The 60,948-nt window shown below is 39.1% G+C and overlaps 2 protein-coding genes across 3 annotated transcripts; both read right to left on the reverse strand.

Moving 5' to 3' along the window:
* Window positions 1-23,877: 23,877 nt before the first annotated feature.
* Window positions 23,878-48,242, reverse strand: LY96 (lymphocyte antigen 96). Its single transcript, XM_026012692.2, has 5 exons — window positions 46,486-48,242; window positions 38,361-38,450; window positions 34,611-34,739; window positions 25,378-25,430; window positions 23,878-24,004 (listed from the first exon to the last, which is right to left on the reverse strand). The coding sequence occupies exons 1-5, from the start codon at window positions 46,595-46,597 to the stop codon at window positions 23,906-23,908; spliced, it is 483 nt and encodes a 160-aa protein (XP_025868477.1). The 5' UTR covers window positions 46,598-48,242; the 3' UTR covers window positions 23,878-23,905.
* Window positions 48,243-52,249: 4,007 nt separating this feature from the next.
* Window positions 52,250-59,914, reverse strand: TMEM70 (transmembrane protein 70). 2 transcript variants are annotated; one of them, XM_072734461.1, is made up of 3 exons: window positions 59,615-59,914; window positions 58,099-58,204; window positions 52,250-52,884 (listed from the first exon to the last, which is right to left on the reverse strand). In XM_072734461.1, exons 1-3 carry the CDS (start codon window positions 59,822-59,824, stop codon window positions 52,427-52,429), a joined length of 774 nt encoding a protein of 257 aa, XP_072590562.1. In that variant the 5' UTR covers window positions 59,825-59,914; the 3' UTR covers window positions 52,250-52,426. The 2 variants fall into 2 exon arrangements, with proteins under 2 accessions (XP_072590562.1, XP_025871246.2); XM_026015461.2 differs by lacking the exon at window positions 59,615-59,914 and adding an exon at window positions 59,044-59,242.
* Window positions 59,915-60,948: the final 1,034 nt, after the last annotated feature.

Raw genomic sequence — 60,948 nt, forward strand, 5'->3', positions numbered from 1 at the left:
TAGAACATGGCAAAGGAGAAATACGGGTTTTTTGTGACATCGCTGAGCCGCTGAATCAGACCAACCCTGAAGCCTGCCCTACTACTTACACAAGTCAATAAATCTTTATCTTTTAAGCCAGTTTGAGTTGGGTTTTGTGTTTCTTAGAACTGAATACACCCTGGTACAAAAAGGCAAGGGCATTCACTATAGGTAAGAGGATTAGTAAGAGCAAAGGTAGAGAAGAGTAGAACAGCCTAACACTTAGGGGAACTACAGGCATTACAGTATCTGAGCATAGAAAAGGAGGAAGGCATAGACAGAATGAGGCTGAAGATGTGGACAGGGTTCAGAATAGGAGACTAAATGTGTGCCATCCCAAAACACATTGATTTTATCCTACAGGTAGTGGGCTAAAATTAAACTTGAGGGGGCAAGGCAGTTGCTTCAGTTTTTATTTTAGACAGGTCACCAGTAGATTCAAAATGGCTTAGCAAGGAAAGAAATTGTAAGAACCTAAACAAAGACAGAGGAAAGACACAAATTGGGATAACTAATCTAAGAATTCAGAAGGCTGAACCCACATAGTTAGGTCACCTAATGGATGTGAGGAGTAAAGGAAAGGGAGGAATCAGGGCTTATGCTCACCTTTCTAGCTTGAGTTTCCTGGCAGTTGGTGGCATCATTCACTGAAATGAGGAATACAAACTAATAAGTTCCATTTTTGACAGACTGAGTTTCAGGGGCTATGAGATATGAAAGTGTCGTTTAACAGGTACAATAATGTTCTGCATGGCACTTTTAGGTTTTTAAAATCAATTGCCAACATTTTGTGATTACATTTTTTTACATAAAAATCCAAATTTATGCGTTCTCTTGAAAAATCAGAAGATCTAACCATACTGGACCAGTTTTCCCACACAGTAGATTTAAATCATGCGTGTGCCCTTCCACTCACTATAATAGTACACTTCCCCATAGTCTTACACCCAGCCTCCTCTATCTGGCTCCCATAGGGATCTGAATTTGCAATCCCTGATACTGATGCCATTGATGTCATGGGAATGAGTATAATCCCCTAAATCAAGTTCCCATCACTCTCATGTACCCCACATTGTAGGTACGTTTCTAGTAGCATCTGAAGCCCTTCTAGCAACAAACTCTCTGGTTATCAGACTCCATCACCTTCTTCTATAGTTGGGTTTGCTGCTACAACTCTGTCCCAAAGAGTGTCTGGTTCCAGGTCCCATGGCCCCTCAGCTCTAAGCTCCCATCTAGCATTTTCCCCTGCCTTTGTCCTTTTAGCTCTCCTTCCTTTCAATAACAGAGGAGTAAACCTCTGTCAGAATAGAGAAGGAAGAGTCAGAAATGGATCAGCCTGGTCAGGACAAACTGAGCTAAACTGGAGGAAGCTAAAGGTTACAGCCTTCCAGGTTCACATGCTAAAGTACCCAGGCTGCCACTTTAACTGAAATGGCAATGGAGGCAGTTATGTCACACTTCTACTTTTTCTTAGCTCCTAGTATCTACACCCCCATACACACTCACATGAATATGCTCACATGGTACCCTCTTGTGGCCAAAATTACCCATTCACCAAAATCTCCTCCCTTTCTCCAAAATAACCCCTTCCCTCCTCAACCATATTACCAAGTACTTCTTTTTCCTTTCTTTTCACTTTTTTGCACACTTAGCATCTCTAAACATCTATATGAGTAAACTTAACTCAGACAATAGTTGGACTTGAAAGCTCAGTAATTCGAATTGAGAAGTGAGTAAAACTGAATGCTGCTAAAGATTCTGGCATTAGGAAAGAGAAATCCTAACCTACACGATTCACAGGAAGTTGTATACATTGGAGCATCTACAGTTAAGAGGTTATGAAGCTATTCTCAGTTACGCGCAACTCATGCCAAGAGGAAAACAGCTGTGTTCCCTGTTGCTGATATTCTGCTGATCCCGGGTTTACCTATGCATGGAAGCCTGGCATGTGTTCTTTGTCTGAAAGCATGCTGTTCTCATCAGCAGTCATGTCCATATCGGGCCTGCTCATGAAAACTAAGGAAACAGAAGCTCTTGACTTCCTTTGCCTTGAATTATTGCTTCCTCTCTTGGCTTTCAGAATTGTAAATTGAATCTTATACAGGAAAATGTGTCTTCTGCACACTGGCCAATAGCACCCTCTATTTTCCTCATTTACCAGTTATATCTCATAGATCTTATGTATTTTTAAAAGGGCATCGCAAACAGAATTATTGGTGGTGGTGGTTATGTTTTAGTGATGGTGCAGGTGCTGTGATTTAGTTTAATTAGCAACAATTTTAAATGTTAAAATAGTAATAACGTCTAAATGCCACCATCCTCACATATTTCTGTTTTTTCATACAGCTTCATTCAGTGTGTCCATGTTAAGTATATTATTTTATGCTTTTTGTATTCTTGTCATTTAATATACAATATGCAAGGTTTAATATACAATATGCAAGGTGGTGGTTGTATATTGGGTGCTTGTGGGTAGGATGGTCATCATTCTCACCAAGTCTCAATTACACTCAATCATTTATCAGTACAACATAAATATTTATTGGCTGCTAAACCTTATGGATGTTTACTTAAACAGCAATTTTTAAAAATACTTCAGATGTGTTTTTCCACACTAATTCAATTTTCCAAGGACACTGATTGGTGTCCCACAAATCTGACTCAATTCTGACACTATCTACATAGAGATAGTACCAGTTCCACAGGTTACTATCTCAGTCCCACAAGGCTGCTCCACCTTCAGATGCCAATCAAAAATCCAAGTTATCTCCTATTCTTCTGACCCACTGTCTTTAAATCAGAAGTTCCACAACTCCCTCTTCAAGTTCAATTAATTTGCTAAAATAGCTCACAGAACTCAGGAAAATCCTTTACTTACCAGATTACTGGTTTACTACAAAGGATACAAATGAACAGCCAGATGAAGAGATATGTAGCAAGAGGTCCCAAATGCAGGAGCTTCAGTCCCTGTGGAGTTTGAGACCTGATATGTAGACATATTTTGGTTTACCAACCTGGAAGCTCTTGGAACCCTGGCCTTTTGGGGTTTTATGGAGGCTTCAATTACACAGGTGTGATTGGTTAAATTATTAGCCATTGGCAATTGATTTGACCTCAAAACCCTCTCCCTTCCCCAGAGGTCAGGGGGTGGTACTGAACCAATCACAAGTTTGGTTCCCCTGGCAACCAGCCCCATCTTTAGTGCTTTCCAAAGTCATTCATTATCATAATCTCTGGTGTGGTTAAAAGATACTTATTAGGAAATCAAGAAACTTTACTGTTCTTATCATTTAGGAAATTCCAAGACTTTTAGGAGTTCTGTACCAGAAATAGGGACAGAGACCAAATATATATTTCTCATTACAAATCACAATATCATACCGTCCCTGTATATCTAAAGAGAGCATATAACCTTTAACTCTTTACTTCCCAAGCCTTATGGAAAGCTTAAGTCTGAGAAATAGTGTTCACATAAAATTGCATGAATGCCCTAATTCCAGCATTATTTATATTCTTCTCCTCCATCAAGCAAGTCCCTAAGCATGCTGCTTAACTTGGATTTTGACTGAAATCTACTATGTTATGTTCTTAGGGATGTTGATAGAATTGGTCATACCAAACACATCTCAAAACAAGAAGTATAAATGGAAATATGTGAAAATTTGTGTAATCTCAAAAGTCATCAAAGAAATTTAAATAATGAGATAATTTTTTTTTAACGGATAAGAAACACATTACTAGGTAACCACAAGTGGTTTGGTCTAGGTGGAGTGTCAAGCATGAGACAGGATAATAGGAGGTAGTCAGAGATCCAATCTAATCATTCATACTTTCAACAAATATTCATGCATCCATACTATGTAACAGGCACTGGGATAGATGATGAAGACATATTGGTGAGTAAAAACAGATATGCTACCTGTGCTTGTAGAGACTACAGTCTAGGGGGGAAAACATCCATCAAATAATCATACTAATTAATGTATTGTTGCAATCTGGGTTGGATTTACTGCTACAGAGACCACTAGGTGTCCCCATATCCATTCACTCCATCTATAGAAATGATCAGATTCAAAGCTAGGCATATGGCACCCAAAATAATGACTACCTTTCCTAGCTTCCCTGGCAGTAAGATGTGGCCATGTGACCAAGTTCTTATCAGTGAGGGGTGAGTAAAAGTAGTCAGTGCAATTCCTGAATCATGCCCCTAGAAGGAGTGTTTATGCCTTCCCTTTCCTCCCTCCCATTACTCTAGTTGGGATTAGGATTAGGGTTGGTATTTGGATAATATTGTAGAAGTCCAGAGAAATTATAGTGTCAGTCTACTGTTGTGGGCCTTGTGCACATAGGGTACACATACAAGATTGTTCCCCTTCTACTGACTGAAATAGGAATATGGTGGTGAATTGTCTTAGAGCATACTGGTGAGGGTAACATCTTAGAGATGTCTACACAATAAGGCAGAAGGATTCAGGGATCCCAACATCAGAGAGATTCCAGACAAGTCCTGGGCTGCTTAGGCCAACATTGTGTTGTAAGCAAAAGATAAATTTCTATCTTATTAAAGTCACCAGGGTCTCTGTTTCAGCAGCAGATCTATGTTCTAAAAAGAAGAGCCTTCTTTAGGAAGATATACTGAAGAGTCATGACACATATCTGCAAGAAGGTGGGCTTATCTGAGTAGTTGAAGCTAGAGTTTGGATTGATGGATGGGTGGATTTAACCAGGCTGGAGGTTGAGGTGGATGGATAGGAGTCCTGCAGGGAAGTTGTTTAAAGAACTGAAAAGAAGGCCTCTGTGGTTATTCAGCCTAGAGAAAGAATATGTAAGAATAATTGTGGGATCTGATGGCTGGATTCGAAGAGCTCAAAGGCTTTATGAGAGATGTGGATCTTCATTCTGAGAACAGCAGGAAACTATTCAAATGTTTTACCCAGAGAAATAAGATGACCAGGTTTGTGTTTTAAATACATTGCTCTACTTTTGATTAAGGCTAGGGTTGGTTTTTGGATAATATTGTAGAAGTCCAGAGAAATTTACAATGCCTCAGTCTACTGTTGCAGGCCTTGTGCACACAGGGCATACATAAAAGATTGTTCGCGGCAACATTGTTTATAGTAGACAATCTGAACAATTGCGTGTGACTGCAAAATGAATGAGTCTCACAAACATTGTGTTGACCAGAAAAAAGACAGAGGTAAAAGAACACCTTTATAGAAGGTGCTCCTCTTCTGCGCTATAGACGCAGTATAATTCTATTCATATGGTTCAGAAACAATCAAAACTAACCTGCATCAAATCTAAGGTGCCATTGATCGCAAAACACATCATTATCTTATATTTCTGTATTTATATTTTTTTCTAATAAAGAAAAATGCTGCAAATTAAGCCATAGCAAGCCATCATCATAAGCACATCTCAACTTTAGATATGCTAAAATATAGCCCGGGTGGCTCAGCGGTTTAGCGCTGCCTTCAGCCCAGGGCATGATCCTGGAGACCTGGGATCAAGTACCACGTTGGGCTCCCTGCAAGGAGCCTGCTTCTCCCTCTGCCTGTGTCTCTGCCTCTCTCTCTCTCTGTGTCTCTCATGAATAAATAAATAAAATCTTTTTTTAAAAAAAAAGATGTGCTAAAATATGAAAAAGAGTATTTCTTGGATTTGGTAAAATGAGGCATATGGCTTAGAGATTCATACATAGCAGGTAAAATTTGAAAGCAAAAACACTGTTACAAAAATCAGGTAAGAGGTTACTTCTTGGAGAGAGGATGGTTGTGTAATCAAGAAAGGGCACACAGGAGTGGGGAGGTTTCTGGAGAACAGCAGGGTTTAATTTCTTAACTTAGAGAGTAAGTAGTTTATGATTATTCCCTAAACTGTGCTTGCAGGTTTTGTACACTTTTCTGAATGCCATACTGAGGATTGTGAGGGACTGGATGATTCAGATGTGCTAAGGGAGGGTGTGAGGACAAAAGACTTGAGGCTGCAGAATGAAGGACAGATAAGGGAGAACAAGGCTGCAAACATGAAGACCAGTCAAGAGGTATGTAAGCCTGACCAAGGTAGCAGCATGAGTATTGAAGAAAGGGAGCAAAAGGGAGAAAGATGCTTGGAATTTAAAATAACATGGTCTTGGAACTGACTAGATATATTCGTTGATTGGATAATGGTTACATTGGCATAATCTTGATTATCCTTACCATCTTCATACCATCATCTGGGGAGAGATTACTACTACATTTCAGGCACTGGCATTTTGCACATGCTGTGATCTTAATCTTCACAACCATCTGAAGTGTTAAATATTATTGTCAACAGTATTTGAGAGATGAAAACTGAGCTTAAGTCACACGGTTAGTGGCTGAGCCAGGATACAAAGCCAGGCCTGACCAGCACTCCCACCATTTATTTACCAGTCCCCTATCACTGGACTCAAGTAGCAGAGTAGCTTTTCACTTGTGTCATGTGCACAAAGATTGTGTTACTGGGCACTATGTTTTACCCAACTTTCAAAGTGAAGCAAGCAACTTAATGCTCTGAGATCTTCTATCCTTCAGTCACTCTACCCTGAAGTCAAATGGTGTTTGAACTTTCTGATTCTGTGCTATTGATCCAGGAGGCTCATTAAGAAGGAAATGATGTGAGGAACTGGTTCTTCTATGAAATGAGAACCAAATATTTCCTGTAGAAAATCCATATAGGATGAGTGCATCAGGAAATATGCTCATCTCCCCCAAAAAGACCTTAAGAGATAAATTCTAATAAAGGATAAACAAACAAAAACAGGTATATAAGAAGTAGAAGGGGGGCACCTAGGTAGCTCAGTGGTTGAGCTTCTGTCTTTGGCTCAGGTCATCCCGGGGTCCTGGGATCAAGTCCTGAATCAGGCTCCTCACAGGAAGCCTGTTCCTCTCTCTGCTTCTCTTTCTGTGTCTCTCATGAATAAATAAAATCTTAAAAAAAAAAAATAGTAGGGGGATTGCTGGAAGAAAAGGTGAAGGATTATGAAGACAAATTCATAATTTTCCCTTCACAATTTTGCAGAGCCTTCTTTAAGAAGAGCCTGACTTTCCTGGTAAAACTTTGTCTTTATTATTGATCATATACTCCCCAAAAATACATTAGGTCAGCTTTCTGTCTATTGTTAGTAAAGAAGTATTCTTTCTCATATGCAGAAGCTCCTTTTTCTTCAGGTTATACTGCCTTACCTACTTGGAAAATGTTTCCCTCACAAATGGCAAACATTTTTGTAGACGTGCTACCAAGTTTAGTCAACCATAGTGTAACCACTAAGTGACCAGTTGTAGGATGCTTGTCAAACATTGGCTGGGAAGGTGACACCAATGTCATTGTGAACCCTGACTTTCAGGTTCCTGGTTATATAGTTTTTCTGGACATCTTCCATTCACCCCTGTCTTCTCTACCCTCCTCTGTGCCCTGGGAGGTTGAACGGTAGAAACTAGGACAGCTAACTCCTTACCTTCGGGTTTCACTGGGTTCAGCCTGCAAGGAGCCCAGCAGGAGATCTGAGAGAGGTAGCAGAGGGCAAGCTGTGAGGTTACTTCCAGCTGGTCTAGTTGCATAAAGGAGGTTGGGGGTCTCAGTGTCTCTCAGATAGACCCTCTCTGTCTCCAGTTCCTGTACGTGGTCCCTTACCCTTAATCTGGAGCAATAATGGAGCCCACTGACACTAGCCCTGGGTATTGCATTATTTTGCATGGTTTCCCTACATTTGGTCCTCTGCAAACAGTTCTCTATTAAACTCACCTTAAATCATCCTACTTTCAATGTGTCATCTGTTTTCTGCTGAGACCCTGACTGACACAGTAATAATACCTTACAGCTAAAGGCTTTTACATTCTCATTAATTTATTTGTACTTGGATAGCACTTTTTCAAGTTTTTTTTAAACAACAGACCTAGAAATGCAAGTGTCCATGTTTGATTCTTAGTCACTCTGCTGTAAGTAGAACTGAACGATCTCTTTGTTCTTGTCACAGGCATTTATAGCCTTTGTGTTTTTATTTCCATCTGTTGTTCCCTGAGAAGTCTTTATACTTATATAATGCCAAGACATGAAACTGTTCTCTCTCATTTGATCTTTGCTTGATTCGCTTTTTATCCTCTCACCTCTGGACTCAGAAGCCTGTGAAGGCCTCAAAGACAGGGAAGTGTTTTTCTATTTGTATCCTCTGCATCATTCACAGAGCCTGGCATAGAATGGAACTCAGGACAGACATTTTGAATGAATGGAGAATGATGTCTATTCTGGATCTCAGTTATTAGGGAACATAAATCATCAGACAGCAGTCTCCTGAGAAAGCAAACATGAGAAAAGTAAACACTTGGTAATCAAGTCAGAGAGGTGTGTCTGCAGTGAGGGCAAAGCATATGGAAATCTTAGTTAGGAGCATGCAATCAGCAGCTGAGGTAGTTCACCCACTTGCACTGTCTTATAATTCTCTTCTTCAGAAAACCAGAGATGACCAATTCCTTTTCTCTGAGCAAATTATCCCATTTAAACATTCATGAATTAGCCACACCAACTTACTTCTAACAAAAAGAGTAATGGTTTTTGTCTCATACATTTCACTATCTTGTACTCAGGGAGTTGTCAAGTTGAAAGATTTCTTTTTACATTCCTAATAATCCACTATTCTCTATGAACAAAAATTTACCTCAAGATGGAAAGTGAGGATTTGAGTTCATCCCTAATTTTTAACTCACATTATACAACCTACCTCTAACTAGGTTGTTAGAGCATATAACACTCAAGGCAAAATTAGAAAATACTAGAATTCCATGACAGAATAAATTATGTGTAGGTTTTCCTGTTTCGTCAATCCATGGCCATTAGAGATGATCCAGTCCAAACCCTTCCCTTGGCAGATAAGGACAGTAAAGCCTGAGGTCAGATTGGTGATAGATCTAGGTCTGGGACCAATGTTCCCTGGCTTTCCACCAGGAAACAACTACAAAAGGAGGGTTCTTGGCACCTAGACTAGTCCAGTGATAGAGTGATGGAGTCCAGTGCCCAGGTGGGCACTCGCCAGTCATCTTCTAAAGTCCACCCAACTGGCTGACAGAGACTGGCCAAACTCTGGAGAATGACAAGTAAAGCTGCCATAAAAGAAGCAGTTCTGATTAGTTAGTGACAGCCAAAGGCCACCAAGATAAAGAAGAGGCATGGAGGGCCAGGCCCTCATATTTATTCAAAAGCATTGGAAATCTCCATCTTTGAACAGTTTAGCATGAAAAGAAAATATAGAAAAGCAAGGTTAGGGGAGATAAATGTCATTTATGGCAAACCTGCCACATTCTGAGTTCTCTCATCTCACCTTTGCACCACTTTTGTGAGGTAAATAGCTCTACACCTAATTTACTTTGTATGCTGTGAATTTTTTTTACTTTGTGCAAAAATTACATTTAATTATTTTAAATAACGGGGTGCCAGGGTGGCTCAGTTGGTCACTAAGTTATTAAATTTTGGTTTGTGAAATAAGCAGCTATATGCATTTTTCTTAAATTTCTCCTCTCTTACAAAGGTAGCACTCTGCATATATAGTTTTGCAAACTCCTTTTATCACTTACTATGTTCTAGAAATCACTCCTACCAGTTCATAGAGATCATTCTACCTAGAACCTGATAGTATGTATGTGATAAAATTTATTCAACCAGTCTTCTATGTTTGGCCATTAAGGTACTTTCCAATATTTTGCAATTATAAGTAATGCTGCAATGAATCACCTTGGGCTTTTATTTTTGTATTGTTAGAGGCGTATGTTCCTGGTGAATTTCTAGAAGTAGAGTGCTGGGGTTGATATTGCCAAATTCCCCTTTGTAGTCATGGTATCACTTGCTTTCCCAGCAGCAATGTTTCCTCACAGCCTTGCCAACAGGATATATCATCAAGCTTTCAAATCTTTGCCAGTTTGAAAGAAGAGAAATGAAACTTCATTGTAGTTTTAATTTGAATTTTTCTTATGAGTGAGGCCGAACATCTTTTTATATGTTTAGAGGCTATTTTAAATTTATGAATTGATTCTCTTCATAAAAACTTGAAGCACTATGTATAAGTCCCTTTTAACCATCACTCACCATCTGGTTCCCTTTTCCCATACCCAAGAATAACTACTGTAATCAATTTGATGTATATCCTTCCAGTTCTTTTTTTTTTTAAGATTTTATTTATTTATTCATGAGAGACACAGAGAGAGAGAGAGGCAGAGACTCAGGGAGAGGGAGAAGCAGGCTCCATGCAGGGAGCCCGATGTGGGACTCCATCCCAGGTCTCCAGGATCATGCCCTGGGCAGAAGGCAGACGCTCAACCCCTGAGCCACCCGGGCGACCCTATCCTTCTAGTTCTTAACTAATGTCTTGATATATGAATACATGTCCCTGTAGAACACATAGTATGTGCTTTGGTATGTTTTGATTTTTTACTTTTATTTTTTTCCAGTATATCATATTATGTATATCTATGGCTTAACATTTATTTTTTGTCTTTTTTTTTACAAAGAAGTAAAACACTTTAATGCCTCAATGTTTCCAGTAGTTTTTTATTGTTTTTTTTTAAAGATTTTATTTATTTATGAGAGACAGAGACAGGCAGAGACATAGAGGGAGAAGCAAGCTCCATGCAGGAAGCCTGACGTGGGAGTCAGTCCCGGGATCCCAGGATCACGCCCTGAGCCAAAGGCAGATGCTGAACCACCGAGCCACCCAGGCGTCCTTGTTTCTAGCTTTTTAAATTACAGTATACTAAATAAATTTAGGGGTTTTTTAATTTTTAAAATTTTTATTCATGAGAGACATAGAGAGAGAGAGAGAGGCAGAGACACAGGCAGAGGGAGAAGCAGGCTCCATACAGGGAGCCCTATGTGGGACTGGATCCCAGGACTCCAGGATCAGGCCCTGGGCCCAAGGTGGCGCCAAACCGCTGAGCCACCAGGGCTGCCCTAAATATTAGTTTTAAAGCTTTTCCATTTCCCTATACACTTACAATCAACAGAGTTTTTAATGTTTTGATTAAAAACTTGTTATTGTGGCAAAACTCACAAAACATAAAATGTATCATTTTTAACCGTTTTTAAGAGTACGGTTAAGGGGCTTAGCGAGTTAAGCATCTGCCTTTGGTTGAGGTCATGATCCCAGGGTCCTGGGATCCAGCCCCACATGGGGCGTCCTGATCAGCAGGGAGCCTGCTTCTCCCTCTCCCTCTGCCACTCCTCCTGCTTGTGCTCTCTCTCTCTCTCTCTAATAAATAAAATATTTTTTAAAAAAGAGTACAGTTAAGTATATTCACACTGTTGTGAAACAGATCTCCAGAACTTTCATTTTATAAATCTGAAACTCTATGCATTAAGCAATTCCCCTTTCCTCCCACCAAGCTCCTAGTAACCACTGTTCTACTTTCTGTTTCTTGACTACTTTAGATACCCTCTACAGCAGAATCATATAATATTTGTCCTTTTGTGTACCTTATTTCACGTAGCTTGTCCTCAAGTTTCATCAGTGTAGTATTTGGCAGAATTTCTTTCATTTTTGAGGCTGAATAATCGCCACTGTATGTATACATCACATTTTGTTTATCCATTCGTCTGTTGATGGACATTTCGTTGCTTCCACCTCTTGACTATTCTGAATAATGCTGCTATAAATATGGTATGCAAACGTCTCTTTGAAGCCTTGCTTTCAATTCTTTTGGATAGATACCCAGTAGTAGGATTACTGGATTATATGGTAGTTTTATTTTTTAATTTTTTAAAGGAAGTTCCTGTTTTCCATAGCAGTTGTATCATTTTACAATCCCACCAATAGTGCACAAGGATTCCAGTTTCTCCTCATCCACAAATAACACTTATTATTTTTTTGATAGTAGGCATCCTAATGCGTATGAGATGATATTTCATGATGGTTTTTATTTGCATTTCCCTAAAGATTAGTGATGTTGAGAATCTTTTCAAGTGCTTATTGGCTATTCATATATCATCATTGGAGAAATGTCTATTCAAATCCTTTGCTCATTTTTTAATTGGATTATTGGTTGTTTTTGTCATTGAGATGTAGTAGTTCTTTATATCTTCTGGATATTAACCTATTATCTGATGAGTGATTTACAAATAGTTCCTACCATTCCTTAGGTTGCTTTTTCACTCTGTGCATTATATCCTTTGATGGAAAAAAGTTTTTAAGTTTGATATAGTTTCATTTGTCTATTTTTGCTTTTGTTGCCTGGGTTTTTGGCATCATTCCAAATAAATCATTGCCAAGTCCAATGTCATGAAGCTTTTCCTATATGTTTTCTTCTAGGAGCTTTATAGTTTAGGTCTTACATTTAAGTCTTTAATATATTTTTGAATTAATTTTTGTATATGGTGTAAAGTAAGTGTCTTATTTAATTCTTTTGCATGTGGTATCCAGTTTTCCCAGCACCATTTGTTGAAAATACTGTCCTTTCCCCATTGAGTGATCTCATCACCCTTGTTGCAGATTATTTGACCATATACACAAAGATTTATTCCTTAGGTTGTCTATTTCATTCCACTGGTTTATTTGTTTGTCTTTTTCCCAATACCACGCTGCTTTGATTACTGTAGCTTTGTAATATGTTTTGAAACCAGGAACTGTGAGTTCTCTAACTTTGTTCTTTCTCAAAATTGTTTTGGCAATTTAAGGTCCCTTGAGATGCCATTTAATATTAGGATGAATTTCGTAGTGTAACTTTTTAACTCAGTAATATTGCTTTATTTATCCATATTAGTACAAATACATCTACATCTACCTCATTCTTTTAAACTGCTGAATAATGTGTATTAACAGTACTACAATTTCCTTTGAACATTATCCAAAATGAATATCTCTTATGTTGTTCCCAATTTTCACTGATCTTGATTGGGATTGCTTAAATGTTCCTCTAAATGATTAATAATGAAAGCAGTCTTTTTATTTTATTTTATTTTATTTTATTTTATTTTAAAGATTTTATTTATTTATTCATGAGAGACACAGAGAGAGAGAGGCAGAGACACACAGGCAGAAGACGAAGCAGGCTCCATGCAGGGATCCAGATGTGGGACTCCATCCCAGATGTCTAGGATCACTCCCTGGGCTGAAGGTGGCGCTAAACCACTGAGCCACCCAGGCTGCCCCAAAAACGTTTTGGTTTCTTTGGGGGGTTTTTTGAGAGCAGTCTTTTTAATGTCATTTTAGTTGAATATAAAAATCAATACACACTAATTGTAAAAAAGTCAATGCAGAAAAATACAAGGACTAAATCTAAAATCTCTATGATCCTGCCAAAATGATAGGCAACATACACAGATTAGGGGGATATATATATTACAGAAATTAACTCCTGGGTCCTCCACTAACTGTGTGACCCTAGGCAAGTTACTTCATTTCACTAACTTTAGTTTTCTCACCTAAAAAATAAAGACAATAATATCTACTTCTTGGAGGTTTTGTGAGAATCAAATGAGATAATACTTAGGATAGTGTGTAGCACTATATTCTATACCTATGCTACAGATTCTCCAGGGAAATGGGTAACTAAATTATAGTGTCATCAAACAATAAAAATTTATATAGCCATTAAAAATAATGAGGTAGATCTATATGCACTCACTTGGAAATATTTGTCAGATTTAAATTAAAAAGCAATACAAGTACTTTCACATTTAAAAAATGTTCATGTACATTTGCATATACATGTGCATAAAAATAGCATGTATAGCATGACATACCTATGAAACAAAAGTCTGAACAGTCACATACCAAACTGTTAAAATGGTTTTGAGGAGCAGGGTAGAAAAAAAAATGAAAAGAATTTCCTTTGCTTTTTGCATATAATCACTGTGTGAAATCTTTAAAATGAAATGCATCATTTTGTAATTAAGAGGCTAGCAAAGATTTTTTTAATCTAAAAAGAAATTTGAATTTTTTAAAAGGAAAAATAACTTTAAATTACAGAACTACTTTACAGAACCTTCCACCTGTTTTTTTTTTTTTTAAACCTAACACCTTGTGAGGAGTAATTTCAAATTAAAAATAGCAAAAGCAAATAGGTCACCTAAAACCTTCCAACTATGTTCATCTTGAAAACATATCAGGAAAGGTTTACATTAGTGCAGTTCTGCAGGAGGACTTGTGAGATCAATCTGAACCTTCTGGCCTCAAAGGATCACTCTCAGATAAAATAAGCATATTTTAGGTCTCCCTTGGCTTTCATTAATCTAGGCCTCCTAGCTCATTTGAAAATTGGCCACACCAGCTTTCTTTACACAGAATAGCAATCCATATAAATCTTTTAGCCTCAGCTGCCCAGGGCCATACAAGTATACCATTACAACCATGGTCTTTTCTTAATTCCCAAAGGAAATCAACAGTGAGGGAAAAGCCTATTTCCACAAACTGTGGGGTTTTCCATTATATACTCATGATGATGTCATAAACTAATCAAAATATAAGATTTGCTATTTTCAGGATATCCTTGAATCATGTTTGTAGATCAAGAAGAACTTTTTATTTTTTTTTTTTTAAGATTTCACTTATTTATTTATAAGAGACATAGAGAGGCAAAGACATAGGTAGAGGGAGCCCGCTAGGCTCCCTGTGAAGTCTGATGAGAGACTTGATCCCAGAATCCCGGGATCATGACCTGAGCGGAAGATAGACGCTCAACCACTGAGCCACCCAGGTGCCGCAAGAACTTTTTAAAAACACATTTACAAAAAATTAAAAAATAAAAACACATTTACTATAATAATTTCTGTAAACATATTTAAAAGAGATGAGAACCAGGAAGAACAAAAGGTGTAATTTTATTTTATTTTATTTTATTTTATTTTTCAAAAGGTGTAATTTTAAAATAGCTTCAGAAAGCTAGCATAATGTGATAGCCACAAACTACTTTATACCTCCACAAATGAAATTTTCCATGTCAATGCAGATGTCTCTAGGAACAATTCTCATAAAGTTCAGTTGAGGAATTCACTGAAGGGTGAAACCAGTTATTTGAAGGTTGGGGGTGGGGCAGGGAAACAGACTGATGGGAGAGATATAAGATCATAAAATAGATCAGGCCAAAGGAAAAGTCCAGCTCCATAAACTTTTTCTCCTTAATAATGAGACATTATGAGATGAATTGATATCTAGGATAAACTAAACCAGTTAGGATATTGTAATATACTGTGAAGAAATTCAATGTGTGATTATGCTGAAAAATCCTAAAAGTAACTCCAAGAGAAAGATACAAGATCAACATCTAAGCAATATTTTTATAAGTTGTTAACTCTTTTGAACAAGCAAAGACCAGTAATAAACAAGAATGAATAAGCGTGGTGTCTGCTAATTTTGTAAAATTATCTTTTAAGTGATATTGTTAATGGAAAAGTGCTATCTGGGTCATGGATTTTTTTCCTCCCAATTATTTATTTCTTTGTTTGTTTGTTTGTTTGTTTATGAAGCTCAGGAACTGGTGAGGGAGGGGAAGAAGAGATGCTTGGCGGTGGCACCTCTCTCTTTACCCCACCTAGTGCCTTCTTAACGTAAAGCCAGGTCAGGAAGGGGGAGTCTGGATCCCACGGCACACGTCAGCTGGAACAGTAAACTCTATCTGCTGAGGCTTTGGCAAATTCAGGTTGTCCATGACCTTGACAAACTCCTCACAGCTGAGAGTGAGCCATGGGTTCAAAGTCCACTCCTTCTCCACAGTGGACACTTGAGCCCAAGGTAATCATGAGCAGGGTAGATCAGACATTCTTCTGGAAGTGTGAAAATCTTTTCATGGACTGAGTGGTACAAAGTCTTAGCACAGCCTTGCTGGAAGTCCGCCCACCCACCACGTGAATGAGTGGGGCATCTCCAGTGAAGCATAGGACCATTTTGGACCCGTCCAAGCAAACCCAGGTAAAAGGTTCCTGGATCTTCAAGGTACCATATCCATCCCAGATGAGAGAGAAATAAGCTTCTATTTTATTTGTCACCGCTATATAGGGTCTTTGCCTTAGTTGCCAAATTTGGTGTCCTAAAATATTGAAGTCTGATTGAAATGAAAAAAAAAATTGAGGTTTTTGTTCATTTTTTTGGGTTTGTTTGGTTTGGTTTGGTTTGGCTTTTTAATCTACTAAATGAAAGCTCATACCCCTAGAATGTGGTAATCCCATCAAGACATTACAATCCAGTCAAGTGGTATCCTTCTGCTTGGATGTTTTTCTTTCTGAAGTCATCTCCCACACTGCAAGAAATGCTTGTAAGTGTGCTGTCAAATGAAATTAGGATGGATCCCAGCATTCAAAAATCAAACTAAAATATAGCTAATGAGAAATAGCATTTATATGTATAATAGCCCCCACTTATCTGTGGGGAATACCTTCTAAAATTCCCAGTGGACACATGAAACTGTAGATAGTACCAAACCCTATTTATACTATGTATTTTCCTACACATACATACTTATAATAAAGTTTAATTTACAAATTAGGCACAATAAGATATTAACCAGAATAATTAAATATAATAATTATAACAATATACTGTAATAAAAGTTGTGTGAATGTGATCTCTCTCTCTCCTCGTCTCTCAAAATATTGTATTGTATTATACTCACCCTTCTTGTGACAATGTGAGGTGATAAAATGCCTAAGTGATGACATGAAGTGAGGGGAATGACTTAAACATCATGACATCATGACATAGTGGTGGGCTACTGTTGACCTTCTGACCATATATTAGGAAGATTATCTGCTTCTGGACCATGGTTGACTGTGGGTAATGGAAACCATAGAAAGTAAAACTACAGATAAGAGGGACTACTATATATCATAAAATCCCTTACTATTCCTTCAAAGTTAGCTCCTCCTTCAGAATGTCCCATTTGTGTTTGTGGTACCGTGATCCTTCCTCTATACAGTCTTGAAATCTGAGTTATCTTTGAATTCTTCTCCTTACCTGCTATAATAAGCAGTGGCTGCATTTTTTGGGACTGTATTTGGCTGCATGTAAGAGGAACCCAACTGTAAGGCAGCTTAACTAAATAAAAGTATATTTTCTCTCAAAACCAGAAGACAGTAGTAGGCATTTTAGAGCTGGAATGGCATCCAATTCAAAACAATATCAGAGAGGCCCCTAGTTCTCACTTCTACCAATCTTAGCACGTGATTTTCATAGAGCTTGAAAGATGGTGCCTTCTCTCTGACACCTTTTGTGTTTGCCTTAGCCTAGGAAACAGAACCTGAAGCAAGGGAGAAGTACTAACGCTTTATTCAGTGGTATAATCCCAGGGCATAGAACAATAAACAAAGTAAAGTCTCTGCTCTCGGGGAATACATTTTAGTGAGGGGATTAGAAAATAAACAAATAAATAGGTATATAAACGAGAGAAAGTGACAAAGTAAAAAGAATTCTACTTTATGTAGACTATCAGGGAAGGATTTTCTGAAGAGCTTATATCTGAGCAGAAACTTGAATGAAAAAGAAACAAATTATGTAAAATATCTGGAAGATGCATCTTCCATGCTCAAGGTAAGACTACTGCAAGACACTTTAGTACATAAGAATATACTAAACATACTGACGGAGGAGAAGAAAGATCATGTGATTGGAACCAAATGAAAGATGTCAAGAGAAATAGACATAAAGTTGAAAAGTTGTCTTTTGGGACTAGATGGTGTCAGGTCTAATGGACCAGACTGAGAGATTTCATTCTATGATGATTACCTAGGCCACTGGCGGGTTTGGGGAATGAGAGGTAAAAGTAGAAGAGTAGATGTCACTAAGAGAGCAATCGCAGTGGTCCAGGAAGAGAGGGTGTGGTGAATATGGTGCGATGAATGTGAAGGTCAAGAACCAAGGCTCACACTCAGAGGCTGAATTTCAGGAGTAAGAGTACCCAGCAATGCAGCACTGTTCCCTGCCTCACTTCCAAAAACTCTCTCACCTCTGCCTTCCGCCTGTACCTGAAAAGAACATGAAATATCTAAGCCTGGAACCTGACTGTCAAGATCTAACCCTAGTTCTGCCACTTGCTTGTGTGTATGAACTTGAATAAGTTAATTTTCTGTGTTTCATCTTCTCTATCTTTGTATTTTATAAAATGGGAATAATAATAATAATAATAATAACAATAGTATATATCACTTAGATTCTTGATATGCAAAGTGCCTACAATAGTGTCCACCACCTGACATAAGTATCAATAAATGATACCTAATAATATTACCAGATGTTTTCAACATCTTTTTTTCTTTTTTAAAGCTTTTATTTGGAAATAGTTTCAAACTTACAAAAAGGTTTGCAAAGTAAATAAGAGTTGTAAGGAACAATCTTCGATCTTTTATCCAGATTCACTTATATTTAACATTTACGCCATTTGCTTTATAATTTGTGCTCCTTGATGTCTCTCTCTCTGTATTTTTTTCCTGAATTATTTAAGGGTAAGTTACAAACATTATGGCCCTTTGCACCTAAATTCTTTAGTGGTTTTCCTATGAATGCCTACCATACAGTCATTTACTTCTTTAATTGATACAAGGCTTTCCTTTCAACTGCTATCCATGTTCCAATTTTATCAGTAATCTAGTGATGTCCTCTTTTCTTGTTGCTAAAATCTATTTTATTTTTCCCTTTTTAAAATTTAAATTCAATTAATTAACATATAATGTATTATTGGTTTCAGAGGTAGAGGTCAGTGATTCATCAGTCTTATATAACATCCAGTGCTCATTACATCCCATACCCTCCTTAATGTCCATCACCCAGTTACCCCATCCCTCACCCACCTCCCCTCCAGCAACCCTGTTTGTCTCTTATGATTAAGAGTCTCTTGGGATGTCTGGGTGGCTCAGCGGTTGGGCATCTGCCTCGGGCTCAGGGCATGATCCCGGACTCCTGGGATTAAGTCCCATATCAGGCTCCTTGTATGGAGCCTGCTTCTCCTGTCCCTGCCTCTCTCTCTGTCTCTCATGCATAAATAAATAAAATCTTTAAAAAATAATAATAAAATAAAATCTTTTTAAAAAGTCTCTTATGGTTTGTCTCCCTCTCTGATTTCATCTTGTTTTATTTTTCCCTCCCTTCTTCTATGATCCTATTTTGTTTCTTAAATTCCACATATGAGTGAGATCATATACTTGTCTTTCTCTGATTGACTTATTTCACTTAGCATTGTATTCTCTAGTTCCATTCACATCATTGCAAATGTTTTACATCTTAAAATGCTGTATCTCTCTCTCTCTCATCTCTAAATTTGGCACCTGTTCTTACTACACCTGGAATGTATGTTGTTTAATTAATTCCAAACTCACCCTCCAACTCCCGACCTTAATGTTACTGCCTCTAGGGGGCCTTTTCTGATCCCATAAATGAGATTCAATTCTCTTCTTGTCTCTTGACCCACCACTCCATACTTACCTCCAGTAGTTACCCCCATCATAATTTCCAATAATCACTTGTTTTGTTTGATTTTCCTACTATATCAAAACCTGAAGAAAAGAACAGCTGTTTGTTTTGTTCACCCCTGTATCTTCAAGGCCTACCATTGTACCTGGAAAACAGGTAGACATTAAATAGATATTGAAGAAATCAGTTCACCTAGCAAATTTGTAATATTAGCAAAAATAAGAAAATGTAGTAACCGAGCTCCCAGGGCCACATTATGACTTTCATGGGCCCTATCCTGCATAAATATAGACATTTACAAATATAAGCACTGTGTCCACTGTGCATAATAAGTAAGTCAGTCCACAAGCATCAGCAACAGAAGAGTTAAAAGCAACAGAGAAAGTCAGAAGGGAGTAGAGGGAGGGCCAGAATCGGAAATTAGCTTGACTTCTGAGATGCAGTAGACAATGTAACTGTGATTCAACTATAAGGCTTTTATCTACAAGTAATGGATTCCTGAGTCCAATTCCCTAAACCATAACAGGAAAGCACAGAGATATGGCAAGAGCTGGGCTTAGTTGATTCAATAACTCAACAGTGTCTGCAAAATTTCAGGTTCTTTCTAATTCTCTATTCTTTTTTTTTTAAGATTTTATTTATTTATTCATGAGAGACACAGAGAGGGAGAGGCAGAGACACAGGTAGAGGGAGAAGCAGGGTCCATGCAGGGAGCCCGACGTGGGACTCAATCCTGGGTCCCCAGGATCACGCCCTGGGCTGAAGGTGGCGCTAAACCGCTGAGCCACCCAGGCTGCCCTAATTCTCTATTCTTCTGTCCACAGCATCAGATTCATCCCAAATCCAGTTCTCCTTCCTGTCATCAGATGACTGTCAGCAGAAATGGAGGCAACATCCCTCTTTGATTACACCCAGTGAGACAACCAGAAAATTTCAGTCCTACACGGTAGTCTGAGTAAGCCGGCATTAGTCATGCATCCAATCTGGATCAATAACAATCCCCTGGGGAATACCTCACACTGGCTAATCTAGCAAGTCAGGATCCTTTCCTAGAGTGAGGGATGCGGCATACACCAGAACAAAATCAGGAAATAGGAAGAACCCCTGCAAGAATTCAAGAGATGTGGAATGGGTTATCAGACATTGAGTACATAAATGGTATTTACATTAGACATATAATGTGTTTACAACAAGTAGTAAAAATTATCTGCATCAAGTAAATTAAAAGGTCAAGGTCAAGAGACCATTTAATCCAAAGGAATATCTTAAGGGGAAAGATTTATAGAGGGTGCTTTAGGAGAAAGCTGTGTTGTGAGCTGCCTCCCCAAACCCCTCCCCTTAAAGGGTAAAATGGAGCTGCTAAGGACTTGCCCTCCTACTTCAAACCTTAGTGAGGAGGGATTCCACAGGGCTACTCAAGGTGCTTAATATATCACCTCTACATTTGGGTGGCCCACAAAACTTGGAAGCTTACCAAATGTAGAAGTCTCTTTCTTGGTAACATCAAATCATAAATGACCTCCGCTCATCAAACATCAATACTCAATCTTCACCTTACTTAACATATCAGCAGTTGAAACAGTTTCTTCACCTGCCTTCTCATAGACCAACATTCCAGGTTTTCCCCCAACCCTCATAGTCACTCCTCTATTCCTGGCTCCTCCTGACCCACCAACCCCTTGATGACAGAGTACTACAGGGCTCTGAAACCTCCAGTATTCCTTGAACCTCTTTTTTTTTTTTTCACCTACACTTATCTTCTCTATATGTTAACAGCTTCCAAATGTTCACCTCCAGCCCAGAACTCTCTTCAGACTAATATATCCACTACCTTTTCAAAGCCTCCACTTAGATATCTAATAGATATCTCAACATGTACAAATACAAGTTCCTGATTTTTCCATATAAACCTGCTCCTCCTTGACTGTCTCATCTCAAGTAATGGCAACTCCATCCTTCCATCTGCTCAAGCAGTTGGAATCATCCCTGACTCCTTTCTCTATCTCATATTCTACTTGCAACCCATCATCAGTAAAGGTACTTTTGCCATTGTCTCTGCTTTCAAAATATATTCAGCATAGATCACTTCTCATCATCTCCTCCACAATCTTTTACCTGATTACTTTAAATGCCTCCCAACTTTCTCCTTTCTTTTCTACCTAGATTATCACAAGAAGTTCCCTGGTTTTTTTCCATGCATGACCAGTTGGCTACCAGAATAATCCTTTTTTAAATATGAGCTGGTGTCATTCTCCTACATAGAACCCTCCATCCCATTCAGAGCAAAAGCCAAAGTCCTAATAATGGCCTATCATATTCATCAGCACACACCTACCTAACCCCCAATGCACACACATACTTAACCCCCCCCCCCAATGCATATATATACCTCCCTGACCATATCTCCCCTCACTTACTTCATTTGAACAGCTCCCTGTTCTTCCTTAAACACACCAGACACACTCTGACCCCAGGGCCTTGAGACGAGCTATTCCTTCAACCACTAATGCCTTTATTCCCAACAAGCTGCATGGCTTGCTCCCTCAATTCTTTCAAATATCATCTTCTCAGTGAAGCTATTCCTGACCACCCCATTTGTTTATCCATGAGAGACACACAGAGAGAGGCAGACACGTAGGCAGAGGGAGAAGCAGGCTCCATACAGGGAACCCGAAGTGGGACTTGATCCCAGAACCCCAGGATCATGCCCTGAGCCAAAAGCAGACACCCAACCACTGAGCCACCCAGGTGTCCCCTGACCACCCCATTTAAAACAGCAACTCTCACCACTTTCAGCAGGCCCTGCCCCCCTTCCCTGTTTTATTGTTCTTCATAGCATACACATGGCATGTTTGTTTCTATGGTAGTCTATCATTTACTTATTTGCCAGTCTCATCCCACAAAAATACAAGCTCCATGAGGGCAAGGATTTTTTTTTGGGGGGGGGGTCTGGGTTAAATGCTATATCCCCAGCATCTAGAACAGAGCCTGATGTATGACAGGTACTCAATAAATATCAGCCAAATGATTGTGTTAGTATTTGCTTTCTATAGTTATGCATTGTTTGAATATTTTACAAGAATAAAATGTTCGCTTATTCATTCAACAAATATAGATTCAGAAAAAACCCAAGCCCAGGCACTATGCTAGATGCTGGGTCAAGAGTAATGAGCATACCTAGGCTGACTACACTACCTGGGCTCATGGAGGTTAATCTAGTGATAGATTTTTGAAATAATAACAAATGAGTGTTAAGTACTGGAAGGAAGGGCCACAAGTCTACAAAAGCATATCACGAAGAAAGTTAGCCCTGTTTAGACCAGATAAAAGTGGGTGGAGTGAAAGGAACTGGGGGGAGAGAGAAAACCATAGGAGACTGGTAGCTAGGCTCTCTGTTACATGATTTCTCTGTGATTTCGCTCAGGAGTGCCTCTGTTTAGCATCAAAAGTGCAAGAGTTGCACTCCATACTACTCATTGATGATTCCCTGAGGAAGTAGCACCTGAGCCAAGAAAGAGCCATACCCGTTACAGAGGTGAAGGGGTAAGGACAGGGCAGAGTGGAGGAGTAGTGTAGAGGCAGAGAAAACTATGGCTAAAGATTCTAGAGGGGAAGGACTATGGCACATTCTGGAACACAAAAACCAAAGAGAGGGTGCAGGGAGAGGGGCCTGGAAGGGGAAAGAGTGGCCAAGGTCTGGCAGGTTCTCAAAAAGACTCCAACTTTATCCTAAAAGAAATCAAAAGAGACAGGACCTTGTTTGGCTTCACTTCATTTTGTTTCATTTGCATTGTGGTGACATTACTGGACCTGTATTTTGAAAGTATTTTTGAAACTGCCTTTGTGGAGAATACTTTACCAGAGGCACCTGACCAGGTGCAGAAAGATGAGACAGGAGGCAGGGGAGTAGTCCAGGAGATTTTAGTATATGTGCTGCCGATGCAAGCACTGTCCAGGAGAGCAATGCTGGTAACTTGCCCCAGGGTAGAGAGGCAGGAAATGGGGAGGAGTCAACCAGTTCAAGAGATTTCATTACCTGTGTGTTATGGGTTGAATTTTGCTCCTCCAGAATTCATATGCTTAAACCCTAACCCCCAGCGCCTCAGAATGTAACTGGATTTGTAGTTATTGCCTTTAAAAAGGTAGTTAAGGTAAAATGAGGTCATTAGAGTGGTTCCCTAAACCAATGTGATGGTATCCTTATAAGAAGAGACTAGGACACACACATAGAGGGAAGACCATGTGAAGACACATCCATCTACAAGGCAGCCATCTACAAGCTGAAGGGAGTCAAAAGGAACCAAACCCACCCACACTTCCATCTCTGATTTTTAGCCTCCAAAACTGTGAGAAAACAAATTTCTAATTGTTCAGGCCACCCAGTCTGTGCTATTTGTTATGGCAGCCCTAGCACACTAGTACACTTTGAAAAAAAATTAAGTGAACAATAAAACCTCTGAAAAATAAAAATATACTCTATTTATTCTAATTGAAATCAGGGTGGTATATGACGGTAAAATTCAAACAAAAGAGCATTTCTTCAGTATCTCCAGAGATGGCTTCTGCAACACATCTGTATTGTCCCTAAATGAGAAATAAGAAATAGAAGTAAATAAAATGTTAGATGCTTCTATTTTGTAAGACTTTTTTTGAAAAAGATTTTATTGATTTATTTATTTACTTACTTACTTATTTGAGAGAGAGAGAGAGCAGGCACACATGTGAGTGGGAGGGAGGGACAGAGGAAGAGGGAGAAGCAGACTGCCTTCTGGGAGTTGGAATCTCTCAAATCTCAGGGCTCAATCCCAGAATTCTGAGATCATGATCTGAGCGGAAGGCAGACCCTTAAGGCTTAGCTGACTGAGTCACTCAGGTGCCCCCATTTTGTAAGACTTTTATAAGAATTTTGTCTTAGTAGGAAGAAGCCCTTTAAATTAAATTGATTATCATTATCTCGGTAATCTAATAGGATGAAATTTTGAATGCCTTTGAATTCAGTAAGCATAAACCTATTTATTTCCCAATTATAAGAGGATGTTTTTTGCAATTAGCCTGTGAGATTTTCAAATAATCAATATCCTTTAGAACAAAATAGGTAAGGAATATGCATTGTTGAAGTTTATTTTAAAATAGTCATCCAGGGGGATCCCTGGGTGGCTCAGTGGTTTAGCGCCTGCCTTCAGCCCAGGGCGTGATCCTGGAGACCTGGGATCCAGTCCCACATCGGGCTCCCTGCATGGAGCCTGCTTCTCCCTCTGCCTGTGTCTCTGCCTCTCTCTCTCTCTCTCTCTCTCTCTCTCTGTGTGTGTGTGTGTGTGTGTGTCTCTCATGAATGAATAAATAAAATCTTAAAAAATAAATAAAGAAAAATAAAAGTCATCCAAAGCGAAACATGTACAAAATTTCATTGCCAGATAACTAAATACAAATATCTAAAATTACATCATTACTATTCATGGAGGCAGTTACTGAGTTATACACAGCAGTCGTACAGTGCTTTCCCCAAAGATCATTCAACATATTAATAATGAGCATTCATATTACTTTTAGCCATTTAGGTTTAGAGGAAAAACATGAAGTGGAAAAGATTTCGTGTTACTTTTCCATATTTCCATATTCTATGGAAAGAATGGCAAAATACCTTCAAAACTAAATAAAAGTGAAAAACACAAGCTTAAACACCTTAATGTTCAATAACTATTCCTGAAGTTGTGAATGGCTTGTTTCAAATTTTTAACATATTCGTTACTGCAAAAGATTCTTTTTTTTTTTTTTTAAAGATTTTATTTATTCATGATAGTCACACACACACACAGAGAGAGAGAGGCAGAGGGAGAAGCAGGCACCGGGAGCCCGACTTTATCCCTGGGCTAAAGGCAGGCGCCAAACTGCTGCGCCACCCAGGGATCCCCCTGCAAAAGATTCTTAAGACAGTACAAATGACTCTTGAACAATACCTTAGAAAATCGTATTCCCCTAAAGGAGAAGGGTATTCTTGTATTCACAGTCTCTACAAGCAAAATACAAAATACAAAAAGTTACATTGGTCATCATTAGGTGATTTTCTTTTTTAAATGTAGTATGGAGTGCACCTTTTACATTGCTACTGGCAGAGATAGTCCCAAGCAAACTGTAGAAGTAATGAATTTTACATCCTATGATTCTCCTATGGCTTCCTCTGCCACCCCACGCATCTCTCAGTATCAGCCCAAATTTCATGCCTCAAGGGATGCAAAATTTTAAGGCCTACTAGTCTCAATAGTGAATGAATGAACAAGCTAGTGCTCATATGTTTCATTCCAAATTATATATGTACATATTTAATACTGCTGCTCCTTCAGCAAAGTAATAATAGGTGGAGGAGAGAGTTGGGAAGCAGCCAGGATACCAAATCTCCTTCCAATTCCACACTGAGGAGCATGAGTAGTCACTGTTGAAATGCAAGGCCATGGGCCTGGCCCCACAGATGCTATGGAACACACCACATTCCACTGACCTAATCAGGAACACCAAAGGAGTGAATTTACAGGATAAGGATAGAAAAGTAGAAATGTTTTGAATCTCTAACAAAATCAATAGTGGCCAAAAATCTCTTTTGTAGTAATATAGTCAAACGCAAACTATAATGGTTATTATTCTCCTAACTAGCTAAAGACAATCCTTAATGGCAAATGAATAGACTTTTTCTGCGTATATATATTTCTATTCTCATAAAAAAACATCTATTTGCTTCAGAGTATATCCTTATTCAGGGTATTAATACACTGAGATATTAGTTCTTGAGCTTAGCACAGTGATCATATCTTCATGATGCCATGATTTTTTTATTCAAGCCCAATCCATTTCAAATTTAATAGTTCAACAAGTATTTATTGAAAACAACTATGTACCAGGGACTGAGGAGACAATAGGCTAGTACACACTGTTCCTTCTCTCAAATAGTTGAAGTCTATTGGGGATATAGGCGTGTAAAGATACAAAGATACAGATACAATGCTATAAAAAGATGTAGCAAGAATAAAGGCAGTGTAGCATTTTTGGTGAGAGTGATGGTTCTGGATCTGAATCCCAGCTAGCTCCTCTACTTACTTGGAGTGTGGCTTTGGGCAAGTCATTTAACTACTCTGTGCTTTAGTAAAATGGCAATGGATAATAACACCTACTTCACAGGGATAACATGAGGCTCTACGACTTAACGCTTGTAGGTGCTCAGAACAATGCCTGGAATGTAGCACTCCTTATATTTTATTAACATGAAAATGTTATTTATTAGAACATTAAATGTTATTCCTTCTCCTTTCTAGACCTTCTTCCCGGGGCATCTTGTGAATAATAATGATGTCATTAATATTACCACTGATATTATAATTACTGTTATTCACAAGATGGCATGGGAAGAGATTCTAGAAAAAAGAAGTGAGTTGAATTGTCATAAAGGATGGGGAGGAAGGAACAGAAGGACATTCCAAAGGGATGAAAAAGAGGAGCAAAGGCAGGAAAGTGAAAATCAGTGTGACTAACACATACACCCTGCAAGTGGCTCAGCATTATTAAAGCAACAAAGACGTAGGAGTGCTTAGAAGTAAATCTGAAGAAGTAAACATAAATGGGCTCAGGTTCCATTTGAGAGAATGGAGGCAATGAAAGAACATCCAAGGGTGTGAAATGGTCAGATTGTGATTAGAAACATGGGTCACCATGTTGTGCATATGGGCTTAAGGGGGCACTAAGACTCAGGGAGACCAGTGAAAGGCCAGGAGATAGTGACAGAGGTGAAGAGAAGAAGTAAAATGCCTCCATGCCCACCAATTCAGGTGCCTTCCTGTGTGGATAAATCTGGTCTATCTCATCAGCCTGCTGCTTTCCTTGAGAGTACTTATCATAAGCCGAATCTTATTTCATTTTTATGTAATTTCATGACTAAGTTATGAGCTTGCTTACTAGTTTACAAGTTCCATGAGGACAGGGGCTTTGCTTTGATCACTTCTGAATCTCCAGCTCCCTAGTATCTGGTCCCTGAGTCTCTGGCTCAGCTACATAATTTGCAAGGCCAAGTGTAAAATGGAAATGGGGGCCCCTTATTCAAAAAGCAGGAGAGACATCCTATTCAAGGTATGGAAATATAAAGCTTTTTCCTTTCTTCCACAGTCTTTCTCTAGACTTGCCATGATATATTTGCTATGTAATATCATTTGAAGTCAAACAGAATTTTAAATTACCATTCATCTTTATATTGCACAATGACAGCTTAAAACACAAATATCAGAGCTTCAGGTAGAATCACTGAATTTACACAATTTGTATTTGGTAGCTCATCCCCGAAGGTATGTCAAGCTGACCAGAGAAAATTCACATAAGCTTGACTCAGGAAATTTGAAAAAAGGAAGAGAAGATCTCCCCAGGCATGGAATGATCCAAGGGAATATTCTCTTGGCACTGAGTGAAAGGGGAGTATAGAAGCTCAAAGATATCCAGGGGGCTGCTTCATGATGGGGGCACCTGTGCAAAGTGTGGGCCTGACAGCTGCCTAAGGTCCCCCTCCCCTATGCTGCCATTTGCCTCATGATTCACATGGGAGCAGAGAAGACAAATCAGACTTCTTTCCTTCCCACTGGCATGCTGTCCCACGAGTGACCCTCAAGGGTTTTGCAACCTCCATGTAATACCTGCATGAGCTACCCATTGGTGGGGAGGCAGTCTTGCCCCCAACTAGTCACCCATTGAACAGTGCCAGCCCAGGTGGAGTGGCCACATCCCACTTCAGACACTGCAGGGCCCCTTCACCTGATCCTGACCCTCCCTGCATCCAAGGCCCCCACCAGGTGGCAGGGGTCACTGGTTGTAACTGGGAAGGGGTTATCAAGCAGGGCCCAGGGTACCAGCAGAGCAGTGGGTAGCAGGGAGCCAAGAACCCATCTGGGGGAGTTGCATGCATGCCTCATTGTCCTATCAGACTACACTTACAAAACACACACTCAAAGATAAAATTATTAAGAATCTCAAGACTATTATCACAAAATATTAAACTCTAAATGTGAAGCCCTCTGAATATGAGGCCCTCGTTGTGAAGCCAATCCTGAAAACTTTGTATGAGAGAGAAAGGAAAGGAGATGGACAAGACTTGAGGATTTGAGAAAGAAATCAAGGGTAACTCTGAGATTTCTATCTGGGGAGACTGTCCAAATGTTCACCAGGTCAGGTAGGAAGAAGGGGCACTAACCTTCTCTGAAGGGGGTAGTCTTTTTCCATTGTTTTGTCTCTCTTAGAAAGCTCATATGTTGCTCACATAGCCCATTCTTCTCTTAGGGGAGGTTAGCTTGAAGCTTCTCCCCACATTCAAGAAGCCAGAGGAGAATTGAGGCAGAGCCAGAGGAAAGGAAGATAGAACCCCTGCTTAGGCTCCTCTCTATTCTTCCCATGCAGCTCACTCGTGGTCCAGCACGCTTTTCGTGACAATCATGCAAAATACAGGACCCTAAGCCTTAGATGGTGTTATGGGTTGAATTGTGTCCCTCAAAAAGATGTTGAAGTCCTAACCCCCAGTACCTGTGAGCATGGCATTATTTGGAAACAGCACCTTTGCAAGATGGTCAAGATGAGGTCATTAAGGTGGGCCTTATTCTCATAGGACTGTCTTTATAAAGAGGGGAAATTTAGACACACAGACAGAAATGCATGGCGAGAAGACTGTGAAGGGACACAGGAAGAAGATGGCCATTTACAAGGCAAGAAGCACCTGGGCCTTCAGAATCTTGGGAGAGGGGCCTGGAGCAGATCTGTCCTTCACCCCATCAGAGGGAGCACAGCCCCACCAATACTTTGATTTTGGACTTCTGGCTTCCAGACTGTCAGACATTAAATATCTGTTGTTCTTAGCCAGCCAGTTTGTGGTACTTTGTTACAGCAACCTTTCTGGAAGATTCTGGAAACAGGGCTAACAGATAATTAAATTTAAGATGCCTTTGAAGTATCTATTTATTTATTTTCAAATGTGTTTTTTTAAGATTTTATTTTATCTGTTTATTTGAGAGAGAGAAGCTTGGTCTGTAGAGCATATGACTCTAAATCTCAGAGTTATGAGTTCAAGTCCCACATTGAGAGTGTAGCTTACTGAAAAAATAAAATACAATTGTCTTTATTTGAGAGAGAGAGAATGAACATGAGCAGGGGTGGTGGGGAGAGGGATAAAGAGAAACAGACTCCTCACTGAGCAGGGAGCCCAATGTAGGGTTCAGTCCCAGGACCTGGAGATCATGACCTGAGCCAAACGCAGACACTTAACTGACTGAGCCACCCAGGTTCCTCTCAAACATGTTTTTAAAAGAAACAAAGTGTGTGTGTGTGTGTGTGTGTCTGTGTGTGTGTGTGTGTGTGTGTGCGCGCGCGTGCTTATAAGAAGTCGTAAAATTGTGGGTAATTTTTATTTTATTTTTGCTTGCCTACATTTTCTAAATACCATATCCTAAAAATATATGACTTTTGTAACAAATACAAAAAGGAAAATTATTTTAAAAGTAGATACGTATGGTACTTACTAATTTGATTCCCAAATTTTCAAGGGTCTCTTGATAGCATCAGTGCTTCTTAAATCAGAATGCCCTGAGCTCTGAGCCCATATACTCAGCTACCAGATGGACATGTTTATTTGAGTGTTCCAAAATTACCTTGAGCTCAATATGCCCAAACCAGAACCCATTGCTTTCTCTTTAAAAATCTGCCCCTTTTCCTGTACACATCATTTCAGATAATACCACTTCCATTAATCCCCGTCACTGGCCCTCTACTAGTCCTTGAATTTACCTAATTTCTGGCTGCCACATCAAATCAATCGGCGATTGTCCTGCCGATTCTACCTCCAAATATGCCCTCTTTCTTCTCCTCCCCTCTGCTCCAAGGCCACCATCTTTGTTCAGCCGTCCTAGTCTCTCAGCCTCCTGGCTGCTCCTCCTTCCATCCCATTTTCCTGTCTCAGCCAACCCCCGCTTCCTTCCATATGGACACTGGTTAGCTGCAAAACTGAAAATCTCAGTGGGTCATCTCTACCCACTGATGACAAGATGCAGGCCAATATTTTGTGCATGACTTACATGTATGCTTCTGCCCCCTTTCCTAGGCTCATCTCCAGCAATTGCCCACAGCACATTCTGCTCCAACTACAAAACTACTCTCCAAACAAACCATATTCTTTCATGGCTAGATGCATTTGCATATGCTGTCTCCTCTCCAAGGAATGTCCTTCCTCCTCCTCTTTGATGTTCTCAGATTCAAGACTTTAATAAAATATTCTCTGAAACCGTATCTGAGTTCTATCACAGCAAATTGATAACTATATAGTTAAAACCAGGAGCATATAAATCTATCAACGTTTATGACATTTCATTATAATTTTTGTTCCTGGGACTGTCTTTCCCAGTACAGAGGGACCTTCTGAGGAGAGAGAACCTATCTTTCAACTTTGGATCACCAGAGCTTAAATCATGACTTGCTCAAATTAGGTTCAACAGATGTTTGTGAAAGGAAATGAGGGAGGGAGGGAGAGCCAACAGACTGGGCTGAGTCTGACACATCTTAAATCTCAAGAAAGTGAAACTTTAAAAATTCAGATAAAATGTCAACATAATCTCACAGAGATTAGGAGGGATTGTAGAACAGTTGTTAAAAAAAAAAAAAAAAAAAAAAAAACAATAATCTTCCAAGAGTTTTTTTTTTCTTTCGAAGAGAAAGCATTGTACAGTGGAAGAGTGAGCCTTAAGAGTCATGAGGCTACTCTGTTACTAGCTCAAATGGCCAAGGACACATTTTTTTTAATCACTCCAGGCATCGGCCTCCTTACTTGTAAAAATGACAGGACTATAAAATCAGAAAGAAAAGGCCTCCTATTACCCACATGAATATTTATTATTCAAGAACCATACATCTTGAATTCTTATTCTGAGCACAGTTTCTTTATGCATTCTCTAATTATATCCTTAAAATCATGCATTCTCTAATTATATCCTTAAAATCATGAATCCAATAGGCTTCACTGTCCCCATTTTACAGATGAGGAAAATGAGGCTGATAGAGGTTAAATAACACACCCAAGGCCACATTGCTGGTAGGTGGAAAAGGTGGAACAGAGACTCCGGTCTTTCCAACTCTGAGCCCAGATTTAGAAGCAATGCCAGCTCCATTATTTGCATATGTTTTGGGGGTGGCAGACAAGTCAGGACTGTGGAGAGATGGTTGGCTAGGGGATACATCTCAAAGCTTCACTAACACAGCAAAAAATTGATGTACTTAGAAACAATTTTCTTAATGACTGCTAGAAAATGTATAATCAAATTGATGTAAATGTCAAAGCCAGTATAAGCCTGTTACGAATTTTATAGTACCCTCATTCCATTAATTCCCAATCTTTATCATTTTTTGTCCCATCTGTATCTAATTGATGCTATGTTGCTAAATTTGATGTATGCATGTAAACTACCTAGAATCCTTTTTTTTTTTTTTAAGAGAGAGAGAAAGAGAGAGAGCTGGGGGTAGGAGACCAGAGAGAGAGGGAGAGAGAGAATCCCAAGCAGACTCCCCCCTGGGCAGGGAGCCTAAGACAGGGCTTGATCTCACAACCCTGAGATCATGACCTGAGCCAAAATCAAGAGTCAGACGCTTAACTGACTGAGCCACCTAGGTGCCCCTACCTAAAATCTATTTTTTAAACAAGAGATGGCACAGGTTATAATGGTAACTAATTGTATAGGAAAATATTCAACTGCAATAGTAATTTTTAAATGTCAATAAAACAATTTTTTTAACCTAATAGGTATTTTTTAAACTTCTTCTTTTTTAGATGATGTCCAAGACAGACAGAGATTAACAAGACAGAGATTAAACTACTGTACATTCACATTGCTGGTGATGTAAGGTATATGTTGATACATTCCTTTAGAAAAGTGATTTGGCAACACCAAAGAAACAAACAATCCAATCATGAAATGGGCAAAAGACATGAAGAGAAATCTCACAGAGGAAGACATGGACATGGCCAACCTGCACATGAGAAAATGCTCTGCATCACTTGCCATCAGGGAAATACAAATCAAAACCACAATGAGATACCACCTCACACCAGTGAGAATGGGGAAAATTAACAAGGCAGGAAACCACAAATGTTGGAGAGGATGCGGAGAAAAGGGGAACCCTCTTACACTGTTGGTGGGAATGTGAACTGGTGCAGCCACTCTGGAAAACTGTGTGGAGGTTCCTCAAAGAGTTAAAAATAGACCTGCCCTACGACCCAGCAATTGCACTGTTGGGGATTTACCCCAAAGATTCAGATGCAATGAAACGTCGGGACACCTGCACCCCGATGTTTCTAGCAGCAACGGCCACAATAGCCAAACTGTGGAAGGAGCCTCGGTGTCCATCGAAAGATGAATGGATAAAGAAGCTGTGGTCTATGTATACAATGGAATATTACTCAGCAATTAGAAACAACAAATACCCACCATTTGCTTCAACATGGATGGAACTGGAGGGTATTATGCTGAGTGAAATAAGTCAATCGGAGAAGGACAAACAGTGTATGTTCTCATTCATTTGGGGAATATAAATAATAGTGAAAGGGAATATAAAGGAAGGGAAAAGAAATGTTGGGAAATATCAGGAAGGGAGACAGAACATAAAGACTCCTAACTCTGGGAAACGAACTAGGGGTGGTGGAAGGGGAGGAGGGCAGGTGTTGGAGGGGAATGGGTGACGGGCACTGAGGCGGACACTTGACGGGATGAGCACTGGGTGTTTTTCTGTATGTTGGTAAATTGAACACCAATAAAAATTAATTAAAAAAAAAAAAAGTGATTTGGCCTACGTAGACAAAACCACTAATGTAGTTAACCCAATTATGCTCAGATACTTCCCTAGGAGTTATATATAACTTCTTTCAAACATATTCAAATATAAAATATAAGGAAGATTATATACAGAAATATATTTATTGCGATATTATTTATAATAGTAAAAAATATCAGAAGGAAACTAATATCCAACAGGATCATGTTTTTTTTTTAAGATTTTATTTATTTATTCATAAGAGACACAGAGAGAAAGAGACATAGGCAGAGGGACAAGGAGGCTCCCTGAGGGGAGCCTGATGTGGGACTCAATCCCAGGATCCCGAGATCAGGACCTGAGCCAAAGGCAGATGCTCAACCACTGAGCCACCCAGGTGCCCCATGGATTATGGTTAAATAAACTACAGCATACCCACTAAGGGAGATGTTTCACATGTAATGTTTATACTTTGGTTTTTGAATCACATGGATTATCTAGTCAAAAAATTAAATACAATAATTTTTAAAAAGAAAATTACTGGGACACCAGGCAGGCTCAGTTGGTAGAGCATGTGACTCGTAATCTTGGGATTGTAAATTCAAGCCCCAATCTTGGCTGTAGAGATTAATTAAAAATAAAATCTTTAAAAAAAAACATAAAGGAAAAGTATTATAGTGTGGTATACTTAAAAGTACAGCAGCAATGTACATTCATTGAAAAATCAGAAGGAAATACTCCAAAATGTTTTTAGAAATATTATTCTGTGACATTCTTGTTTATACTTCCCAATTTTTGGCAATGTGATAGTATAATATTTATAAACATTTAAGCTATTTAAAATACTAGTTAAAAATTATTAAGGAAAAATTCATGAGTTTGCAATAAATGACCTTTAAGGTTCTAAGCTCTGAAATTTTGTGATTCTGTGAATAACAACAGGATGGAAAGAAGTGGAGAAAGATATTGAAGAAAACATGGTAGAAAAATCTAGTGAGGTTTGTTTTTAATAACTTTTTTTTTAATTCTTTTTTTTTCTTTCCCTACTGATTCCACCAATCCTGTTCCCTTAACTGCAGTTCAGTGAGATTCTATAACAAATGTAATATTTAGAAAAAGGGATCCATAACCAAGGGCAAATGTACAACATTAAACTAAACAAGGTAAAAATTTTAATATACCTTCAAACACACTTAAATAAGTACCATCTTCATAATAATTCAGTAACATAATTGTAAAATACTTAAGCTGTTTAAAGTAAAAACTTTGGATGAAAAAATTATCAGAAAAGGAATGGCACATTCTCAGTGCTTTTAATATTCAGAACATTCTCATAAACTATTATGTTCTATTACGAAAATAATACGAATTAAATGCTTACCTCCCTTCAGAGCTCTGCAAAAAGAATAAACATCATCAGATCCTCGGCAAATAACTTCTTTGCGCATTGGTAAATGCATGGAGTTAAAAGATATATAGAGATTGAAATATAGTTTTTTAATATCTCTTCCTTAAAAAGAAAAAAAACCATTAGTCCTTCAAATAATAGATTCTTTTATAAATAATAATTAATATGTACCTTACACTTACACTTGCCTGACACTTTATTTCATTTAATCATCACAACAACTTACCATGTGGGCATTGCTACATCACTTCGTTAAATCATCACAAAAACTTATTGCTATTCCTGTGTAACACATGAGAACACTAAAGTTCTAAGAGAATAATTAGTAGACTGTAACCAAACAGAATATTCTACAGGAAGAATTATGTATGCTATGCCTGAAAAGAGGAGCCTATGTTTTTGAGAAAACTATCAAACGGAGATGTAAAATTTCCAGTTCTAGTTACAGTTGTGCTAGGAAGTTCAAGAAAAAAGAAAGGGGAAGGAAAGGAAATAAGGATAATCAACTCATGCCAACTTTTTTAGGAGTTTTGATGAAAGAATTATTGAAGAATAAAACAATCTTTTTATTAAAAATTACACAAGTTATCTTATGATTTCCTCATGGTCTCCCTAATACCGTTTAACATGGAAAATTCCATTAAACACTGCATTTTGCTCAACTCTTCTAATTTATTCAGTTGGCCCAACTGGAAAATACGTACAATCTTTTTTTATGATAAAAACAATTATTGTAGGGCTCATGGCTGGCTCAGTAGATAGAGCATGGAACTCTCAATTTCAGGGTCATGACCTTGAGTCCCATATTGGGTATAAAGATTACTTTTTAAAAAATTATTATAACCACTACCTCTCTGAAAATATTTTCCTAATAAAGTCCCCATGACTCATTATAGCCAAAATCAAAAGAAAACTTTTCCATATTTAACCTGAACTTGGTATGCTTAACAGAAATGCCAGTTACTTCCTCAAAACTCCTTCCTTTGGCTTTGGTGCTACCATTCTCTTCTAGTTATCCTCCAACCTCTCTGATTCCTTCTCCTCATTGGCTTCTCTTTCTTAGAGTTGCGTCCTGGGTTCTCAATTTTCACGTTGCACATACACCCTGGCTTTAAGTACCACATAGGGTGTTAATTCCCAATTCATCATCTTTAGTCTCAACCTTTCTCCTGAGCACCTGTCCCACATATGCGTTCAGTATCTCTACTCAAATGTTGCTCATTGTCTCACTGAACAGATCCAAAATTGACTTCTTTGTCTTCATCACTATATAGGCATTAGAATTCCCGGTCCTAGTAAATCTTACTAGCCTTCTTTTTATCCTCATCATCACTCTCTTAATGCAGGCCCTCATTACTCTGAGCCTAAAATATCACCAAACTACCTAATTTGTCTCTATATCTCTACTTTCATGGCAAAGTGTAGAAAAGAACATCATAGGGTCTGTTTTAAATAATAGTTCCATGGTTCACTCCATGAACGGCCTGCACCACTCCAAAAGCAGGGATATGTGTAGAAGTTGATGGGCTGTTCTCACAGGGAATTCCTTGAGACATGAGTAGATGGTGGTACTGTTGTGGTACCAATGACGATTCAAGACAATAAAACTTCTTTCATTTCTGCACGGAACACAGCATGATTCAAGAAAGGATATGCTGCTTTGACATCTCAACAGTATACATCTTGAGAAGCTCCTCGCTCCTGGGCATCACTGTGGTCATTTTAGGCACACGAACAATAGACAAAGTGAGATACCACGTGTATGCCTCAGTAGGCCAGGGATACCAATGTAGGTGTCAGAGTGAGAGATAAGAAACACAGTAGCTGGGATCCCTGGGTGGCGCAGCGGTTTGGCGCCTGCCTTTGGCCCAGGGCGCGATCCTGGAGACCCGGGATCGAATCCCACGTCAGGCTCCCGGTGCATGGAGCCTGCTTCTCCCTCTGCTTGTGTCTCTGCCTCTCTTTCTCTCTCTCTGTGACTATCATAAATAAATAAAAAATAAAAAAAATAAAAAAAATAAAAACAGTAGCTTTACACAGTAACAAAGAAAACTGTTTCTGAGCTCAGCTAAGACAACTCCAAGAACTTTCAGATATAACTTTGAAGGAGGGTTAAAGTCCAGCTTTATTTATTTATTTATTTATTAATCAGTTAATAGTACACAAATAATTTGCTAGCAAAGCTATAGTCTCAAAATAATTTCCATCCCCAACTTATTTTTGCTTCAAGTTGTTTTAGCTCTTATTGAATTTAAGTAGCTATAGGCCCATAACAATAAGGTTGATTTCTATGAATATGGCCCCACATTTTACACAGACATTCCAATACATTCTAGGGAAGCTCAGGGAAAATATGACTAAATAATCAATGAAACCAGGAGCTGATTCTTTGAAAAGTTTGACAAAAGTGATAAACCTTTAGTCAGACTCTTAGACTCATCAGAGAGAAAGAGAGAGAGAGAGAGGGGGGACTCAAATAAATAAACTCAGAAGTGAAAGAGGAGAAATAACAACCAATACCACAGAAATCCAAATGTTATAAGAGAACATCATGAAAAATTACATGCCAACAAATTGGACAACCTAGAGGGATGGATACATTTTTAGAAACATGTAACCTTCCAAAACTGAATCAGAGAAATAGAAAATTTGAACAAATTACCAGCAATGAAATGTATTAAATTAATATAAGTTAGGATATAAATTATATTAGTGATGATTAAGACAATAATGATAATGATAATGGTTAGAACTGAAGTTTCCTAGGATCCTAGGACTTAGAGGCAACAGAGTTGACGAGGAAGAAAAGAGGAAGAGCATTTTGTATGTTTCCACAGATACTCATCCATCCTAATGCTGTCACCAGCACTCAGTTTCATTTTTACTAAGCTGATGATGACACATAAAATCATAGAGAGGAAAAACAAGACACAGCACAAAACAAAACAAAAAATCATTGCCTTCTTTCATCCCATCATCATCATAGTTTTTCTTAGAAAGATCATCATTATTAAAAAAAAAAAGTTGAGGCTTGCTTATTACAGATCTTTGATTAGTGGAAACCCGGCTTTACTTGTTAATGAGCTGAATAGTTAATGGTTGACAAAGGATATACCTATTAGATTATTAGGAGTCTCGAGTTATTTACATTTTGCCCTCATGCCATATGTAATCCGCTCCCCCCATGAGTATGAGTTAGCCTCGTGGCTTGCTTCTAACAAATAGCATACAGCAAAGGTGATAGAGTGACACTTCCATGATTAGGCTACATAAGAAGATTTTGACTTCTATCTTGTCAGCTGACTGTCCTTCCTGCTGGCTTTGATGAAGCAAAAAGCCATGTTGAAAAGCCCCATATGGCAAGGCACAGAATGCCATCCAACAGCCAGACAGGAATTGAATACTGTCAACAACCACATGAGCTTAGAAGTGGTTGTTAGCTTCTTCCCTACTTGAACATTCAGAAAAGGCTCCAGTCCTGGCTGACACCTTAATTGAAACCTTGTGGGAGATCCTGAAGCAGACAAAACATAGCCATGCCTAGACTACTGACACCCAAAGACTGCAAGATAATAGATGTGTTCTGTTTTAAGCCACTAAAATGTGGTAATTCATCACATAGAAATAGAAAACTAATACATGCACATTTGGAACAAAATAATTTATCATTAATACTTCTTGAACATTCTTCATTGAATTACAAAAACAAAACATTGAACTTACTTGGAATGTAGTAAAGATGCAAATATCCCTTGCTTCCCTTCATTGCTATACAGGGATTAAGATCTATTGAAATAGGGGCTTTCATGTGATCTAAATGGAAGAATAAAGATAATGTCAATAAAATATTATAAATCGTTTCTAGTAAGCAGAGTATTCTGACCATCATTCTCCAAAAGACGCCATTAAAATCGTGTAATGAGAAAAATCGGGGGTGGTTAAAAACATCTCACTCCCTAGAGGAGTGACATCAGCAAAAGGCAGAGTAAGAAGTCTAAGACCCTCCTTCCCCTCACAAACATAGCAATTCAGCAACAACCCATGGACAAATTCCTTTTGCAAAAAATCAGAAATTAATTGAAAATTTCCTGTATTCCAGGAGAATGTTAAATCAGACTCACCAAGATCAGTAGAGGACATGCTTTTACCAGAACCCCTGCATCTGGAACAGCACAATCAGGAAAAAAAAACCCTATAGTCCCTAACTTCACTCAGGAAGCAAGAGGTTGGTTCATATATTCAAAGCCCCAAGTTTTCTAAGGAAAATACCCAAAGGAATAACAAATTAGAAAGTCGGAACAGACCTATAACTAATAAAGAGATTGGAATAAGTAATCAAAAATTTCCCAACAAAGAAAAGCCTGGGACCAGATGGCTTCATGGGTAAATTCTACCACCAAACATTTAAATAAAAATGAATACCAATCCGCAAGCTCTCAAAAAATTGAAAGAGACCATTTCCAAACTTATTTTATGAGCCCAGCATTACCCTGATACTAAAACCAGACAAAGACACTGCAGAAAAAGAAAACTATGGGCCAATAACTCTAGTGAATATAGATATAAAAAAATCTCAACAAACTACTAGCAAACTAAATTCAACAACAGATTAAAAGGTTCATACACCATGACCAAATGGGATTTAATCCCTTAGATGCAAGTTTTCAACATAAGAGAATTAATTAATGCAATATACCACATTAATAGAATGAAGTATAAAAATCACATGATTATTTCAACAGATGCAGAAAATGCTTTTGACAAAATTTAACACCCTTTTGTGATAAAAACTCTCAACAAACTAGGGAAATGGCCTTAACATAATAAAGACCATTTATGAAAATCCCATAGCTAACATTACACTCAATGACAAAAAACTGAGTTTTCCTCTAAGATTAGAAAGAAAGCAAGAAAGCAAGGATAGCCCTTCCTTACATAGCACCAGAGGACCTGGTCAGATCACTTAGGCAAGAAAAATAAGTAAAAAGCATCCAGATTGAAAAGAAAGAAGCAGGGATCCCTGGGTGGCGCAGCGGTTTGGCGCCTGCCTTTGGCCCAGGGCGCGATCCTGGAGACCCGGGATCGAATCCCACGTCGGGCTCCCGGTGCATGGAGCCTGCTTCTCTCTCTTCCTCTCTCTATCTCTCTGTGACTATCATAAATAAATAAAAATTAAAAAAAAAAAAAAGAAAAGAAAGAAGTAAAATTTTCCTTGTAGGCAGACATGATTTCTTTGTGTGTGTGTGTGTGTGTGAATACACTATTTTTTTAATAAATTTATTTTTTATTGGTGTTCAATTTACCAACATACAGAATAACACCCAGTGCTCATCCCGTCAAGTGCCCCCCTCAGTGCCCGTCACCCATTCACTCCAACCCCCCGCCCTCCTCCCCTTCCACCACCCCTAGTTCGTTTCCCAGAGTTAGGAGTCTTTATGTTCTGTCTCCCTTTCTGATATTTCCCACACATTTCTTCTCCCTTCCCTTATATTCCCTTTCACTATTATTTATATTCCCCAAATGATTTCTGAGGCACCTGGGTGGCTCAGTCAGTTAAGCATCTGCCTTTGGCTCAAGCCATGACCCCTTGGTCCTAGAATCAAGCCTTGCATCTGGCTCCCTGCTCAGTGGGAGGTCTACTTCTCCCTTACCACTCCTCACTACCTGTGTTCTCTCTCTCTCTCTCTCTCTCACTCTCTCTAATAAACAAATAAAATCTTTAAAAAAAAATCTTATCTTTAAGTAATCTCTACACCCAATGTGGGGCTTACACCCACAATCCCAAGGTCAAGAGTCATATGCTCCACTGATAAAGCTAGCCAGGCTCCCCAAGACACAATTTGATACACAGAAAATCCTAAAGACTCCATTAAAAAACTATTATAACTAATCAACAAATTCAGGAAAATTGCAGGATTCAAGTCAGCATACAAAATCTCTATATACTAACAATGAACTACCTGAAAGGAAATTAAGAAAACAATCTAAAAGAATAAATATCTGAAAGTATAAATACCTAGGATTAAACTTGATAAAAGAGGGGAAAGATTTATATACTGAAAGCAACAAAACCTGATGAAAGAGATTCAATAAGACACAAACAATGGAAAGACATCCTGTGTTCATTCACTGGAAGATAGTATTCTTTCTTTTTTTAAGATTTTATTTTTAAGTATTCTCTACACCCAGTGTGTGGTTTGAATTGACAACCCCGAGATTTTTTTTTTTTTTTTTATATTCATGAGAGACACAGAGAGAGGCAGAGACACAGGCAGAGAGAGAAGCAGGCTCCATGCAGGGAGCCCGATGTGGGACTCAATCCCAAGTCTCCAGGATCATGCCCTGGGCTGAAGGCGGTGCTAAACCGCTGAGCCACCCGGGCTGCCCGACAACCCCGAGACTGAGTCATATGCTATACCGACTGAGCCAGCCAGATGCCCTAAAAGAATTAAAATTCTTTAAATGTCCATATTACCCAAAGCAATCTACAGATTCAATGTGTTCCCTACCAAAACCTCAGTGGCATTTTTTAAAATATTTATTTATTTTAGAGAGAGAGAGAGCACGCAGGTGGGGGGTGGGGGTGCAGAGGGAGAGGGAGAGAGAATCTCCAGCAGACTCTACACTGAATATGGAGCCCAAAGCAGGGCTCAATCTCACAACCCCAATGTCACAACCTAAGCTGAAGTCAAGAGTCAGAGGCTCAACCAACTGAGCCACCCAGACACCCCTCAGTGGCATTTTTTTTTACAGAAATAGAAAAGACAACTCTAAAATTCATATGGAACTACAAAATAGCCAAATTAAACTTGAGAAAGAGGAACAAATCTGAAGGCATCACACTTCCTAATTTCAAACTATATTACAAAACTACAGTAATAAAAAATAGTGTGATGCTGACATAAAGACAGACATAGAGACCAGTGGACCTGAACAGAGTATCCAGAAATAAATTCATGCATATATTGTCAAATTATCTTTGACAGGATGCCAAAAATGCATAATAGAGAAAGGATGGTCCTTTGAACAAATGGTGTTGGGAAAACTAGATTTCTACATGCAAAAGAATCCAATTGGACCCTTATCACATGCCATACACAAAAATCAGCATGAAATGGATTAAAGACTTAAACATAAGATTCAAAACTGTAAAAGCCCTAGAAGAAGACAGAGGAAAAGTTTCAAGACATCAATCTTGACCATGATTTCTAAATATGACACCAAAACACAGGCAGAAAAAACAGAGATAAGTGGAACTATATCAAACTAAAAAGCTTCCGCACAGCAAACAATCAACAGAGTGAAAAGGCAACATAAGGAATGAGAGGATATATTAGCAAACGGTATAGATAATAAGGGGTTAATCTCCAAAATGTATAAGGAATTCTAACAATTCAATTATTTAAAAAAACCAATAACCTGATTTAAAAATGGGCTGAGGGGATCCCTGGGTGGCTCAGCGGTTTGGCGCCTGCCTTTGGCCCAGGGCGTGATCCTGTAGTCCTGGGATCAAGTCCCGCGTCAGGCTCCCGGCATGGAGCCTGCTTCTCCCTCCTCCTGAATCTCTGCCTCTCTTTCTCTCTATGCCTATCATAAATAAATAAATAAATCTTTAAAAAAATAAAAATAAAAATGGGCTGAAGACATTTTTTCCAAAGAAGACAATCAAATGGCCAATGGGTTTATGAAAAAAATGTTCAACATCACTAAGTATCAGGGTAATGCAAACCAAAATCACAATGAGATATCACCTAACACCTGTCAGGATAGCTATTAACAAAAAAGCAAAAGGCAAGTGCTGGCAAAGATATAGGGAAATTGGAACACTTATACACCATTGGAGGGAATGTAAAATGGTGTAAAATGAATGCAAAATTAAAAATAGAACTACCACATGATCCAGCAATCCCATTTCTGGGTATTTATCCAAAAGAACTTCAATCAGGATCTCAAAGAGATAACTATACTCCGTGTTCACTGCAGCACTATTCACAATACCCAAGATATGAAAGCAACCTAAATGTCTACAGATAGATGAATAGATAAAGAAAATGTGGTCTATACATACAGTGGAATACTATTTAGCCTTAAGAAAAAAAGGAAATTTGGGGGACACCTGAGTGACTCAATGGTTGAACATCTACCTCTGGCACAGGTCGTGATCCCGGGGTCCTGGGATCGAGTCTTGCATCAAGCTCCCTGGAGGGAGCCTTCTTCTCCCTCTATGTCTCTGCCTGTCTCTGTATGTTTCTCATGAATAGATGAATAAAATATTTTTTTAAAAAAGGAAATTTTGCAATATACTATAACATGGATGAATCCTATGAACATTTTGCTAAGGGAAATAAGCTGGTCATAAGGACAAATACTGCAAGATTCCACTTACAGAAGTATCTAAAATAGTCAAATTCATAGAATCAAAGAGTAGAATAGTGGTTGCTAGGGCCTGGGGGTAGGAGGAGATGGGGAATTACTAACCAACAGGCATAAAGATTCAGTCAAGCAAGATGAATAAGTTCTAGACCTCTGCTGTATGACAGTGTGCCTATAGTCAATAATATTGTGTTGTATATTCAAATACTGAAGAGGTGAGATCTCATGTAAAGTGTTCCTACTACCGTAAAATGGATTTTAAAATACTGTACAAATACAGAAAAGAAACTTTCCCATAACATAAATATTGTTTTAATTCCCTAATATTGTTAAAGTAGAAGCTGAAGATACTAAATTACTTTAAACTGTGTGGAGGAAAAAAACTCAAAAAAAAATTCATAAAAATTACTTGTTCTATTTTGGAATGTTTTAACCTTTTCCTGTCAACATGGTTCTCCACTCTCTTCACTTTATGCATATTCCATTGGTTCAAAATAGAAAATACACATCAAGTACTTAGGGATCTGGTAAATGTTAAATGGGTAAATAAATGAATGAATAAGCTACTGAATAGTCTTCCTGAAGAAAGAGTTTCAAGAAAGATATAGACGAGAAGTTCATAAAAAGCACTGAGAAGTAGGGGAGAGAGACAATAGTAGGGTTTGCGGATTTACCCCTGAATGCAACTCTTAAAATTAATGTTAGGGGCACCTGGTTGACTCAGTCTGTTAGTATCAGATTCTAACAGTTTTGGTTCAGGTCATGATCTCAGGGCCATGGGATTTAGCCCCACCATGTGCTTCCAGCTCAGTGTGGAATATGCTTGAGATTGTCTCTCCCTGTCCCTCTGCCCCTAACCCCTGCACATACTCTATAAATAAATAAATAAAGTAATTAATTAATTAATTAATTAATAACCTTTAAAAAATTAATGTTAACACCTCTCATTCAATTAATTGAGTTTACCTGCAACAAAATTCTTATAGAATGAATTATATTAACAGTCATTTCACTTAATCATAGATGTTCACAAATATTTGACCAAAAGATGTTCATCACTAAATAGTTTATGACCAAAGAAAAAAAGCCCAATTTACAACATGGATGGCCTATGAGGGGCAGAGAAAGACAAATACTGTATAATCTCTGTAACATGCAGAATCTACAAAATAAAACACTAAATTTATAGATATAGAGAAGAGATTTGTGGTTGCCAGAGGTAGAAGATGGACATGGACAAAAATAAATGAAGGTAGTCCAAAGATGCACTTGTGGAAAGGGCAGAGGAAGAGAATCTTCAAGCAGACTCCCCGCTGAATGCAGAACCCAGATGTGGGGTTTGATCCTGTGATCCATGATAACATGACCTGAGCCGAAATCAAGAGTCAGATGCTCTACTGACTGACTGAGCCACCCTAGTGCCCCAGCATGTGACTCTTGACCTTGAGGTTGTAAGTTCAAGCCCCATGTTGGGTGTAGAAATTACTTAAAAGTAAAATCTTTTTTTTTTTTTTAAAGGTGACATAATCAATGTGTGATACCTAGAAGCCAAAGGAGAGGAAAAGCTTGGCAGTAGTGGACTAGAGGCGCTTTCCGGAGGCGGAGAGGTAAACTGACTTTGTAGGATGGAAAAATTTCAGAGATAGGGACACCTGGGTGGCTCAAGCAGCTGAGCATCTGCCTTTGACTCGGCATGATCCCAGAGTCTGGGGATCGAGTCCCACATTGGGCTCCCAGCATGGAGCCTGCTTCTCCTTCTGCCTGTGTCTCTGCCTCTCTTTCTCTGTGTGTCACTCATGAATAAATAAATAAAGTCTTAAAAAAAATCGAAAAATTTCAGAGATAAGTTGCAAGGGAATTTAGTGCAATCCACACATAGGAAAAAAAGCCACAATAAAAGATTGGTCACACAGTTAAATCTTGTCCTCACACCTGGCAATTACTCTAATTTTCTGTAGTAGCTTTGTATTAGTATTTGTCAGACTGTGTTTCTCAAGACAACCAACACATGCTCAAAAAATAAAATAAAATAAAATTGAAAATCTGGATTAAATAGGTTTCAGAATTTTTCAGAACTCAAAGTACATTTCTAAGTCTCCCTCAAATGATTAGAACACCAATCCTTTTTCCCAACAGAATTTCAAAGAACCAGCATTTGCAGAAGCATCAAACATTCCTGATATGGCTAATGCGTAGAAAAGACCAGTCAACCCATGATGAGCAAACCAGTGGAAAATACCAAACCAAAACTGCAGTCTAGCCCTGATGCTGTGCTTTTAGACTGGCAGATATTTGTAGAGAAATAGGGAGGAAAAACAAAAAACCATGATGCAGCTAGTTAACATTAGTGTATGGCTGATTTTTTAAGTAATCAATACTTGTTTGTATGTGGCTATGTGCTGAAAACTCAACAATCCTCGTAAAACAGCTTTAAAATCACTTTTGGTGGGCAGCCCAGGTGGCTCAGGGGTTTAGCACCACCTTCAGCCCAGGGTGTGATCCTGAAGACCTGGGATCAAATCCCACGTCGGGCTCCCTGCATGGAGCCTGCTTCTCCCTCTGCCTGTGTCTTTGCCTCTCTCTTTCTCTCTCTCTCCCTCTCTCTGTGTGTCTCATGAATAAATAAATAAAATCTTTTAAAATAATAATTCTTTTTATTATTTAAAAACTTCATTTTTATTACTTTTATTATTTAAAAAATCACTTTTGGTAGCACCTGGGTGCTCAGTCAGTTAAGCATCCAACTCTTGATTTCAGCTCAGGTCATGACCTCAGGGTCATGAGATCAAGGATCACCTTGGCTCTACACTGGGCATTGAGCCTGTATGAGATCCCCTCTCTTCTCTCCCTCTGCCCCGCCCCCCACAATCTCTCTTTAAATAAATAAATAAATAAATAAATAAATAAATAAATAAATAAATAAATAAAACTTATAAAATCACTTTCATTTTACAGTAAAAAAAGCTGGGACACAGAGAGGCTAAGTATTTTTTTACTCGAGGTCACACAGCTGGTAACTGACAGAACCAGGCTAACATCCAAATTAGGAGGTGACTCCAAGACTCCTCAAAAGTCATGGCCTCGAACAAGTACTTATAAAGCACCTGTTATGTTCCTACTGCTGTGAAAAAATCACATACCAGAGCAATAATCAATTCCAAAAGGCTACCTTCTCAAGGCTGAGGCAAAAAGCTCAGAAGCAAAGAGTTCTGCCAAAACTGGGAAGAATTTGAAACTGGGCTCAAGGTGGAGAGAGTTGACTCAACAGAACAACAGAAGCAGCCAGAGGTTAAGTACAACACAGTGTAGAGACTGATAAGGTCTGTGAAGGATTGAGAAAATCCACACAGGGCAGCCATCACCTTTGCTGCAAACAGCAGCTGGAATACACTGTCATTTCCTGTGTCCCTGAGACAGCAGCAGGGAGTTCTTATGAAAACATAACCCCTGTACCACTTGTTGCTGTTTTACTTACCACAATAGGCATACCAAACACTGGCATCAGAGGAGTTGCAGATCCAATATTGCTCCCCAGGTTCAGTGAATATGGAAGAAAACAGAGTAGAAAAAAGCATAAACGGAAACATGATTTGGTATCCTCAAAACTTTAAAAATACAAGGAGACTCAGTAACTATTCAACTGACTCTTCCCTTTCAGTAAGCAGAAAAATTTAACTTAGTCATTGGTCACATGATTTCTGAGTTTCTCTCCTGAGTTTCCTCTTTCGTGTATATTTAGTATTTGAGCACTTCCGGCCAGTGGAGAGGAAAATGATTTAGAATATACTCTTCTAGAACACTTAATGCAAATGAGATCACAGAACTTTAAAAGCAAAACAAGGTACTTCCTGGTCAATAGTAACAAAACCAGTCTGTAGGTCTCCTTTAGAATCCCAACAGACTGCCAGCCTTTCTGTATCTGCATTGTTATTCTCTCCCACAGGTTTTTTATGTAGTAACGTCTCATGGCCCAGGGAGCTGGACCTATAGGTCTGAACTGAATGGTCTGATGCAAACTATTTCTGCTCTGCAAAAGGTGCAGCCACAGGGCAGAGCCAGATGAGATGAGACCACAGACATGGGATATTAGCTGTAGTTCTGCATTGTGAGCAGGGGCATACCAGTATTGTACTTAAGCAAAGTACAGCTCCAGGGAATATTTTGAGCCTTGATAAGGAAATGATCAATATTTTGCATGTGGCATGTATTTCAAAACTCTCACTCTGTTCTAGAAAAATAGCTCATCTTTTAGATACTTTGCTACCTAAAATCCTTTATAGGACATAGTTTAGGATTAGTAGCCAAAAAATAAAAATAGCATGGAGTCAGGGCTTAAAAATCTACAAGTTTAGAGGAAAATAATCATATGTTGGTGAAAGCTTCCACTAAAGAACTGTGCTACTTTCCCATTTTTAAAAAGGCAAAAGTCTGTGGGAGGATAGGGAAGTGAAAGTTGTTAATGGGTATTGAGTTTTAGGTCTGCAAGATGAAAAGTTCTCAAGATCTGTTGCACAGCAACATAAATATAGTTAACACTACTGAACTTGTGCTTGAGGCTCATTAAGATGGGGAATTTTATATATTTTTTACATTTAAAAAGTGAAAAAGAAGGAAAGCCTATGAATGCCCCTAGTGGTCTCAAAAATACTATTTCCCACTAAAAGGAAGAAAGACTGGAGAAATTGCTGGTTCCAGGTCTGGGGCAGAAAAATGTGCAGGATGGAGCCTGGAACATCTTAGCATAGTAGATAACCAATAAGAAGACATTCCCCACTGACCAAAGATGGCTTTCCTATGGCTGCTGTAATGACTAACCACTGATTTAGTGGGGAGTCAGGGAGGCCTTCTTGGAGGAAATTACATCCAGTAATTAGAGGATTATATTGTATTATGTTGCAGTGTACTCACTGTATTTTATTGCATGACATCACATCATCAATGGCAGAGCCAGTTCCTTCTGCAGACTCTGGGGGAAGAAACTGTTTCCTTTTTCATCTTAGAGAGCTGCAACACTTGTATTCCTCCATCTTCAAAGTTCAGCACTCCCATCTCTGCTTCCGTCAGCACATCACCTTCTCTTCTGACCTGCTGCCTCCTTCTTATAAGAACTCTGTGATTACACTAAAACCATTGGGCTAATCCAAGATAATCTCCTCAAGATCTATCTATAAAATACCTTTTGCCATTTAACGTGACAGTTTCCAGGCATGAACATCTTGAGGAATCATTATTCAGCCTACCTATAGACTATATAAACATCCAGATAGTAACTACAATGAACTGAAATACACCAAATATATTCAAAAGTATGAGGTCATAATCTTTTAAAAGATTTTATTTATTTATTTGAGAGAGAGAGGGATGCCTGGATGGCTCAGCAGTTAAGCATCTGCCTTCGGCTCAGGGCATAATCCTGGAGTCCCAGGATCGAGTCCCACCTTGGGCTCCCTGCATGGAGCCTCCTGTCTCTGCCTCTCTCTCTGTGTGTCTCTCATGAATAAATAAAGTCTTTATTTAAAAGAGAGAGAGAGGGAGGGAGAGAGAGAGAGAGAGTTAGAGAGAATGAACACAAGCCAGGGAAGGGGGAGATGGAGAAGAGGGAGGATCTCCAGCAGACTCTTCACTGAGTGTGGAACCCAATGTGGGGTCAGTCTCACAACCCTGAGATCACAACCTGAACTGAAACCAAGAGTCAGACGTTCAACCAACTGAGCCACCCAGGTGTCCTGAGCTCAAAAGTTGTTTAAAGTCTAATTAATCATTAGATGATGCTAAGAAGTCAACTCTTTTGAAAACTGGTAAATAAAGAGAAAGAATCAAGCATTTATCCTGACTTTTCTATAGAAACTGAGCTACTGGTAATCAGAGAATAGATGGGACAAGTTTCCCTTGCCTCCTTATACTCTTTTTTCTCTACTTTTAGAAGTATTCAACTAGTATATGAAAAAAGAAAAATAGAATATAACCATTTTGCAAAACCTAATGAATCACTGAACTTAGGCACCAAGTATCAATGGTTTCTCACTTTACAAAGAGAGGAACAAACTTTGTGAACTTCTTGATGGATGAACACTATGGTAGCTAGCCTCCAAGATGGTTCCCAATGATCCTTATTTCCTAATATTCAAATCCTTGTGTAAACTCCTCCACCAATGAATAGGGCTGACTCTGTAACAAATAAAATACTGCTTAAAAGACAGTGTGCAACTTCCAAGCTAGATCATATACATCATTGTGGCTTCCATGTTGTTCTTCTGGCTCAGTTGCTCTAGGGAAAGCAAGTAACCCTGAAGAGAGAACCATGTGGTGAGAAACTAAGGCTGTCAAAAAGCCAGCAAAATGTGTCAGTCATGTGAGTAAGCCACCTTGGAAATCATTCCTCCTGCTCCAGTTCAGCCTTCAGATGACAGTAGTACCAGCTGATAGCTTGACTATAACCTCATGAGAGAACCTGGGCCGGAAGCATACAGTTTAAGCTACTCCCAGATACTGGACCAACAGGCACCATGTGGTATTTTGTTTTAAACCTCTAACTTTTGGGACACCTGGGTGGCTCAGATGGTTAAGTGTCCAACTCTTGATTTCAGCTCAGGTCAGGGTCCTAGAATGGACCCTCACATGGCTCCCCACTCAGTGGGAAATCTGTTTCTCTGCTTTTCCCTCTGCCCCTTCCCTTGCTCAATCACACTCTCTCAAATAATTCAGTCTTAAAACAAAACAAAAAAAAAAACAAAAAAAAACCTCAAACTTTTAGGGGCAATTTGTTAATGCAACAACAGATAATATAAGCAACATCATCTATGAATTAGTCTTGTCCAAAATAATCAAATCTCAATCTGATGAAGCTTCAAGTCCCACTACCAATTTATAGATCAGAAGACAGAGAAACATATTAAACTACACCTCAGTGATACAATCAGAAAATCTAGACCACAAAAAGATGTAAATGACAAAGAACTCCATTTCTTCAAAAGATAATCTGCAAGGGAGAAAAAAACAAAGTGAAGGAAATGGAGGGGCCCATAGCTTAGAAGAGTCTTGAAAGACATTTCATAAATTGGTGTCAATAAGGCATGAACTTTACTTAGACCTTAATCCAAACAAAGTGTGGAGAGGAAATTGGAATTTGAACAGACTGGTATTTGATAACTTCGGGAAGAGAGGAGTGGCTTGGGTATTATAATAGTATTATATTTTTTAAGTCCTCATCTGGTAGAGTTGCAAAATATTTAAGAAAGAAATGTTATGATGTCTGGGATTGGCTTCCAAATAAAAGTTGAAGGCAAGTGGTTGGGATCTAAACCAAACAATATTGACAACATTGGTAATTGTTGAATCCAAATGATAGTCCTGTTGATTCATTATACTCTTCTACTTTTGAACGACTTAAATTCTCAACAAAAAGGAATCCCACAACAAAAGTATTAAGTGTTCTGAAAAAAATCAGAATACAATTTTAAAAATTGTGTTCAAACTAAGGCTATCATTCAGACCTACTGGCCATTTTGTTACTTCTGCTTCCAAAAGCACAAGTCTTTCAGGATAATGAAATTGACATTGAGAAAAGAGATTGCAAAACATATTATCAATCAGTATATTACAGGATGTAACTCAGATGTTAAGCCAAGATCACCCTGCCTTTCGAGACTCAAAACTGACTCAATGCCCTTCCTTTAGATAGTGGGAGACTTCTCACTTCCCCAACCTTTCCAAGATTACTCCACCTGTGGTGAAAGTAGTAAAGTGACCGAGATGTGTAAATTTCTCCTCCTCACCTTGGCCTGAATGGTTTCTGCTGACTTATTGCCGTGATGAATCATATTCTACACATGCTGTTCCTTTTCTACTTCTTGGTATCACTCCAGATGATGTACTTGAGAAGTCATCTTATATTCTAAGCTTTTTAATTTTCCTTAAACAACTAAGTTGTCTTCTGAATTATTCTGATACAAATAAAAATAGGTTTTTTCACTCCACCACACAGGTGACAAAAATGGGTATATGGATACGGGACATTTAAAGAGATATGGTACACTCAAAACAAGTTATGAAGTGACCCTTGGAAAAAAATGTTAAAATATTAACAATGTTGTTTTTTCTTCTAGGAATGGAACTAAGTGATTTTTTTTCTTGCTCCTACTTTCTAATATTTCATGAACATTTGATTATGGAATAATTTTTTATAGGAAGATATAAATCACATTAACTGTCAAGACAGCAACAGGTATATATCTAGGTGACACAGGACAAAGGAGCAGGCAGGCAGAGACCCAAACGGAAGATGCGGATGGTGCGAGCTTGTTCATTTTTCTGAGACTTAGAGGCTGTCTTCTGCTAGGATCACAAGCTAGCTGGTCCTAGCAGAGGGAAGGCTGTAGGTCTCAGAAAGGGGAGCACTTTCTTACCTTACGCTATCTCCTATAGGCCTCTAGCAGCTTCAGACCTGACCTTTGTGAATGAACTAGTGATGCTTCTGGTGCTTCTCCATTCCCCAGCTAACCCATAAAGATTAGATTTACCACCATGGCAGACAATAGGAGACATTAGGCAACTCCATACAGACTGGGGGTTTTGTTCTTAACTAGGACTCTGATAACTAGCACAGTACCTGGCACATGCTGGGCACTTAATAAGTTATCTACTAATATAAATAGCATTATCTAAAGCCTTTTGCTACTTGCCAAAAAGCTTTCACAAGAACCAATTTTCATTTTACAATTAGAGGTTAAAATCTTAAAATGCCAATACTTCATAAAACTAGCAGAGATTTTGATTTTATAAGAGGTACTGTCCAACTATTTAGCGCCTCTGATTTTCCAACTGATAGGATACACCAAGGGAGAAGAGTGCCACCAAAGACATCACTACTTAGGTCACCATCTCTCCTTTAACTACCATACTCAACAGGACATGGAGATCCTTATTATGGGAAACTATGCCTGAGAAGATAAACAAAAACTTGTGTTCTGAACCAAAGGGAGATTAACACTGCTTCCCATAATTCTAGAATTTTTAAAAAAGCTTTTAATGTAGGCAACATATCTATACTTAGAAAAATCCAAACATAAAGGAAAAACAACTCTCATTTGTTTCTGACACCCGATCCCCAGCTTAGAGACAACCACACTTACTATATAAAATTATCCATGCATATGCCAGCATGAACGTGTATTTTCATACTTTTTAAAAAAAAGTATGTTTTTCATGTTTTTTAAAAACACAAATGGCAGAATGTTACATGTTTTTTCAAACATAGCTTATTTTATTATATAGGAACATAATTCTCTGAAAATTAAAAGTTGTTTGATACAGTTTCAAATTACTTTCAGTTGCTAACAGAGAACAAAAGTAAAGGCAATTTTATCATACATTGGAACATGAATCACATTTAAGCACAAACCTAAAAAACAACAGATTCATTTCTCATCTTTAACCTGTTTCTTCTCACTATCTGCTTCCGTATCAAAAGTGAATGGTTTGTCATAACCCATTAGATGGTCATAATCTTCAGGGTTTGGAAAGAGCACTGGATTAACTAACAGCGATTTTGTTTTAGCATAAAATGTGGTAAATATATGAGCGCTGTCTGGAATCCTCACGTCGTTCTGGTGAAACACTGTACTTTTTTCTAAAAGCACAACATTATAAGTAATGGCTTTGTAAGTGTCTGTTGTAGCTTCATGGTACAACCGAACAACATAGCCTTTCGTAACAAAGTGAAGCAGTGCTGGAGTAATCACTGTAAAGCTTCCTATGATGCCATAAAATAATATTTGCAAAGGTAGACTTCCAAATATAATATTGTTTTGTGCAAAAATATATGGTAGTAATGCAAGACTGATGACACTTGTTGAATAAGAGAAACATTTCACACCTAAGTAGGAAAAAAAAAAACATGAGTATTAATATTTATAAATTTTATAAAAGAATCAATCTATCCAATTAATTCTTCCACCTTTCTTCTTATATCATCATCAAAACAACAAAACCAAAACACATAGTGATTATTATTTTCCAGGCTCTGTGTTAAGTTCTTTACATACTTTATGTATTTTATTCATAACATCTTCAAAAACACACTATGAAGCAGATGTATAATCATCACCATCACTCTCATAATTATCACCATCATGTGAGAAAAATAAAGCACTTGCTCAATGTCACAAAACTACCAAGAGGCAGGCAGTACTGGGCTTCAAACCCAAACAATTTGATTCTAGTGTCCAGGCCATTGGCCATTACAGTGCCCCTCCAGGTTGGAAAATTTGCTTTAGGGTTAGCTGGCCTCCACCTCAGTTCCCCAATAAAAGATTTAATATTACTCAAAGATCCTTATGAATACTATTAAAATTAATTCAGTCAGATTAAATAAAACTCTAATAACAAGCATTTCCACATACCTAACATTAAATGTTTACATATAAGACTAACATTATTAGATTAAGTAATTAGATTAAGTGTCCAGGATTTTTTTTAAAGTGTCCAAGATTAAAACAGCAAATTACCAAAAAAAAACAAAAAAAAAACAAAAACAAAACAAAACAAAAAAAAACCACAACACCAATGGTTAAGAAACGTGGGAAATACATTCAACTTCTAACTTCTTTACCAAGAAAAGATATTCAAATGTTAAAACAGATATTTTTTTACCTGTCACATTAAAAAGATTAAAAATCAATGACTTCTGAAATGTGTATTTAAAAATGGTTAAAATGGTAAATTTTATTATTTTTTTAAAGATTTTATTTATTTATGAGAGAGAGAGAGAGAGGCAGAGACACAGGCAGAGAGAGAAGTAGGCTCCATGCAGGGAGCCTGACGTGGGACTCGATCCCGGGTCTCCAGGATCACGCCCTGGGCTGAAGATGGCGCTAAACCATTGAGCCACCGGGGCTGCCCATAAATTGTATGTTATGTATATTTTACCACATTAAATAAGTGACTTAAAATGTAAATTTCTTAGTTTGATTGTATAATTTTACCATCTGTTTAGAAAATAGACAAGTTGAGATCCCAGACAAGTTGATTATAAAGCTAATTTAGAAAAACAAAAGAAGATAAAAAAGGTTGGGGGGAGGAGTTAGATACTAAAACATAATGCTATAATTAAAATGGTGTGCTGCTGGTACACAAATAAATAGATCAATAGAACAAAATGGAAAATTTAGAAAGAAAACCTAACTGCATACAGAAATTTAGCATAAAGATATAATCTTGACGGTGCCTGGGTGGCTGTTGGTTGAATATCCAACTCTTGATTTTGGCTCAGGTCATGAGATTGAGCCCACATAAGGCTCCATGCTCAGCACAGAGGCCACCTGTCCCTCTCCTGCTTCTCTGCACATCCTCTAATAAATAAATAAAATCTTTAAAAAATATATCAAATATGTGCCAAAAGTTGGATAAAAAAAAGAACCCTATCCACACATATGAAAGAAACATAGAGACACCATACTGAACCAAAAATGTACATGGCCCTTAAACAGATAAAATGTTAACGAACTTCAATCATAAGAACATGAAATTAAAAGCACAGTGAGATATTGTTTTTCCCCAAAACTGCCAAAAACCAAAAGTTTGACAACAAACTTTGCTGGTGAGGCTATAATACTCTCTTGTACACTGCTATTGGTTGAAGGCTTAATGATCTTGCATCAGTAATTTAAAAATAATTCCTTCCTTCCTCCCACAGACAGTTGCTATGACACTGGCACACATACAACTAGATACAATGGGGACCAAGATGCCTCCTATATAAAAGCCTCCTTAGGGACGCCTAGGTGGCTCAGCGGTTGAGCACCTGCCCCTGGCTCAGGGCGTGATCTGCGGTCTCAGGATCAAGTCCCACATCAGGCTCCCTGCCTGGAGCCTGCTTCTCCTTCTGCCTACGTCACTGCCTTTCTCTGTGTCTTTCATGAATAAATAAATAAAATCTTAAAAAAAAAAAAAAAAAAAAGGCCTCCTTAGTTCTTCTAACTACTTTATCCCCATGATTTTTGTCACTACGGTGGGTTGAAAAGTGTACCCCAAAATTCATGTCCACCCAGAACCTCCAAATGTGATCTCATTTGGAAAGAGTCTCTTTCTATATAATCAAAAACTGAGATGAGATCATCCTAGAATAGAGTAGGCCATAAATCCAATGAGAATATCCTTATAAGGACAGAACAAGACAGACACAGAGAAGGCCACATGAGTAAGAAGCAAAAATTGGAGTTATGCAGTTATGATGCCCCCATAAGCCAGGAACACAACTGGTTACTGGGAGCCACTAGAAGCTGGAAAAGGCAAGGAATTCTTTCCTAGACCCTTCAGAGGCAGTATGGCCTTTATCAATACTCTGATTTCAAAACATGAGCTTTCAGAACAAATTCTGTTACTTTAAGTCATCAAGTTTGTGGAATTTACAAGAGCCTGAGGAAACTAATACATATACTTTATTTTGCTTGGATTGAAGTAATTACTATTTTCTTTTTTTTTTTTTTTAAGATTTATTTATTTATTCATGAGAGAGAGAGAGAGAGATCGGCAGAGATACAGGCAGAGAGAGAAGCAGGCTCCATGCCGGGAGCCCGACGCGGGACTTGATCCCGAGACTCCAGAATCGCGCCCTGGGCCAAAGGCAGGCGCGAAACCGCTGAGCCACCCAGGGATCCCCTAATTACTATTTTCTAAACATATTCTGGGCTTTCCCATCTTCATGTCTTTGCTCATACTACCCTATGCCCTTCTTTCACACCTCCTCATGTTCAAATTCTCCTCATCCGAAAATAAGACTATGACAAAGTAAGTCATTATTTGTTGATGAATTAACAAAAACTATCAACTAAAAGACCCTTCAAATGTCTTTAAACTGGTACCTATTTGGCAGTTTAAAGATCTCTAAAATGGGAGATGCCTGGGTGGCTCAGTGGTTGAGCATCTGCCTTTGGCTCAGGGCGTGATCCTGGAGTACCGGGACTGAGTCCCACTTCGAGCTTGCTGCATGGAGCCTGCTTCTCTGCCTCTCTCTCTCTGTCTCTCATGAATAAATAAAATCTTTAAAAAAAGAATCTCTAAAATGGTACCTCTCTGTTATATATAGAAAAAAATGTTTCTCCCTCAGTTTCTACATAGAAAAAATAGTGATCCCTGAAAAGTAGTTTCTAATTATCATAATATTGAAAGAACTCAAACATTAAATTCCTATACAAGTTATAATTCTAAAACTTTGAATACCATGGATAACTACGCTCTCCTACAAACATAACATCCTATTTATATACACCTACACCAAAATTCCTATTTATATTCTCTTCTTTACAGACTGGAGTCAAGCGGAAATAAGAAATAAATTAATGTCTCCCCTGCATTTGAAGGACCTGTGTCTGTTCAGAAAGAAGGGTATCATGGGTGTCACTGTTAATACATCTCAATGGTATAAACCCAGGTATCCCAGGCCAGAGATATGGCACAGGTTCAATGGCCAACTCATGTACTGATTCCCGAAGACATTTCTAATCACCCAAAATTGATTTTTCCAGTAACTTCAAAACTCCTCTCAATAGTGATTATAATCAGTCCTTATTGCCAACATTTTATTTTTTTTAAAGATTTTATCTATTTACTCATGAGAGACAGAGACAGAGAGAGAGAGAGAGAGGCAGAGACCAGGCAGAGGGAGAAGCAAGCTCCATGCCGGGAACCCAATACGGAACTCGATCCCGGGTCTCCAGGATCACACCCTGGGCTGAAGGCAGCACTAAACTGCTGAGCAACCCGGGCTCCCTTGCCAAAGTCTTATATAGCTAAAATTGTATCCTTAACACAGTTTATTTTGACACCACACACTTGAGAACATACAGATTTCCAGAGTAAATTTTAGATGATTCAGACACCAGCATAATCAAAAACAGGAATGCAAATGCAGGTGGTGAAATCTTGTGGCTGACTTGGTTATAAAGTAGTACTCCAGGTATGTCAGGTTATACTTTAAGATTACTGAAATGAAATACAACCTGAGGAACTTGAACAAAGCACATACCTAAGTTCTTCTGACCTCCCTAATAAATTATTCTAAATACTAAATCATACTAAATACCAAATTAAGAGCTAAGGAAAGAGGGAAGCCTGGGTGGCTCAGCGGTTTGGCACCTGCCTTCGGCCCAGGGTGTAATCCTGGAGACCCAGGATCGAGTCCCACGTCGGGCTCCCCACGTGGAGCCTGCTTCTCCCTTTGCCTGTGTCTCTGCCTCTCTCTCTGTGTGTCTCTCATGAATAAAGAAAATCTTTTAAAAACAAAAAAAGAGCTAAGGAAAGAGCTTCAAACTTAGAGCTATTTAATAATACTCTTTGTCTTCTCAAGTACTTTCTACCACCTAGAAAACCCACTAAACATGTTTCTTGAAAATGTTAAAGTGACCTCAAAAAACATAAAAGAAAGATACTATTTAATTATAAAAGTATTATATGCTTATTGCAATGGCCAAATTTAAAAATATATAAAGTAAATGTGTACTTTCCCCAAATAACCACTCTTAAGGGGTATAATTCCGTATTTTTTTCTCTCTCTCCATATTCAAACATTACACAAATATACACTATTTTGTGTTCTATTTTGTTGTTAAACATCTTGGGAAGTGACCAAGGGAGGGAAGCTTTAGCACCTAGCCATAAGATCCCAAAGTCAGGGGCACCTGGGTGGCTCAGTCAGTCAAGTGTCTGCCTTCAGCTCAGGTCATTATCTCAGGGTCCTAAGTCTGATCCCCCTATGGGGCTCCCTGCTCAGTGGGGAGCCTACTTCTCCCTCTCCCTCTGCCTGCAGATACCCCTGCTTGTGCTCTGTGTCATATAAATAAATACAATCTTTAAAAAAAAAAAAAATCACAAAGCCATAACAGTCTTCAAAAATCTTTTTAAAATCTCCTAAAAATGCAAAGGTTTCAACCTCTAATCTTGATTTACAAGCCACAAGAAAAAAAATTATAACCTAATTTTTCCTCATATCTTACAATTAAGAGATGATATAATAAGAAGTAATGTATCCTGGGTACATTTTTACAACTAAAAGGGGGTTAAAAGGAAATTACCCTCACTTCTGATTACCCACCAAATACTGTTCGGGCCAGATTCCCAGTATAAATCAGCCTTCCATCTTCTGATTTTTCAAGCTCTGTATGTAAGCATTGAACACATCGTTCCCAACAAAGAGGTATCTATTGAAACAGAGACCGTTATAATGTGAGTACATAATAAAGTGCATTTAGGACCAACTTTTAATTTTTTTAAGCTTTATAAATTATAATGAAGAGTAAGAGAACTTGTCATATGAGGTGGTTTAATTCTCCCACATAATCCACCAAGCTCAAGAAATGCAACTAACAAAATCACTGTCCTTAATTCATTAGTCACCTACTGAGTTGGAGTTTGGAAACCCAGGTTTGCATCCCAGCTGAAGGCTTCCCCCCCCCCCCCCCCCGCCCCCATAAAGTGGGGCCTGGAACAAGTAAAACATTTTAGCGGCATAATTTCTTCATTCTGTGGTGAACAAAGACATTACTCCTGTTCTCCTGTCAAAATTTTAAATGCATTAGCTTTTCAAAAAAATGTTAATATAACGTATGTAAAAAAAAAAAAAAAAAAAACTGGAAACGCAAATTGTTTCAGGTCCAGATCGTTTTTAGTATTTCTAAAACGCTTATATTATAGCTAGTACTTCTTTTTAAAAAGTTAACTCTTTCCCTACTCATCTCCTTGCGTCTGTTGTTCCTCTTAATAGTTCACTTGACATCTTCATCACATTTCACAGGAACAAGAGTTCCCATAAGGTGTAAAAATGAATTTCACAGCACACACCCTTCAAAATGCAAAAGGTATGCCTAATTCCTTTATGCTGAAATTTAATGACATTCCAATTCCCATGTTAGGCATTTCTTCCACGTTTTCAACCGTACTTTCTAATTCTGACATTTTAAAGGGCAGGATTAGGAGACAATTTATTCAGATTAAAGTGACAGGATCCGGCAGCCCGGGTGGCTCAGCAGTTTAGCGCCACCTTCGGCCCAGGGCGTGATCCTGGAGACCCGAGGATCGAGTCCCACGTCGGGCTCCCAGCATGGGGCCTGCTTCTCCCTCTGCCTGTGTCTCTGCCTTCTCTCTGTGTGTCTGTCATGAATAAATAAATAAAATCTTAAAAAAAAAATAAAGTGAGAGGATTAATATCTCCAACTCCTTTCTCCAGGGAGCAAAGAAATTCCTTAAAATAGCCTCATCTAATAAAAAAAAAAAAAAAGAACAAACTTCAAGTCAGGTTGAGGTCTTTCAGTGCATCCCCTTTCGTTGCAAATTAACCCTTCCGAGGCTTCCTCTCAGGAGCACAAAATAGTGCGAGTCCTCACAAGCCCGCTGGGTCTGCAACCACCCGTGAACCACTTTCTGGAGCCGCCCGGAAAAACGACCCAACGGCCAGTCTCCCGGGATGGGGATGGGGATGGGTCCCCCTGGGGCCGCGGGCGCCCCGGGCCTCCCGCCGAGGCCGAGGCCGAGGCCGAGCCCCGCGGGGGGCCGCTCCCCACCCAGGCCCCCCGGCCGACGCCCCCTGCCCCGCCGCCCCTCACCACGCCCACCTGCGTTCGCCCCCGCCGGCCCACGAGCGGCGAGGCTCCGCGCAAGCCCACGCCTCCGCCGCCCAGCGGCCTCGAGGAGCCGCGCCAGGGGGCCGCCCGCCAGGAGGCCGCCCTCAGCCCTCGCAGCGCGGCGGCCGCCCGCGGTACCGTGCTCTGCCCGCCGAGCCCCAGTCCGGCCGCCCACCGGCGGCGCAAGGCCAGGAGCAGCATCCCGCGCGCGAGGACGGCGGCAGCGAGAAACCCGAGGCCCGAGGCCCGCCGCCGCCGCCGCCACCCGCCGCGCACGCCCCGCCCCGCCCCCGGAGGCCCGGCCCGGAGCGGCCGCCCGCGCGTGCGCAGAACCCGCGGCCTGCCCGCGCCTCCCCGGCCTCGCGCGTTCCCGGCGCCCCGGGCTGTGACCGCGGCGCGCCCCCCCCGCGGGGCCGGGACCCGCCGGCGCCCCGCCGGCCTGCAGCTTCGCTTCCGCAGACCTTCGCGCTCCTGCTGAGCGTGTCGCAAGGTCAGGGCGGACAGCCCGGGGCGCGAAGGACGGACCGAGCCGGGAAGTCAGAGTTCAGCCTTTGATTCCCCTGAGCGTCATTTTTCTAGGCCTCCAAATCCGTTTTCTCTTCGGAAAATGATTCTGACCTATGAGCACAGAGGAATGACACTTTATGCGACTTGGACAAAAATGAATGGTGATTTAATCCAACCGTGGGGTTGGTAGAAAATAATTGGAACTTGTTCATGCGATGCTGATACTTGACATTGGTCCTTGGAATCCTTCACACGTTTGTTCATTACTTGTTAAGTACCGAGTGCCTAAGGCTAAGGAGCAGAGGACAGAAAGATACCGCACAAAATTGGAAACCTGTACTAACGGTGGAGGAAACACCTACAAATACGCTAAGATATAATGCTATTTTAATATAATTAAAATATACCAATCTACAAAAGGCTTGAGAAGCCAAAAAAAAAAAAAAAAGCATGATTATTTTGGCCTCAGTATGTCTAAAAGCTTCACGTTATCTGAGTCTTGAGGGATGAGCATCCAACTGGTTGACACACCTATTTACTATTTCAGAAGAATGTTTTTGAATCAAGACGCTTTTGGCATAGGAAAGGATCAAACTAAAAAGTCTAAAATAGTATCACCTTGAAAATTCAAAACCCTACCTTTTTTTTTTTTTCTGGGAATCCAAAGAGATAAAATTATACTGCTTCCGGGATCGCTGGGTGGCTCAGTGGTTTAGCACCTGCCTTGGGCCCAGGGCATGGTCCTAGGGCCCCGGGATCAAGTCCCACGTCAGGCTCCCTGCATGGAGCCTGCTTCTCCCTCTGCCTGTGTCTCTGCC

This window comes from Vulpes vulpes, chromosome 13 (assembly GCF_048418805.1).
Source record: "Vulpes vulpes isolate BD-2025 chromosome 13, VulVul3, whole genome shotgun sequence".
Classification (NCBI taxonomy): Eukaryota; Metazoa; Chordata; class Mammalia; order Carnivora; family Canidae; genus Vulpes; species Vulpes vulpes.

What these genes read in the sequence shown, in the direction of transcription:
- TMEM70 (XM_072734461.1), bottom strand. Translation starts at nt 59,824, where the DNA reads ATGCTGCTCCTGGCCTTGCGCCGCCGGTGGGCGGCCGGACTGGGGCTC. An exon ending in GCCGGCGGGGGCGAACGCAG is followed by an intron (nt 58,205 to 59,614) that starts GTGGGCGTGGTG and finishes CTGTTTCAATAG; the next exon opens with ATACCTCTTTGTTGGGAACG. An exon ending in TCTGGCCCGAACAGTATTTG is followed by an intron (nt 52,885 to 58,098) that starts GTGGGTAATCAG and finishes TTTCCTACTTAG; the next exon opens with GTGTGAAATGTTTCTCTTAT.
- LY96 (XM_026012692.2), bottom strand. Translation starts at nt 46,597, where the DNA reads ATGTTTCCGTTTATGCTTTTTTCTACTCTGTTTTCTTCCATATTCACT. An exon ending in TGTTTGGTATGCCTATTGTG is followed by an intron (nt 38,451 to 46,485) that starts GTAAGTAAAACA and finishes TCTTCCATTTAG; the next exon opens with ATCACATGAAAGCCCCTATT. An exon ending in GCATCTTTACTACATTCCAA is followed by an intron (nt 34,740 to 38,360) that starts GTAAGTTCAATG and finishes TTTCTTTTTAAG; the next exon opens with GAAGAGATATTAAAAAACTA.